Genomic DNA, 72089 nt, shown 5'->3' with positions numbered 1-72089 from the left:
GTTTCAAGAAACAGGGCAAGTCTACGGGACAATTCAAGAAGGGTGGCACGCCCGCTGCCACGCCTCCTCTGCAACCTCAGAACGGCCCTAAGCACGATCTTGAGTGCTATTACTGCAAGGAGAAGGGACACCTGGAAGCGTAATTGCCCCAAGTATCCGGCTGATCTGAAGAGCGGCCTTGTCAAGAAGAAGAAAGAAGGTATATTTGATATACATGTTATAGATGTTCATTTCACTTTGGTTCTCGTTCTAGTACTGGGTATTTGATACCGGTTCGGTTGCTCATATTTGTAACTCGAAAGCAGGAACTAAAGAATAAACGACAACCGAAAGATGAAGTGACGATGCGCGTTGGAAACGGATCCAAGGTCAATGTGATCGCAGTCGGCACACTTCCTCTACATCTACCTTCGGGATTAGTTTTAAGCCTAAATAATTGCTATTATGTACCTGCGTTGAGCATGAACATTATATCTGGATCTTGTTTAATGCAAGACGGTTATTCATTCAAGTCTCGAGAATAATGGTTGTTCTATTTTTATGAATAATATCTTTTATGGTCGAGCACCACAAAAGAATGGCTTATTTCTATTAGATCTCGATAGTAGTGATACGCATATACATAACATTGATGCTAAGCGAATTAAACTTAATGATAATTCTACTTATATGTGGCACTGTCGTCTTGGTCATATTGGAGTGAAACGCATGAAGAAACTCCATACTGATGGATTACTTGAATCACTTGACTTTGAGTCACTTGATAGATGCGAAGCATGTCTAATGGGTAAAATGACAAAGACTCCATTTTCTGGTTTGATGGAGCGAGCTACTGACTTATTGGAAATCATACATACAGATGTATGTGGACCAATGAGCGTAGCATCGCGCGGTGGTTATCGTTATGTTCTAACCTTCACAGATGATCTGAGTAGATATGGGTATATCTATTTCATGAAACATAAATCCGAAACTTTCGAGAAGTTTAAAGAATTTCAAAGTGAAGTAGAAAATCAACGTAACAAGAAGATCAAATTTCTACGATCTGATCGTGGAGGTGAATATCTGAGTTATGAGTTTGGCATGCATTTAAAGAAATGCGGAATACTTTCACAATTGACACCGGGAACACCTCAACGAAACGGTGTGTCCGAACGTCGTAATCGAACTCTCTTAGATATGGTTCGTAGTATGATGTCTCTTGCGATTTGCCGTTATCATTTTGGAGTTATGCATTAGAGACGGCCGCATTCACTTTAAATAGAGCACCATCAAAATCCGTAGAAACGACACCGTATGAATTATGGTTTAATAAGAAACCTAAGCATCGTTCTGAAAGTTTGGGGTTGCGAAGCCTATGTAAAGAAGTTACAACCGGACAAGCTAGAACCCAAAGCGGAGAAATGCGTCTTCATAGGATACCCTAAGGAAACTATAGGGTACACTTTCTATCACAGATCCGAAGGCAAAATCTTTGTTGCTAAGAACGGAACCTTTCTTGAGAAAGAATTTCTCACTAAAGAAGTGACTGGAAGAAAAGTAGAACTCGATGAGATTGATGAATCTATACTCGTTGATCGAGTAGCGCGAAGAAGAAGTTGTACCTGTACCGCCTACACCGGCAACGAGAGGAAGCTAATGATAATGATCATGAAACTTGAACGAGGAAACTACGAACCTCGCAGATCGACAAGGGAACGTGCCACTCTGATTGGTATGATCCTTGTCTAAATGTCATGATTGTGGATAACAATGATGAGGACCTGCGACGTATGAAGAAGCGATGATGAGCCCAGATTCCAACAAATGGCAAGAAGCCATGAAATCCGAAATGGGATCCATGTATGATAACAAAGTATGGACTTTGGTAGACTTACCCGATAGCCGTAAGGCTGTCGAAAATAAATGGATCTTCAAGAGAAAAACAGATGCTTGATGGTAATATTCATGTCTATAAAGCTCGACTTGTCGCAAAGGGTTTCCGACAAATTCAAGGAGTTGACTACGATGAGACTTTCTCACCTGTAGCGAAGCTAAAATCTGTGAGGATTTTGTTAGCAATAGCTGCATTTTTCGATTATGAGATTTGGCGTATGGATGTCAAAACGGCGTTCCTTTATGGTGACATTGAGGAAGAGTTGTATATGGTACAACCCAAAGGTTTTGTCGATCCTAAAAATGCTGACAAAGTATGCAAACTTCAGCGTTCAATCTATGGACTGAAGCAAGCATCAAGAAGTTGGAACCGACGCTTTGATAAGGTGATCAAAGACTTCGGGTTTATACAAAGTGTCATGGAGAGGCCTGTATTTACAAGAAAGTGAGTGGGAGCTCAGTAGCATTCCCGATATTATATGTAGATGACATATTATTGATCGGGAATGATATAGAACTATTAAGCGATATTAAGGGTTATTTGAATAATAGTTTTTCAATGAAAGACCTTGGTGAAGCATCGTATATATTAGGCATCAAGATTTATAGAGATAGATCAAGACGCCTAATAGGGCTATCACAGAGTACATATCTGGACAAGATTCTAAAGAAGTTTAGAATGGACGAAAGTAAGAAAGGGTTCTTACCTATGTTACCGAGGCAAGGTATTGAGTAAAACTCAAGGACCGGCTACAAGAAGAAAGAGAAAGGATGTGTAACATCCCCTATGCCTCGGCGATGGGATCTATCATGTATGCCATGCTATGTACTAGACCGGATATAGCACATGCCGTTAGTTTGACTAGCAGATATCAAAGTGATCCAGAATGGAACATCGGACGCGGTCAAGAATATCCTGAAGTACTTGAAAAGAACTAAGGATATGTTTCTTTGTTATGGAGGTGACCAAGAGCTCGTTGTAAACGGTTACACCGATGCAAGTTGGAACACCGATCCCGATGACTCTAAGTCACAATGCAGGTACGTGTTTATATTGAATGGTGCTGCAGAAGCTGGGCAAGCTCGAAGCGGTGCACGGTGGCGAAGTCTTCAACAGAATCGAGTACATAAGCGGCTTCAGAGGCTTCATCGTAAGCGGTATGGATGAAAAGGTTCATTGTAGAGCTCGGTGTGGTTCCTAGTGCATTGGACCCATTAATCATTTATCGTGATAACATGGGTGCCATCGCCAATGCACAAGAGCCAAGGTCACACAAGAGGCTGAAGCATATCAAGCTGCGTTACCACTCGATTCGCGAGTACATCGAAGATGGAGAAGTAAAGATTTGCAAAGTACACACCGATCCGAATGTAGCAGATCCGTTGACTAAAGCTCTCCCTAGGGCAAAGCATGACCAACACCGAGAATGCCATGGGTGTTAGGTATATTACAATGTAATCTAGATTATTGACTCTAGTGCAAGTGGGAGATCAAGGAGATATGCCCTAGAGGCAATAATAAAGTGGTTATTATTTATATCTTTATGTTTATGATAAATGTTTATATATCATGCTAGAATTATATTAACCGAAACATTAGTACATGTGTGATATGTAGACAAACAAGAAGTCCCTAGTATGCCTCTTAAACTAGCTTGTTGATTAATAGATGATTAGTTTCATAATCATGAACATTGGATGTTATTAATAACAAGGTTATGTCATTGTGTGAATGATATAATGGACACACCCAATTAAGCGTAGCATAAGATCTCGTCATTAAGTTATTTGCTATAAGCTTTCGATACATAGTTACCTAGTCCTTATGACCATGAGATCATGTAAATCACTTATACCGGAAAGGTACTTTGATTACACCAAACACCACCTTTGCGTAAATGGGTGGCTATAAAGGTGGGATTAAGTATCCGGAAAGTATGAGTTGAGGCATATGGATCAACGGTGGGATTTGTCCATCCCGATGACGGATAGATATACTCCGGGCCCTCTCGGTGGACTGGCGTCTAATGTCTTGCCAGCATATGAATGAGTTCATGAGTGTGCACATACCACGGTACGAGTAAAGAGTACTTGTCAGGAGACGAGGTTGAACAAGGTATAGAGTGATACCGAAGATCAAACCTCGGACAAGTAAAATATCGCGAGACAAAGGGAATTGGTAATATATGTGTATGGTTCATTCGATCACTAAAGTCATCGTTGAATATGTGGGAGCCATTATGGATCTCCGTATCCCGCTATTGGTTATTGGTCGGAGTGAGTACTCAACCATGTCCGCATAGTTCTCGAACCGTAGGGTGACACACTTAAAGTTGGATGTTGAAATGGTAGCACTTGAATTATGGAATGGAGTTCGAATATTTGTTCGGAGTCCCGGATGAGATCCCGGACATCACGAGGAGTTCCGGAATGGTCCGAAGAATAAGATTCATATATAGGATGTCATTTTATGTGAAATAAAATGTCGCGGAAGGTTCTATGGAAGGTTCTAGAAGGTTCTAGAAAAGTCCGGAAGAAACCACCAAGGAAGGTGGAGTCCACAAGGGACTCCACCTCCATGGCCGGCCAGCCCTAGTGGGGGTGGAGTCCCAAGTGGACTCCACCATAGGGGGCCGGCCACCCCCCACATGGGAGGTGGGAATCCCACCTTTGGGTGGGAGTCCTAGTTGGGCTAGGTTTCCCCCTCCTATGGAAGGTTTTGGTTTCGGGTCTTATTCGAAGACTTGGACACCAACACTTGGGATCCACCTATATAATGAGGGGCCAAGGGAGGGGGCCGGCCACCCCAAGACCATAGCTTGGCCGCCCCCCTTGAGTGGCCGGCCACCCCCTCCCAAACTCTAGCTTTGCTCCTCCACTCCATATTGCCCGCATAGCTTAGCGAAGCTCCGCCGGACTTCTACACCGCCACCGACACCACGCCGTCGTGCTGTCGGATTCAAGAGGAGCTACTACTTCCGCTGCCCGCTGGAACGGGGAGGTGGACGTCGTCTTCATCAACAACCGAACGTGTGACCGAGTACGGAGGTGCTGCCCGTTCGTGGCGCCGGAACCGATCGTGATCAAGATCTTCTACGCGCTTTTGCAAGCGGCAAGTGATCGTCTACCGCAGCAACAAGAGCCTCCTCTTGTAGGCTTTGGAATCTCTTCAAGGGTGAGACTCGATACCCCCTCGTTGCTACCGTCTTCTAGATTGCATCTTGGCTTGGATTGCGTGTTCGCGGTAGGAAAATTTTTGTTTTCTATGCAACGTTATCCTACATCAATGAACAGAGCTAACACCCTGACATCACACCAACGCGCATCATCAAAAAACCGAAGGCCTCGACAAGTCGCCCAATGACGAGCAGGTGGCACAACCGGTCCGGCAGACCCTCGGCGCGTACCATCATACACGCTCCAGAAGTCCTCGCCGCCACCGTCTTCCGCATACCCATCTTCAGGAGAGATTAATGCAATGACCTTGCAAGGCCTGCAACCAACGCCACCACTACTATGTTGCCTACCAAAACCCACCGGCGAGCAGCGATGGGCAACACGGTAGAGCCGGGAGGCTCCCAGGACTGCGGTGGGCCCTGGTCCCTCGGGCGACGGCCCGCAATGCTCCGGCACACGTCCAAGCTGGTGCGAGGGCGTGCCACCTGACCTATACCTGGTCAGGAAGGTGTTGGATTGCTTCGATTAGTTTCCTGCATGGCAAACACGCAAACATGAAATACGAGCCCCGATCGGCTCTTAGGTTACTCTGTGAATCGGCTCAAAGAGCCGATTGACCCATGGTACACGTTGGTTTTACGTTAACATGGGGGTCCTGCTTAATCGATACCAAGATAAATCAATCTATGACAGTTTAGGGTTTTCACCACATAACCGGAACATCCTACACGTAGATGAGCCTGGCAGATACGTAAGGTAATAGAAAACTAGTCCTAAAGAGGCCTAAAAACCAACATAACGTCGATTCCCGGAACAATCCCTCTAGGGTCAGCAAACTATGCCTTACGCACTACTGGATCATTCAACCCGTTTGCAAGGCCTAATCATGCGGATATCAAACTAATCCTTGGGGAACAAGGAGCAACTATAACAGATCGGTTCTACTAAACAAAGATTAAGCAAGATGCTGCCCTTACACCCAAGATAGGCGCAAAGGCAGCTAGATGTTGAGGGGCAGCATAGCTAAGCAAGTATACCAGAAAAGTATCCACGTAAGCCCCAAAACATCTACGATAACAGTGTTGCTCGCCATCAACAAGGCTTCAGCACGAACAACACTAAGCAACGAATAAACAGATACTGCCTAGATCGCAAGATGCGATCTAGGCAGCATGACGCTTACCCGGAAGAAACCCTCGAAACAAGGGGTGGCGATGCGCCTAGATTGGTTTGTCGTGAACGTGATTGTCCTCCTTTTTCAATAACCCTAGATACATATTTATAGTCCGTAGACTATCTAACTTGGGAATAAACCCAACCGTGAACGAGCTAAACTCTATCTCTTAATTCTAACCGACACATAATCTACCATAATTTACAGATACACGGGCAATCTAGCCCAAATTCTCATATGAGGCCGATTCAGAAATATTCCACGTGCATATTCTCTAAGCCCATTTAATTACGGCCCATCTCCGGCCTTGGTTAAAATCTGGCGATAACACATGCCCCCCTGGTTTTGGCAATGATAATTACAAAACCACTCTGTTTTTTCTTCGTCGGGTCACGTCGTGGCAGAGCCGAACTGCCACAGTATCCTTTCATCATGATGCCTTGCCTTCTCAACTTCTCTGCACGATTTGACAGTTTTGGCACCACCTCCTCGGAAACCGCCGCAGCATTAAATTTCCACTATATCCCCTTTATTTAATCGTACCGAGCAGTTCGCCTCTTCATCCTCTTGCTCCGCACTAGCCATCGGAAAAAACCCCCTCCTCTGCAACCATGTCTTCCTCCTCCTCCTCTGCCTCATCAGGTCTCTCCTTCCAGTCCTCTTCCTCGAGCGAGCCGATGCTGGAGTACGACCAGATGGCGTTGTACGAGCAGCGCGCTCCCGAGCATTGGGACGAGAGGGAGTGGGTCGTCAGTTCTGATGACGACTTACCCCTGACCGACGGGGAGGACAACCTCCGGTTCCTCGTCGACGGGGAATTGGAGGCGGCGAGTGAGGATGACCTCTTCTCCTGGGCCAGCTTCACCTCCTCCGACGAGGAGGAGGAAGAGGAGGATGACGCCTCCTCCGACGAGTACCCGCCGGCGAAACGCTTCCGCGCCGGGTCGGAGGATGACGACAACGACGATGAGGAGGAGGACGAAGCTCCTGCCGAGGGCTACGGCAGCAGTGACGAGGAGCCTGCCGGCAGCAGCACCGACGGCAGCCACGACGGCGACGACGAGGGCAGCGATGGCCCTTAGATTAGGGACTACTAGCATAGGACTAGTAGTAGTAATCGGCTCTTCTTTTGTTCTTCCTCTCTTGAGCAATCGGCTCTTCTCTGTAAAAAACCCTTTTTATCAATGAAGAAATGTTTTCAATTGATTTTGCCGATAGTCAAAGTAAGTCAACGCTCAAAGAGCCGATGGCAGCGCATCGGCCTTCACCATAAAATGCTAGTAAGGCCAAACTTAGTTGCCTGTTCAAACGGTAACCTGCGACCCTTGTCTGAAGGCGCAAACCCAGATCCCCAAATCGCCCGTCGACCAGATTCAACTCACAACCGCGCAAATCCCAGATCCCAATCGCAGATTCAACTCCGCAACGAATCTGATGGCAGAATCATCCAGTGCCAACGCTACGGTCTCTAGCCTGAAGGTAATCCTCAACCGCTCCTCGTCATCCGAGCATAATGTTAGAATTAACAGCAAACACCTGAATTAATGTATCATCCCATCATTAATTTTAGGTATCAGACATTCTGCTGCCGCATCCTTCTCTCCCAAATTCTCTTTGTCTTGGCCCCCGTTCAACCGAGAGTCCTGCCCACTTGATTTCTTGCGAGGCCAATAGGATTCCCTTCGTAAACCAGAACTTAGATCTAGCTTCTTGGGCCGACTGCTTACAAGCCTGGCCTAATCCTCATGAAGATTGGATTTCTTGGTACAGTAGAGTATCAAAAACTCACCAAGCCAACTGGGAAACCACAGGCATACCCGATGCTTTATCTTTGTCCTTATCTCCCCTTGAGAAACATGAAAACCTCGTGAAAACCATCGGCTATTTTTGGTCTGATGCCCTGAATTGTTTCATGTTTGGCCACGGCCCCATGACACCAACTCTGCTGGATGTGGTCATGATTACTGGTCTAAACATTTCATCCCCTAGCCCCTCTACTTTTAGGCTGCCAAAGGTTCCTTTCAAACTTTCTTCCAAAACAGAGTGTACTAATTGGGGTGCCTACCTTAGACGGTACATGAAAACCAAAGGCCCGGTAACAGAGAAAGAACACACGGCCTTCCTGAACTTCTGGCTGGAACACTTCATATTCTGTGGCCCTTCACTTGCTCCAACCAAGAATTACCTTCCTTTGGCCTATGAACTTGCTAGAGGCACTCAGCTTGGGATCGGCAAGCTGTTCCTTGGAGAAGTCTATCAATACCTCCAACTGATGTCTGTCAACCTGTTCTCCCAAAAGACAGTCAAAACATGAGGCCCCTGGTGGTTTATTCAGCTATGGGCTCAACTGTATTTCCAGAACCATATCCCAAACTTCCCTTCCTTGGCCTCCTGCAGCTTTCCAAATGCTAATGGGAAGCCAATCCGATGTACTAGCTACGGCCAAGCTCTATATAGCCTTCCGGGTAGTAAACTGATCCCCAAGGAAACATCACAATGGTTCAGAACTTTCTACCAAGGCCTGGACAACCCTATCTTCTTTCCTTACAAGGAATCTGAAAATTTTGAAAACCCAGTCTCCTTTAGGCTAGACAGCTTTGCCGATGACACCAGCACCCGGCAGTTGTACTCCATCATGATCCGTCCCCGCTTCCTTCCAGTTGGCATGAGCACCTCAAACAGGATCATCAAACCTGGTTATGAGTCCTACCAGCCGGTCGTAGTAGCCCGGCAGTTTGGTCTTGGGCAGGTGTCTCCTCATTTTTCCTCCACCACCTAACAGAGAGCAGAGCCGAATTGCCTGATGTCCTCACCGGTCAGAGGTGTTACTCTTTCTTTGATGCTCTAACCATCCCAATCCCTCACAACCTATCTTTCACCTCATCAACTGATGGTTTTGAGACCTGGTGGTCAATGTGGAAGACCCATGCCTTCAGGAGAGCTCTGGGACCGTTGCTGAAATAACTTGATGCTGACTATGATATCACTGCAGAACAGGTACCACTACTCACAAATTTTCTTGCAATGGCTTACAATGATTTTAATAACCCTCGCGCTGACTCTTTGCAGCAACAAGACGGTCCAGAACCAGTTCGTGACGACGGCTCCCCCTTCAAATTCCTCCCACCAGCACCGATGGTCCTCTTCTGCAAAAACTCGCCATCCTTGAAAAAGGTTGTGATGCAGAACCAGCCGATTTTACCGGAATCGGCTTCCAAGAGCAAAATATCTTCAGGGCCAGCTGCCCCCCGAGCCTCAACCAAGGCGAGAACAGTAGTGAGGAAAGTAGCTGCCAGGAAGACTTTAAAGCGCCAACACCCTATTCCAGCTCAAGAAAGTCTGCACGTAAGCTGGCTCATGCCCTGACTGATTTCACTTACCCTTGTAGGCTTCTGCAACATGCTTGTGCTTACTAACTCTACTTTCATAGGCCTCCACCGAAGACAACTCTAGCGAGGAAACGCAGTCCAGCCGAAGAGATTCGAGCTCAGGTAACTCTGGAAAAACCGCCACGCAGAGCCAGCCAGATTTGCCACCATCGGCTTCCAAGAAAAGATCAAGTCCTGAACCTGCTGCCCCCCAAGTTCCAATCAAAGCAGGGCAGGGAGGTCTACGCACCAAGAGCCGATGCATTAAGAGAGCTCGAAAGGAACCGCAAACCCCTTAATCAAACCAAGAGGCTTCAAAAGTAATTGCCCTCCAACTCTCCCTCACTCATCTCTCCTGCTAATTCATTGCTGCTCACATCGGCTCAACACCTCCTTTGCAGACTGATGACACTTCAAGTGGGGAGGTCGAGGAAGTACTGATGCCCTCCACAGAACTGGATGTAGCAACCTCTAAAGGTGACGTCAACCAGGTTGCCAACTTGGCCGAGCTCCAAGCACAAACACGAGAGCCGATTGCTTCATCATCGGCTGTCCCTCTGATCTTAGGAGAGGTAAACCCCCTTTGTTTGGCTTGCCCTTCCCCTGGTCTTCATACTGACGCTGCTCTTTGTCGTTTGTCAGGGTTGTGACCTCTCAGGTTTGCTATCGTTCGATCCTGAGTCCATTGAACCAGCTCCTTCTACGGCATGCGACGAACCAGGACCCAGCGCTATCCTTGGTCAATTCCAGCGTCTCAAAGCCCTGCTCTCCTCCTCGATTGAGTCATTGGTCGAAGACCCCGAGGAAGTGAAGAACGTCCTTGAAGAAATCCAGCCCCACCTCCCGGTAACGCTTCAGGTGAAACTCTGGCCAGTTGTGACTCTGTCTGCCTACAAGTCAAGGGTGAAGTTGGCTCGTCAGAGAATCGACCTACGCCACGACCAACTTCCTCTGAAAGCTGATATCGCAGACAAATGTCAGCGGCTTAACGAGAAAAAGGCAGCTTTGGACGCCAAAACTGACACCATTGTCAGCACCGCCGAACTTGAGACCTTGCGAAAGGAGTTGGAGGACCTTGAAGAGAGGGTCCGGGCAACCAAACAGCTTATCCATGACAAGGAAGCTCTTATTGCCCACTCCCAAAAGGAAGCAGAAAGCCTCAAAGCTCAACTGAAGACCGATCTGGCAGAGATACGTGCCCTGAACAAACAACTGGTGACGGGCAAAGATGAAGATGATGAGGCCGAGATCGCCGCAGTAGATCGCGTCCGTGCTGACGCCCTTAGTGCCTTCGAGGCATTCCTTCGGTAGAGCTTGTCCATGTAATTCATAACCTCTAAAGTCGATGGCTGTGCATCGGCTTTTGTCCTTCTAAAATCGATGGCTGTGCATCGGCTGTGCTTGTATTTTTTTTTACTGGCCGACTCCGTGCATCGGCCCCCATATTTCACTGTTCGTTATCTCATATTAGGTGCCCCCCGAGCTGAATCTTTCAAGTAATTGAAGATACCGGCTTTCCAGTTATCCGATTCTAAAATGTGTACCTGAACATCGGTTCTTCCTGCTACATCCTTGTATCCTGACACTATCTGTGCAAGATCGTTCGCCTCGGTATTCTCTCAACAAAGCTATCATCAGGCATCTCAGATGCGGATCCAACTTCTTGCTGATAAATGTTGGTCGTGGCTTATCCCCAGGACTAATGTCAATCTCTTCTAGCTCATCAGCCGATGTAAACCCATATCCTAGTTTTCCATCGCCTGCTAGATCAATGCTGAACACAGTCAAAACGTATGTTAAGGACAATTTGGGCTGATTGCTGGAATCGGCCCCCATTTTGATTGCATTGCTCAATGAAGGTTTACAACTTATTTGTTCTCCACTATGGGAGGGAGTCTCACGTGACATGCTTGAGGTGAAATTATTGCTCTTTATTTTTTGGGGCCGATCGCAGGGATCGGCCTTGCCACGTACGTCCATCGACTTTGCTCTTGCTACTCCGTCAGGCCGGTGGATAAGACCAGCCTCACCCCGTTTTTTGTAACCTCGATACGCTCACAGCCGTCTAAACTGATTCCAGAGAGCGGCTCTTGGCCGTCTGCATCCCAAATGTTCATGCCAGCTATTGAGATCTCGATTGAATCATCTGCATGGACGACCTCCACTTCATCTCCATCCCACTGTATCAGGCATTGGTGCATTGTGGATGGAATGCAGCAGTTGGCGTGAATCCAATCCCTCCCTAGCAGGACAGCGTAAGTGCTTTTGCTGTCGACGATGAAGAATGATGTAGGGATGGTTTTTCGGCCTACGGTTAGATCCACGTTCAAAACGCCTTGCGTCTCTGATGCTTGGCCGTTGAAGTCGCTTAACGTGACGTTGGTTTTGATCAGATCTGAGTTGGAGCGTCCCAAACGCCGTAGCATGGAGTATGGCATTATATTGACTGCCGCTCCCGTGTCAACCAGCATCTTGCCGACAGGCTGCCCATTGATATAACCTTTTAGGTACAGGGCCTTCAGATGTTTTTAGCTTTTCTCTCGTGGTTTTTCAAAGATAACTGGTCGTGGGCCGCAGTCAAACTGCGCTATCGGCACTTCTTCAGCCCTTGGAGCACAAAACTCCGAAGGGAGTATGAACACCATGTTTGTGCCAGCCGATGCCTCTGCATCGGCTTTTACTTGCTTGGAGCGCCATTCTTTCTTCTGTGGATGACTCTCCGCGTCCAACGTTTGCTGAATTTTCATGGCCAGATCGGGCCGTGCTTTCCTCAAAGTGTGCAGGTATTGCGCCTCGGCTTGCTCCAAGCTATGTAGTCGCTGAACCCTACGCTTTTGGGAGTGACTGAGTCCATCAGGGCACCACCTTGGCCGGTGGTATCTATCCTCTTCTTCATCTTCTGACTCCTCAAAATCTTCCTCCTGAGAGGACTCAGTTCGCCTGCTCTGAGGTGGGAGAGGCCCTAGACGCTCGAAAACTGACACCTCTCATGCGTCCTTCTTCCGCTATCTACACTCCGGGCAATTGTCGATTGTTGGCAATCGGCTCATTCCTGAATCCCAGTAGTGCTTGAAGAAAGGACAGTCCCAGTATCTATCCACGTCTTCCTGCTCCCGTGAATTCCCTTCCGCGCGGTGCTCATGTCCTTCGTCGTTTCTGTCATACCGACGATATCTTCCATTGTCTACGTCAGACCGACGATATCTTTCGTCGTCTCTGTCATACCGCCGACGTCGGTCGTACTGACGTTCATACTTGTTAAGGAGATGCGCGGAGAGAGGACGTTGGTACCGCACGCTTTTCACCTGTTCCTCGGTGAGGTAACGTCTGTCGTCATATCGGGACCGGTCGCGTGGGCCGGCCTCCTCCTTTTCCTTGCTACGGGCGTGACTGCTTTCTTCTTTATCCTTGCCATGGTGGTATACTGGCCCTACCATGTTAACGTCGAATGAGAAATCTAGCCGACGCCCTGCGGAGTGACTGAGTTCCACCTTGTTGACGCCAGGGAACGGGTTTGTGTCCACTTTCATGGCAAACTGCCCAAAGATCAAACGGCCTTGTTCTATTGCCGATTGGATCTGCTGACGCAATACTTTGCAGTCATTGGTGATATGGGTGAACGAGTGATGCCACTTGCAGTACGGTCTCCCGTTCAGTTCTTGCATCGTAGGGATCTTATGGCCTTCGAGCAACTTCAGCTGTTTTTCCTTAAGCAATAAATCGAATATCTGCTCAGCTTTGCTCACATCGAAGTCAAACCCTTTTGCAGGCCCTTGTTGTTTCACCCATTTGCAAGACACGGGAGCTGCCCCCCGAGCCCATTCAGGCACGGCTACTTCCTGGTCTTCTGTAGAATCCTCGACGTCTTCTGTCTCGACCAGGCTGACCGGACGCTTGAACTTGTCTTGGTACAATTCTGGGTGGCACTGTTCATACAAAGTTAACTTCTGGACCATGTGCGCCAGTGAACTGTAGTCTACTTGGAAAGCCAGATCCTTGATCGGCGTTGCGAGGTTCAATGCTGCCAGATCGACTGCTTCTTTCTCAGTTAACCGAGCCGAATAACATCGGTTCCTGACAGTCCTGAAACGCTGAATGTATTCTGACACCGTTTCTCCCCGCTTCTGCCGCACCTGTGCCAGATCGGCAATGCCGGCCTCGGTAGCGTCTGAGTGATATTGAGTATGAAACTGTTCCTCTAGCTGCTTCCACGTCCGGACTAAATTTAGTGGCAACGAGGTATACCACCCAAAAGCCGATCCCGTGAGAGATTGTGCGAAAAACCTCACACGTAGCGGGTCTGATGCTGAAATCATGCCCGATTGTGCCAAGTATCGGCTCACGTGCTCAATTGAGCTAGACCCCTCTGATCCATTGAATTTTGAGAATTCAGGGAGCCGATACTTGGGCGGCAGTGGGATCACATCATACTCGTTAGGGTACGGTTTGGAATAGCCGATTGTTTTTCTCTTTGGCAGGATGCCGAACTGGTCTCTCAAGATTGTAATGATTTGTTCCATGGTATGAGCTGCAGGGACCGAGCTCTCATGACTCGTTCCGGTGGCATATTTAGCTAGCCATGCCTGTTTATCGGCGTCTGCTCCAGAAATCCCTCCTGCCGTGATCTGGTTCGTGCGCGCCAAGTTATTGCAGTCCGGCACGTATGTGCACACGTATCCATGTGGGACTTCTTTAGGCGGCTCACACAGGAACTGGAAATCGCCAGGATCGCCTCCAACCTTGTAGACGACGTACGCCGGTGAACCCTGTGGTTCTGGAGCTGCAAGCGCGAATGGCGGCGGTGCAGTGCAGAATGGTAGTTCTCCCTGGTAAGTCCCTAGGACAGGCCCTGACGGGGAGTACTGATGCTTCATGATTTCCTGAACCACGCGGACCGCAATGCGCTCGAAAGCGTTCACCAGGCTCTCAGAATGACGGTGTAGAGAATGAGCCACCATGTAATTAACTTCCTGGCGCAGAGCTCTGGTGCGTTCCTCTGAAGGGGTAGACAGATCTACTTCATCGAGAGCACCCTCGGGTGAGAACCCTTTCCACCTGATGCCATGTGAATGGGTCTTCGTGAACAAGCCGATGAGATCGGATTCGAAGACGGCTTTAATCTCATCATATTTCCTCTTATGCTCCTCAGGCAGATCTTCGTACTTGACTGGTTCGTCTGCCATCTTAGCTGCAGATGTCGATGCCGTTGTTGTAGAGCGTCCCACCGGGCGTGCCAGAATGTGTTGCCTACCAAAATCCACCGGCGAGCAGCGACGGGCAACACGGTTACACGGTAGAGCCGGGAGGCTCCCAGGACTGCGGTGGGCCCTGGTCCCTCGGGCGACGGCCCGCAATGCTCCGGCACACGTCCAAGCTGGTGCGAGGGCGTGCCACCTGACCTATACTTGGTCAGGAAGGTGTTGGATTGCTTCGATTAGTTTCCTGCATGGCAAACACGCAAACATGAAATACGAGCCCCGATCGGCTCTTAGGTTACTCTGTGAATCGGCTCAAAGAGCCGATTGACCCATGGTACACGTTGGTTTTACGTTAACATGGGGGTCCTGCTTAATCGATACCAAGATAAATCAATCTATGACAGTTTAGGGTTTTCACCACATAATCGGAACATCCTACACGTAGATGAGCCTGGCAGATACGTAAGGTAATAGAAAACTAGTCCTAAAGAGGCCTAAAAACCAACATAACGTCGATTCCCGGAACAATCCCTCTAGGGTCAGCAAACTATGCCTTACGCACTACTGGATCGTTCAACCCGTTTGCAAGGCCTAATCATGCGGATATCAAACTAATCCTTGGGGAACAAGGAGCAACTATAACAGATCGGTTCTAGTAAACAAAGATTAAGCAAGATGCTGCCCTTACACCCAAGATAGGCGCAAAGGCAGCTAGATGTTGAGGGGCAGCATAGCTAAGCAAGTATACCAGAAAAGTATCCACGTCAGCCCCAAAACATCTACGATAACAGTGTTGCTCGCCATCAACAAGGCTTCATCACGAACAACACTAAGCAACGAATAAACAGATACTGCCTAGATCGCAAGATGCGATCTAGGCAGCATGACGCTTACCCGGAAGAAACCCTCGAAACAAGGGGTGGCGATGCGCCTAGATTGGTTTGTCGTGAACGTGATTGTCCTCCTTTTTCAATAACCCTAGATACATATTTATAGTCCGTAGACTTTCTAACTTGGGAATAAACCCAACCGTGAACGAGCTAAACTCTATCTCTTAATTCTAACCGACACATAATCTACCATAATTTACAGATACACGGGCAGTCTAGCCCAAATTCTCATATGAGGCCGATTCAGAAATATTCCACGTGCATATTCTCTAAGCCCATTTAATTACGGCCCATCTCCGGCCTTGGTTAAAATCTGGCGATAACAGACGCTAGATAGCTCCACCACCTTGCGCACGTCGAACATGACGTATCCGATGATGCTACCCCGCTGCACCATGCCGCCGAGATTCGCCATCTTCAACACAAAAGAAAAACGCCACTCCACCTCAGGACCCTTCAGCTTGCATCTTCTCCATAGATGATGTCCCCAGGAGGGAGAACGACGTTGTACGCCGCCATCGCCCGATCCGGGATTGAATCTAGGATTTCTCCCGGAGCAGCACGAGTAAGAAGCCGTAGACTGCGACGATGATGCCTTCAAGAAGGTCACGGCGCGTGATGTCTCCATCGTCCGCCATGACCAAGGTGAGAGCACGGTTTTCGCCGGCAGCTACGCTACCCAACTCGTTATTGGGACTGGACATGAGATCAAAAGATCCCCACGAACAACCCCAATCTGGCCTCCCGCCTCCAACGAATAAGACGAGCACCACCGCCATACCCGGAGTTGCTGCCCCAGGCCACCTCAAGATGCGGGAGAAGCCCAGGAAAATGCCGCGGGGAGGATCGAGGGCGGACATACGAGCCCGCCTAGGCCCATCTGGGCCCAGATCGGAGACCCGCCGTCGAACCCAGCCAAACCGCCACCACGGCTCGCCGCCCTGGCCGTCGCTGCCCCGCCTTCGCCGTTGAAGAAGTGGAAGGAACCGGTGGAGGCCGCAGCCGATTCCTCCCGTCGCGGTTGAGGTAAAGGCCGCCACCGCCGCCACACCACCGGGGCTTTGCCCAGCAGCGCACATGGCGGCGGCAGCGGGAGCGGGGACTTGAGGAGGGGACGGGGAGAGGGCGCCGGCGGCCTCCCAGGCGCGGCGCGGCGCCGCCGCGCGGGGAGGGTTAGGTCGTGTTCATATGTGATACAAAATCCAAGAATTCTTGTTCCAGATTATGGAGCTCCTCATGTGCAATAGGACTAAATGGGTTCTTCGATTCATAAAAAGGATAGAGGAGAAATATAGGGATAGGAAATTTTCCTATGACAACAATATGCTAATTTTTTTTATTCAAAGGAATGAAGATAGGCAAGCGAGCGAATTAAGGAAATTATATGACCCACTCAAATCTCTTTTTTTTTCACATCCGTATACAGAACGAACAAGGCAGGGGCCATAATGTGCATGGTAATGATCAATATGTTTAACCTTGACTTGGGTATGCATATTTGGTATGATGTGTTATTTCCTATTCCTATGAATCAAACACCAAATTTCGCAAGACTTTCATATTTTGAAAATCCTTTGTTTTGCACATTGTAGCATGTCATTTTTTATGTTTATCATATTCCTACTATTTGAAATTATGTGAATCACCTACGTCAGTCATGTTTGTATAATTCATATAGTTCACCCCTAAAGGAAAATTTGGATCTATGTTCAATGAAAAAAATATCAAGAGCAAGAAAAAGTATTTTGTTTCCATTCGTCCTGCAGTCGTGTATGAAATGAACGAAGGGAGAAATTTAGCAACACTTTTCCCGCAAGGTCTCTTGCAAGAAGAAGATAATCTCCAGCATGTTTCCATTGAAAACATAGAATTCCCAGAGTGATCCCCGCTGCTGGGTAGCACAAACATTGTAAACCCATAATGTATTAATTTATTTGTTTGAGCTAGTATATTTTTCTCCACTAATTAAATCCTGAAAGCATCAGATCAAATCTGCTTCGACATATTTTTTTATGTAAAGTGCGAAGACTGTTCGTTCCTTGTACGTCAACCAATAAACTGAATACAGATACCGATACACAGATCAGGCGAGATAAGGTAGTAGTAGTACCATGATTCCCGTGCAAGACCCACTCACCCGTCACGATACTCACCCAGCTTTCCGCTTAAATTTTCTTCGCTTCGTCAATTTCTACTGCACTTTATTTACCGCGTGATTCTTCTATGCAGTCTGGAACCGTGGTACGTGCACGAGTGGCATGAGGAGGACAGAAGAATTCACGGCGGGCTCGGTACGGCACCTTGAGCGCACGCAGCATCGGAAAACGGCTTCCCGCTGCGAATATCGGCTCGCAAGTGGCTCAGACCATCGTCAGTTTGCGTCCCCAAAGCGTTCGGATTAAACATTTGGGGATGTGTTTCGTCCGGTCGCGTTTGGGGGACATCGTTTCCAGCCGTGTCTAACAAACGCTGCCCCTAAATATTAAAAAACTCTTTCTTTTTTTTGCATTTTTATTCAATATAAAGAGAAGTAATATTCCACAAACTAATACATAATTGGAAACGTGGTTTACACGAAAACACAATTTGGAACATGGTTTTCCACAAACTATACATAGTTTGAACCATGGTGGACACAAATATAAAATTTTGCAAAAAAAACTAAACCTAACTATGCCGTGCATCGAAGTTTTCCTGTGTTCGTTGTTAAGAAATAACACTCGAGGGCACACCCAGTCACCCAAACTGGAAAATCCAGCGGGAGATGGTGCCCTTGTTGGTTATACCGATGACGAACATCCAGAAACCTCCGTGCACATATTCGCTGCGAAGAAACAACACTTTTCATCTGTCGTCCTCCTCGTCGGTGCTATCGCCGTGGTAGTCCCAGCGGTAGCGCGTCTCGTCGAATACCTTGACGCTCATGTCCCTGTCGCCAAAGTAGGAGAACAGGAGGATGAAGCCGGCTTCGAGGCTGTGGTGGCGCACGAACTTCTCCCAGCCGATGTGGAGGTACATCTTGCCGCGCGCGTCGTAGATCACGTCGACGATCCACCGGTAGTAGCCGCACGAAGTCTCCCGCAGATGCATCGTGCCCGGGCGATCGTCGTCGGCGACGTACTCGGCGAAGGAGTCCGGCAGCCTCTGGATACCGCGTGGGTCGCCCTTGAGGACGAGGACGAACTCGAACAGCACGCCCGGCTCCACGTCCATCTCCGACGATGAAGTCGACGGCGTGGCAGGTGACGGCGAGCGTGCAGCTCTGTCGCGGCCATGACCACGACCGCGAGCTCGGCCTCCGCCTCTCCCAGCCATGGCGTCGACTCTTGTTGAGATGGCCGCGGCTAGGGTTGGGAGAGAGTCGCTAGGGTTGTGTGTGTGAGAGGGACGGTGAGAGGCGGCCCTTTTTATAGGCCGGATGGAGGCGGGGGAGCGGTGGCGCTCATTAACGCCGGCATGCAGAGCTAGGCGCGACGAGACGTGTCGCTGCGCCTCTGCGGGAACTGCACCGTCGCTGCGCCTCTGCGGGAACTGCACCGTCGCTGCGCGCCAATAACTTCCGTCGCGAGGTAGGCGACGGTTAGGTTAAAATTTATTGTGCCGCTGATGCGTCGGTCCCGCGTCACTTCGCCTCGCTTTTCGTTGTGTTCGGCGTCCCCGGTGTATCCCCTATGAGGCGCGGACGGGCTCGGGGCACCAGACACCGTATCGGGGCACGTCGGACAAAAAACGAGTTTAGAGATGCGGCTGGACGCGGTTTTTTTATCCAGCGTGCCCGGAATAGCTTTAAGGGACGCTTTGGAGAACGCCTCTCAAGGGTAGTAGAGCTGGTGGTGGAAAGAGGTAAAGCCGCTTTTTTTCGCGCGCGAAGCCGTGAACCGTGAACCTCCGGGGCCAGGTGCGCCAGACCAGTCGCGGTTCGCTAGCCGGAAGTTGAAGGAGGCAATCCTGGCTGGCGATCCTGTTTCGGCCGGTGGACGATTCTTGATTCGGTGGAGCCTAGAGGAGACGATCGACGGATCGAGGCCACGAGTTTGCCCTCTGCATTGTTTCATGCTCTACACATGCTTGGTGGTGCCCGCGTGCACGTCGCAGCATCTCCAGCAGTAGACCTTACAACACGGCTTCTAAGAGCTTCCCTCAAACGGCCCTTCCAAAAGGTTCGGGGTATGCTGGACTAAAAGTTCTCTACTTCTTTTTTTTTTTTGAAAAAAACTTTAGTAATTTATCGATCAAGATTTTTTAAATATCATTCACTCGATGTAGCATATCATCAAGTCATCAAAAACCCACTGCAGACATGTTATTACACGACTCGGTTTTGATGATCTTTGTTGTTGAGAAAGCTCTTCCAGCTATTGTTGTCGCCGCCGGTAAAAATAATGCATGCTCGATAAGATGATAAACTGCAGAAAACATGACGTGCTTGTCAAATATCAAGACAACCTCCACTGTCTTCAATTCTCATATATGAATAATGAATAACTCAACCTGGAAAGTGAGTCTCTTGAATCAAGACAACAAAGCTCTTAAGAAACTCTAAAGATAGCTCATTAAAGTGATAGTCCAAGGCGGTGCTAATAGAGTCTATAGCAACATAGAAGATGCCCTCGCTGTAAAAAAAACAAGTAAAAAACAATCATCAGTGACTTGCTGTCTTCCACCTTTTATTGAGTTTCCCTCCATTTTGTTACCATTTTATCCATAATCAGGATTAGGATGTCATTTTGTTACCATGTCCAATAGGGGCTATTATAACTTTAGATCAATAAAACACCCTTAACAAAGACATTGAGTGAACTAATAAAATTTTCACTCTAGGTACTTCTGATTGTGGATTGGCCTGGCCTGAATTAACAATGGAAAGTGATAATAGCACCACACGTACACGATTTTATCCCACATATGCATACTGGCCATCAACTTGACAGGCGGGTTCAAATTAAGCCATAATGTATTAGGTGGCGCCACTTTTGGCAAACCACATTGTCAAAGGGCACTTTTGGTACATGCGTTTGAGTCGCGTGGCGGTGGCGCCCGCCCCCGATGGGGAGCTTAGGGGTTAGCACGATAGAGCCGGTTGGAGCCGAAACGATGGCGCGTCGCGTGTGACCTTGACCAGCGAGGTTCGTTGGGATGAACAGGTTGCGTAGACCCAAAACTTCCAAATTGTAGCACTCAATATGGAATCTGTACATAGAGGAGCAATTTTAAATGAATTTTTGTCCTTCCGTTAAGTTTCAGTTCATAAAAACAAACCAATTTAATCTAACCCATAATCCATCTGCAGTTCCAAATTCGCTAACTTTTTCCCCTACATTGATTGCACACCATCTTCTTCATCCAAATTGGCCTTCCGAACTTGCATGGGCACCATGGCGACACAAATCAGGCACCATGCGTAATTTTTATTTATTCAGGTACCGAGTTCCAACACCGTGGCGACACAAACCCAAGGGAAAATCAAAAGAAATTGCATTCTCGTACTGTTCTAATGTGAAATCGAAAGAAATTGCACGTGCAAGACAAGTTCGTGTGTGCGCGCTGCTATTATCTCCAAAGAAAATAGGATCAAGGTCAAAATCAGGTGAAGCTGGAGCCCGGCCGGACACCGTATCCTCGGATATTTCGTGTCCATCCAAACTGGGGTAAACCATCTGGAGAGCTATCAAGCAAATCGGTCCAACATGTAGCGCACCACGCTCGATCCATAGCACACGGACAAAGGCACCAGTGAACGTTGACGGTAACGGATCGATGACAAGAACGAGCGCCTTCTGAACTTGTCCCGGTCGGAGCCCACGTGAAGCCCAACGGGCGCGCGTCGCCGTCGATGAACACGACGACCTGATGGATAGCTCGCTCGCTCATTGGCTGTAAGAAGTCGCTAGCTAGCTCCACTGGACGATGCATATCGATCGTCCCTGGCTGTGATCGAGCTTCTCTCGCCGGTTGTGGCACGGCGACGACGACGTGACCTACCTTGCTGCCTCTGCTGACGCCCTCCCTCCAATCTGAGCTACCTTCCAAAGCCCAGCGACCAGACGCTCTCCATCATCCACACAACGGCACCACCAACATGGCCAGCTATCGCCTCTCGTCACCATGAGAACCTGATGGACAGCGGAAATTTCATGTTGCTAATTTTGCAAATAATCACCAATCTCAATCCTTACTTAGGCTTTGTTTGGCACTAGAGTTTTTATGGGGATTAGTAGGGATAATTTTTATAGTATGTGAAATTCCTTCCCTCACTCAATCCCCATAAACCTCTAGGTAGAGGTAGAATACTAGGGCTTGATAAAATTACACTAAGATTTGTACCAAATATGCTTTTAGAAATAACTGAGAATTTGAAGTTTGGTGGGAATTATCCTCACTAATTTCCATAAAAACTCTATTGCCAAACAAAATCTTACTGGTATTTTAAATTTGCATCACGACCATCTTTTTCGGTTTACAAGCTCTTCTCATGTGAACAGGTGGGACTGATGTTTATTTGTGAATTCTGAGCACCTACAAAATGTAAAATACGGAGTGCGGATATTAGATTGTTGCTAGTGAACAACAAAGTATGAAATTCCCCATACAAAAATCAATGTTCATATCTTGTACTATATCACAATTCTGTTTCTTTCGGAGCTTGAGCATGCCCAGGTGGAATTTCTATTTATGAAACTCTTGTACTCCAAACGCGCCGCATCCATATACATGTACATCACATGCAAATACAAATACACAGGTCATTGTCACTGTCGGGATCTTACCCGTTTGTGGGCGATTGGACGGAGAACATAGAGATCTTACCGCAAGCTTTTGGCAGATTTACACACCAGCCTGCGAGTCCAACCACAGGGCGTGCAAGTGCAAACCGAATAAGTCGACGGGAAAGAAAGAAAGTAAGATCCCGTCGAGATATAGAGATCCCTCCCGGCTTCAACATGCGCAATGCACGCTCGCTCCTCCACATAAACCATAATATACTCAGGGCCCACAACCTTTTTATCTACATTTCTACTGAAAGCTACACATAGAATGATCCTTCGGAATATAGCAAATGGAAGAACAATATCGTTTTCCGCAGAAAGAAGAATAAAAGAAAGAAAAAGAAAACAAATCAGGGGATAACAATGCATATATGCATGATCGAGGACATATGCATAGCTACAGATCGGAAAGAAGAAAAGAAAGTTATATATGCTTAGATACAAAGGAAGTAGGCATATTACGTATACACGTAATGCCGTGAGAGTAATTCCTTGTAATTTATTTTGGTCCGAGCTATCTTGTCAAAATATTCTCTCTAATGAGAAGATTGCGGCAAATGTTTTGCCTCGTTTAAAAAAAAATACACAAGTATTTTAGATTATTCCAACATAACGGCATAATCAAAGGCAATCAAAATCTATTCAATTATACGAACTGAGGTTTGCAAAAAAAAAAAAACTGTTTGGTTCTGGGGCATTGCTCCATGTACATTTAGAGATGCCTTCGCCAGCTGATTTGGATGAAGAGGACAAAGCCCTTTTAAGTGAACTCTTTTTCTTGGAAGAAATTAGAATAGCAGTGTTCTATCGGACAGGGTGTTTCTACACCCGGATGTATATGCACCATTTATTTGAAATGCATTTTAAACATATTTAAAAATGTTAAATAAATATAAAAAATGTCTCGTGCATATCTTGACATGTTACATGTTTGCAAAGTTGTTTCCGCAAAAACCGATATATTTTGTGCCCTGTGTAAAAAAAGATAATTTTTGGTGCTAAAATAATCTATTTCTCGAGACATTCTCTTATCGTTTTTTACGTAGGGCACAAAAAATGTCGGTTTTATGTGAAACTTTACGCGCGAACAACATGTCCCTCTACTTGCGAAATTGTTTTCCTAATTTTTTTTTCACTTTTTGAAATATGTTTTCTACATACCGGGTGCATATGCACCGGAATCAGTTTTGTTTTTGTGTTCTATGAAACATAACAAATATGGTTTCCCTATAGAGTTTTTGAATAGTTTTGGGATTTAATTTAAATTGATCGTTGACTTTTTTTAATGATTTTTATGAGGGTAATATAGATATATAATGTTTCAATTATGGTACTCCGTCTGATTCATATTAATTAACTCAACTTTGTCTATATACAAATGTATCTAGTCAATAAACACATCTAGATATATTCGTATCTAGACGAAGTTGAGTCAATTAATTTGGATCGGACGGAATATTGTCATCTTGATACTTATGGGTCAGGGAGCTGACAAGCTACAAATGTATAGACCTATTTGTTTACTTCATGTAATTTTTAATTTTATACTAAAGTGTTAAATAATATAGCCATGTATGGCTGATAAAATCATTTCTAGTATACAGTCAACTTTTATTGAAGGCATGTTTATGCTAGATAGTGTGACGATCTTACACGAACCCGTTACATCATATGCACATGAAAAAGGAATCTGGTGTTTTTTCAAAGTCGATTTTGAAAAAGCTTATGACAAGATCAACTGGAATTTCACGTTTTCAGTCTTAGATATGAAGTATTTTTGGAATAGTTTGTTAACAAGACCAAAGTTGTAGTTAACAACATTAAAGTTTGCATCATGGTTAATGATGTTCTTGTCCTTATTTTCAAACTAGGAAGGGCCTACGACATGGAGACCCTTTTTCAGCGCTTCTCTTCAATATCGCTGCTAAGTCCTATCCGTGTTGATTAGGAGGGCACAAGATAGTGGTTTGATTGCGGGTTTAGTAACTGATTTGATGGATGATGGGATATAAATTATACATTATGTGGATCATCCTTTGGTGTTGCAAATAGGCTTACAAATTAATTTTCATAAAAGTGAGGCTTCTTCCTTTGGTGTTGCATTAGAAAAGCCAAATAATTATGCTCACATTTTTACTTTTAAAAAGGAGACTTCCCTTATATTCGCGGGGGGGGGGGGGGGGGGGGGGCTATGCATTATAAACTGTTAAGGAATAGTTATTGAAGGATATATATATATAGAGGATAAAATTGAGAAAAAGAACTCTTGTTGGAAAGGGAGCCTTACTTCGATAAGAAGTAGACTTATTTTGATTGAAGCTTCCCTTATGATTTCCTTTTTTTTTTTTTTACCAAAAGGGGTCTTGAAGACATGTGTTTTCTTTTGGGCTCGTAAGCTTTGGCAAGAAAAATAAAAAGTTAAAAAGTATCACGTAGTTAATTAAATGGGTTGGCGTGTGCTAAACAAAAGGGGGGAGGGACTTGGGGTGACAAAAATCATCTCAAGAATGTTAGTATCCTTTGTAAATGGATTTGGATGCTAGAAAATGAAAATTGTTTGTCGCAAGATTTGGTTAAAGCAAAGTACTACTTAACAAATGCACTTTACTCAACGTAAGCCAAGTCATGTGCATCCCCATTTCTGTTTGGTTTGGTATATATTAAAGATACCTTTTGGAGTTGTTGTAACGAGTTGTTGATGATGGTACGAAAAATTGTTTTTGGGAGGATAGCTAAATGTTACCCTCGCTTGTATAATCTTTGTTGTAGTCATAATATCACAGTCAATTTTTTTTTTACTAGAGGTTTCTCCTGTTTAAAATTTAGAAGGTTTCTACGTGAGGAAAATCAAGAGATGTGGGTGAAGCTGGAGGAGGTTTGTAGCTAGGTTAAACTAACCGACGATCTAGATAGGGTAACCTTGGGATCTTTTCTTTGAAGTCCATTTATTTTTTTTATCCGAAAATGCTAACTTTCCTTACAAAGTTCTGTGGACCCTCAAAATACCTTTGAGGATCAAAGTATTTTGCGGGTTGGTTCTAAGGAATAGAATCCTGATCAAAAAAACTTTTTAAAAAGGGATGAAAAGAAGTAGAACTATGTGAGTTTTGCGATGATTGCGAGAAACACTTGTCCTTTATATGTCCCCAGAAAAATCATATTTGGAGTGTAATTGGCGTTTCCCTGAACATCAACTCCATCCCTTCGGGGTCTGGGGAATTTTATCGCAATTGGTTCAATACTAGTTCCGATAGAGAAAGAAAAGCAATTATGATACCGTCTACTGTAGTTATCTAGGCCGTTTAGAAAACGAGAAACAAATCTTGTTTTCAAAGGGTTCGTCTTGGGGATCCTACTAATGTCATTCCATTTGATTGTTATTTCATTTACACATGGGAAAAAGTGCAGAAACGGTCTATGGAAGTTTCTACTACATGGAGCTAGGAGAATAGCACAAGTGGCACCGAAGATTTTTTCACAAAAGCATGGTTAGAGTCCCTAAGATGGAGGATAACTGCGTGATGTTCATCATCGTCCTTTTGGTCTATGTTTGTCTTTTAAGTCCTTTTGGTCACAATTTTTTAGGAGATAGTGATGTTTGGCTAAGGATCTGTCGTCGGGTCAAGTATAACTGATACTCTAGTTTCCGTAATGAATCTGAGAGCCATGTTGGGGTTCCTCTTCTATAAAAAATATATATATATATATGAATGTTCGACTACAACTGTTATAGTAACTGATTGCATTGATACAACATACATCCGACATGCAAAAAGGAAATTTGAGCATACACGAAAAAAAGAAGAACAATTCAAGTCGTGAATACTAGCTGAATTAAATATGTTGTGAAGAGTAAAGCTTATATACTCTTCACAGGAAGACTTCTTTTCAGTGGGGGGGGGGGGGGGGAGCACGTAGGCATTTTATAAAGAAAATCCATATAATTGGGTCATTTTTTCCATACAGACTCCCTCCCTCTTCCCCCTCCCACCCCACACACACAAACAAACAACAGGATGACGCTCCAGCAGTGACCACACCGATAGATAACACAGATAAACCACAAGGAAGGATGCAGACGAGGGTGTGGGCATCGTGAACTCAGGAAGACGTGGGTGTGGGTACTGTCAAGAATGATTCAAAGGCCATCCTCCGCTAGAAGATGAGGTTGTTGCGACTGCGCTCAAATAGAGCTTGTGGAGATCCAAACAAAGAGTATCTTGACGTCGACGCCATCGATGTTGGTGAGCGTGTTGTTGTGAATACTTACCAACATGTCGCTGATGTTCATGAGGGTGCCATTTCCAACGATGTCGTTGATGGTCTGTTCGGCCTTCACGTTGAAGTCTGGAGGAATTGCCACCGTGACGTATCCATCGGCGCTCAGCATGTAGGCTGCCATGAAATTGTTGTCTAATACCCTTCATATTTGGTATTTTCATGCCCGATATTTAGCCCTCCCCCCACCCAATATTGACCAAAAAATAACTCCCTAACCCATTTGCCCACTGAACCAGTTGGCCCTAGCTCCGCCACTGGTTCTTTTGTTCCATGTGTGGATAGAATTTGAATTACATTTTTTGTTCCAACGGTAATATATGTGCGGCCAATGATGTCCGAAGTGGAATGTTTATTACCATTAATGTGTAATTCATATCTTTGGACTAATCATCGTGGTGGGAAAATCTATAGTGAGTAGTATCATATGTGTGACTATAGAAAAAAATATTTATAATTTTGTAGACTCATTTTATCTTGGGAGCCACTATGTGATGGTAAACAAATCCCTGTCTCCTTATTTAATGACATGCCATCTCATTAGAATGTCTAGTTGTCACTGCATGTGGTTGTTACAACTATTTCTTCTATAATATAATGCAAGTTATAAATGAAACTTGTAAAAAAAAACCTTCATATTAGTAACTCTTGTTTAGCGTTTCATTTGCAAAAGGAACATTGCACACGTGCAACTGATAGATTTAGTAACATAAATGCAGAAACACATTTCTAAGATAAGAACAATTATTGTGCATAAAACTATACTAACTAAAGGGTGATTAGTACGAAACAATCAGTATAATCAACATGCTAGCATAATTGTATAAGTGCATATAAAATCATTTTTATACTGAAGGATCGAGGCGAGCCCGGCTTTAAATTAATAAAGCCTTGATATTAACATTAGGAGAGTGTATAACATCTTTCTATGTCCAGCGATTTGGCTGGACCGTTTGGTTAATGGAACGAAATGTTTCCAGTTTCAAAAAAAGAACCCCACTGGATGAATAGATATTAATTAGATTGTTGATTTCAGACGGCTCAAGTCAAAAACATACATGACCAACTCGTGTTTTTTGCATTCATCTACACTATATACCTTAAATGCCTTGGTTTACCCAATATTTACTCTGTAATATGCATAAATTTTCGGCCATATGCAAGGCAGCAATAATGCTGTAATTTGCAGGCTAACGAATGCTTCGGTTTTGACCTGGTTGGAGTGTCCAGACAGTTCTCTCGGCATTAATTTCCACTTATGTCAACATTTCTAAAATAAGATTTATTCACCCTCCAGAAAAATAATTAAAAATGTGATTGTTCATTTGCCACAAAAATAATAAGACTAGAAGGAGTTAAATGACAGGTGAAGGTGACGACTGTACCATACCAAGAAATTCGTGTGAAAGCAACTCATCACCAGTAAAGATAGAACCCTAGCATGTCGACCAACGAGTAAGCTTGACTTAAGCAAAATAGTATTTCTCTTGTAAAGGAAACAGTTAAGAGTTCTTACGTGGGCTTGTAGAACAGTGAGTTCTATTGTACAAGTACTTCGATATGAGAAGGCACTTGCTTTAAAAGTCTATGTTAGATGTTAATTAAAAGAGTTGTGTTCAGAAAATTGGCACATCCTGTCTGTCTCATTGGAGAAAACGACACATAGATTTTTTTTTTTTAACTTGAAAACGACACATAGATGATACCACAAACAACGGAAAATAAACTAGAGGAGGATGGCCCAGGATAAGATAGTTATTTCCATCCTAGCCACCTTTGATGTGATTCTTTCTTCTAGTAATTACTGTTGCTAGGACCCAGTTTCCTCAAGCGGAAAGATCGTAGAGCACTACAACCAAGTATTAGCTACTTCCTTAAAAAAAAGTATTAGCTACTTCAAGTCTATCTTATCAGAATGCGCCAAAAGAATTTAGAATATAAGCATTATCTGGACCCTAGGGACCCTAGGGACTAGTATCGGCGATTTACACAAAAATAACCTAAAACTGAAAGAAAAGCACAGACTGACCCTCCGGCGAAACTATTTCACCAATCTAACCCTTTTGTGTGGCGCCCCTCCCACGGGCGCCACACATGCCCATGTGGCTCCCCTCCTGCCGGCGCCACTGACCCAGCCGACGTGGCCCCCTCGCCGCTGAGCTGGTGCGCCCATCCGACGTGGCAGCATGTGTGGCGCCCCTCCCAACGGCGCCACACATGCACTTGTAATCCCCCAAAACATACTGTGAGACAATTCCTCTGGAACTTAGCCGTTTTGCGAGGCTCGATGTGTGGCGCCGATGCCACGGGCGCCACACTAGCATGTGTGGCGCCGATGCCACGGGCGCCACACATCCACTTAAGTGTGGCACCCGCGCCCGCGCCCAGCCCGACCCTTCTTTCTTCTTTCTCTTCCTCTCTCCTTCTCCTCCCCAACCGCCGCCGCCGCACGCCTCCCCTTCGGCCCCCCCACCAAATCAACCAAGGAATCATCAGATCTATCCGGCCAACTCCTTCCTCCTCCATTCCTCAAGGTATTCCCCTTCGATTCCCTCCGATTCATCCAATAGTGTTGGTGGATTTGGTAGATTTGGGTATGAACCCTAGATTTGGTAGATTTCTTGGATTTGGATATGTAGAAATTTATGTTGGTGGAATCTACATTGTAGTATATGTGTTTGAACCAAAGATTTCTTGGATTTGGATATGTAGAAATTTATGTTAGTGGATTTGGATATGAACCCTAGATTTGTTCAAATTCTATGTATGTATGTGTTGAAATGTCTAATATTTGCCTAGCAAATGCATTCAAATGTGTTACATATGCCTAGTATTTTGATGGAATAACTCATATTTGCTAGGAATGTATGTGTGATGGCTTATTTGGATATATTCTCATGTATGTGTTGCTCATATTTGGTATGAATGGCTCATAATATGTTGTATGTGTTGCTCATACATGTAGGATGGTGTGGCTTCTGGATGAAGAGTACGACAAGGTGCACCGGGTTGTTCATATGACGGAGAAGGGAACGGATCTTCAACCTTTGAAGATTCGTTACCATGGCACAGCAGATATACCGTATGACGAGAGGTACACGGAGTTCATCCGGCCTACCGGTCTTCTCCCGTTCATATCCCTTGTAAGCCGTGGGGGGCCACTCATGAACCCCTCGGCACTCACCGCCCTTGTCGACCGGTGGAGGCCGGAGACTCACACCTTCCACTTGAGGGCCGGCGAGATGGCCCCTACTCTCCAGGATGTTTCCATGATCCTTGGACTACCTATTCAGGGCGAGCCACTTTGTATGAACACCGCTTCTGATGGGTGGCGCGAGCAGATGCAGGTGCTTATTGGCATGGCTCCTCCGCTGCCAACAGAACGAAAGAAGAGAGCTCCCGCCGGCGCGTCTTTCGAATGGATCAGGACTAACTTTGGAGAATGCCCGGAAGAGGCCGACGAGGACACTCGGAGGACGTACGCCCGCGTGTACTTATGGTACATGATTTCGAGGACTCTCTTTGCTGACAGTGGGGGGAAGCTGGCCCATTGGTGTTGGCTGAAGGCGCTTACGGTGTTGGATAACCGTTGGAGTTGGGGAACAACGGCACTTGCCTACCTCTACTGGCAGGTGATGATTTGCTCTATGTACTATTTTCCTATAGTAGTGTGCTAGACAAAGTACTAACCAAATGTCTTATGTGCGTAGTTGGACGAAGCTTGTCGCAGTGCAGGAGCGGCGGTATTGGTGGATGCATGCTCCTACTTTCCGTATGGAGCTGGGACCGCCTATCAGTTGGGCGGCCTAGGGTACTCAACGAGAGGCCATGGCCTCATTACCCTCACTTTCCTGATCGGGAGCCCACTTGGGCATACCTTTGGGACAATGTCTCGGAGATGTCGGGCGATCCAAAGATCATGTACATGCGCAACTGCGGAGTTGGACACTCTTACCGCTGAGCAGGTAACCGATCACTCTTTTGCAATCCTAGTTTTCATTGATTCTACTGGCATGTTCTAAATTCTGAGATATTTGTATGCTGCAGGTGGAATGGGAGCCATATGGTATCTACTACCGTATTGGCGCGTCGATGATTGACCTCAACCACAAGTGCACGGAGGAGGCGCGGTTCTGGCGTATGCGCTGCCCACTCATATGCAAGTGGCTTGTTGAACACCACCAGCCGCAAAGAGTGATCAGACAGTTTGGGCTGTATCAGGAGTGCCCACCAGTGTGGCAAGACACGGACAAGGTGCTTCATAGGTAAACTTCTGGAATCATGCGATGGAAGATTCTTGATAGAAGAGGTACAAACTAACTTGTTGATTCTTGCAGGCTTGATAGGCAGCGGCAGAGGAAGATCACAAATTGGCCAGTCCATCATAGCGGCCACATCGTAGCGTTCCAACACTGTTTGCAAGCGGCATGGAATGCTGGCCCTGAGCAGATTGTGCCTCACAACTTGGCCGCTTTCAACAACTACCTCGAGTGGTTCCATGAGAACACGCGTATCGAGTTAGTTAAGCACGCGTATCCTGAGGAGATCTTGGACGACCCCATCCAGTTCGATGAGGTTGGGCAAAGCCAGCACGACACCTTTGCTCGCAGAGGGAGATCGACTTCTATTGCTTCCGAGCTGAACTTCGTGGTATTCTATTCTCTCACTAACTAGTACATCATCTACATTGCCATGTGGTCGCTTCAATTGTGTATGCTATGTTTGTCACAGCGGAAGGAGATCGAAAAAACAGCTGAGGAGTGCGAGGTTATGCAGGAGCGGGCGGGACAGATGACAAGCCTGTCGGACCGTTGCGGTATTTCATTAAGGTATGATCACCAACTTTGAATGTACGCTACTATGATGTGGTGGATTTGTAACCATGAACGGGATGACGCAGAACACTGCACGAAAGATGCGACGGTTAGCCAGCTTGCTAGGTTGCCGGGAAGCCGAAATCGCTACATCTTCCTCTTCAGAAGAGCGGGAGGTATGGACTATTTTGTTGCTGTCAAAAATGTTCTTACTAATTTCAACTTTGTAATCTCATGTGTTCGTGTTTGTGAAGATTCCTGAGGACGAGCTAATTCTGAGTCAAGGCATACTTCCAAAGCGTACCTCGAAGCAAGCCCCACGGTCAGCTTACCATTTGAAGCCAAGGGGCAAGGGTCCAAACCGGTACACTCCGGAAGATTATGTCAACCGAGGAAAGAAGGTTGTCACTGAGGAGGATGAGGGGCCGCGGCGGAGATCAGCTTTGTCGAGGATGAGGAACGACGAGCCGTTCTCTTCAGAGGAGGAGGAGGAGGAGGAGGAGGAGGAGGAGCAGCAGGAGCAGCAGCAGGAGCAGCCACGGCAGCGAACGAAGAGGATGGCCATCCGGAAGCAGCCCGCGAGGACGGCACGTCGAGGACGCTACTAGGATGTGCTACGTGTTGTTGTGAACTCTATATTCATAAGTATCGATTTGTGAACCCTATGTCATTTCGAACCATGGTGTGTAATGCTACTTGTTGTTTGAATCTACGTGCTACAATGTGACCTATGAAGTGTTATATGTGTATGTCATGAATTTGCTACTTGTTGTGTCCAATGTTGCCCTTCCAACTGGCGCCACAAGTGCTTGTGTGGCGCCCGTGGCATCGGCGCCACACATGCCAACTTATATCAAGTATTGGGTCGAAAACATCCAGGGGCTCCGGACGATAAGTCCTTAGCCGTTTTCGCGAGCCTCTATGTGTGGCGCCCGTGGCATCGGCGCCACACATGCTAGTGTGGCGCCCGTGGCATCGGCGCCACACATCGAGCCTCGCACAACGGCTAAGTCCCCGAGGCAGTGTCTCACAGTATGTTTTGGGGGATTACAAGTGCATGTGTGGCGCCGTTGGGAGGGGCGCCACACATGCTGCCACGTCGGATGGGCGCACCAGCTCAGCGGCGAGGGGGCCACGTCGGCTGGATCAGTGGCGCCGGCAGGAGGGGAGCCACATGGGCATGTGTGGCGCCCGTGGGAGGGGCGCCACACAAAAGGGTTAGATTGGTGAAATAGTTTCGCCGGAGGGTCAGTCTGTGCTTTTCTTTCAGTTTTGGGTTATTTTTGTGTAAATCGCCACTAGTATCGTCTCTGGACTCTGGAGTAGTATCTTCTTACTAGCACTATCGATTTCTTGTACAAAGCACAACTTAATCCTCTTTATTAAAACGTACAGTAAGATATAAAATGCTGGGTGGGTAGAACAATTGCCTTTTCTCTTTGCCCTTCAAGCACACCATAGCTGGTCACCAGATGAACCCCCAGGCTACGTGGCTGTTGATTGGGTAGTCCTAATTAATTAAGAGTGCAAACCCATGCTTTGCTGCTGCTGTGGTGGGTGATGTGTCGGCACGAGGGGCAACCCTATCAGCACGCTATCATCACAAGCATATATGTAATTGTTTTCCAAGCACATTGCGGCGATATTCTTTGTCCACATTGGGAGATGAGAGCGAGCATGTAGTCCTCTCAATGGTGGGGACATGGCGCCAATGCGTTTGGTCTCGGCACCAAAGCAGCTTCGACATGGCTGACTCGGAGACTGTGATCCGTCTGAAATATAGTCCACAAGTCGCAGATAATATCGCCTCTCGGGCCCATAGATGATTGTGACGCAATGGAGGTGTAGGCCCGGATGAATCCTTGGAAAAACGATTATGTGTCTATTGCAACTTTAACAATAACAATATACAATAGACTAAGATACTCACTCGTTTCATAATTCTTGTCGTATATATAGTTTAAATTTGAATTAAAACCATGTCAAGAATCATGGAGCGGAGTGAGTACTAAATATTGTCAAAATTTGAAGATCTCTGTAACTGGAAAATATACTAAAAAGAATCACCATCTGGCTTGTAGTTTTAGCCCCTCCAGGTTTGTGTGTCTAGCTAGCACTGCCTCGGCCATGGAGATTGGAGTGTCGTACTAATGAAGGTTTCGGAGTTTTCATCATCATGATCTACTGCATGCAGCTCTTGGTTCTCATGGTTCATACTTCCGTAATTTGGTTTTCTTCATCGTAGTATTTGGTTACAAAGCAGCAATTCGTCTACCCACAGTGCAAGCCATTATGCGCTCAACGACAGTAGGTCATCACCTGTCGAGGTGAGCGACAAGTGCAACTCGATCTTCAACATCTCAGAAGTAAATCCACCTTATGCAGGTTTGGTCTTCTGCAATTTCGTCACCGAAAGCATGGAGACATATATGGTTTTGTGCATCTATTAACCGGGCACTTCCCCTTTCCCAAAAAAAATAATGGAAAAATATCAAGATGTAAACGAAGCTACAGATGTTGGCTTAGAGCCCTCGTGTAATTTTCGAGTTTACTTGGGGGCCCTTTGTTGTTGGTGTTAGTTTCTTTGTTCTGATCTACTGTACTTTCGCCGCTAAATCGACATAGGTGGATCATAGTTATGAAAAACACAGAAATAGTCATCTGATATGCACAAACCGAGAATTGTGCATAGGTGGAAAAGAGGCAAAGCATAAGGGCACCTCTAGCGGCATGACCCATAACGACTCGACCAAATTGTTCGATTATGTATTGGGTCGCGCCACGGATAGAAAGGACCGTAGTCTGGCGCCCAACAACGCGATTTATTTGGTCCGCGGTCTGATCCAACTTTCTTAAATATTTGAAAATCTTGGCTACATCCATGGGTTGCATACATACTTTGGGGACAATTTGCTTGAAGCAAATTGATGTAATAAACTAGAAATTAAAAAAAAACGTAGTACGAGATACCAACGTCTTCATCTTGCTCTAGCCTAGTCATCCTCGTCAAAGTGGTAGCGGCGTTGCTCTGGCCTAGTCATCCTTGTCAAAGTGGTAGCGGCGGCGGCACATGGTCTCGTGGACGTCAAAATTAAAGATGAGGAAGCGTCTGACTTCAATGGCGTGCGCGCGGACGAACTGCCTCCAGCCGTTGTGGAGATACATTTGGCCGACAGGATCGAACAACACTTGCACGGATCACAGACCGATCAAGCCATCGGGCACCCGCAACACAAGCTGGTGGGGCTCTTGCCCATCGATCACCGACGTGAACTTCTGGGGGAGGCGCGTGCGCAACCTATCCCAGTTCATGCCCAAGTGGATGGTGACATCGAACTCGAACTCGGAAAGGTCGATGGCGACGGACTCGTGCGACCATGGTGGCGACGGGGATGGTGGTGGTGAATCGTTCTGGCCTCCCCCCCCCCCCCCAAACCCCGCGTCTTCCTTGTTGACCTCGGCCTCGGCCAGTTCTCGAGCCCCAGGGCCATCCTAGACACCATCCCCTCGATCCTATGCCCTTGGCCATGGCTATCACGATGTCTGTTGTGGTGGTAGGGGATGGAAGAAAAATGACCGATGATGGCATGATAAAAAAGGCCAAGACATCGGTATTTGATGAAAGCATGCGGTTAATCGTAGGTGTCGAACGACGTACCTAGCGTAGGCGTTAGGCCAGCTTTGGAGGCAACATGCCTCCATTGATAGCTAAAGAAAGAAAAGCGTCAGGCCAGCTTTGGAGCTAGGCTCGCTGCCATGCAGACCCCGGCCCACGGAAGGACGTGCGCACTGTCTGGACGGTTGGATCACGTTAGACGGCTGGTTTGTTTGGGTCACGGTGCTGGAACGTGCACGTCCGGTTCTCCTATCCACGTGGATCGGTTCAGACACAACAGAACCGGTTGGGTTGTGCCGCTGAAGCTCAGGTCATTGTCACCTGTATCATTGGTAGTATAGTTCAGCCAAGCCTGTCCATTCACAATATCCACTGATGTGGAGCTCGCTCTGCGTACCAATTAGCATAGCTCCGTGTCAAATTTTGCCCTGTCCTCCACCGTGCCCGTGCTGCCATGGTGCCAAGTGCCAAGGCAAGGTTGGTCCCGGCGACGAAGCTACATAGGGGGAGGGACCTGGATCGTACTCGTACGTGCGTGACAAGCATAATTGATGGGATGCAGAGATGGCTACAACGCCCAATTATTAGTGGATCGGGAGATAGTAGTTGGCAGATCAGATCCTAGTGAGCAGCGTCATGTCGCGTCGCCATTTGTGCGACTACCGGTGTACCACGTACATGGTCTCCTCCTCACCGGTGGTACATTGCCGTTTTGGTCGACAACGTAACAGATTTGAGATGCTACATGGCTCGTCCTCCCACTGTACCTCGCCAAATCGACTTGTCTTTTGCCACCAATAATATGCTACAGTACGAAAAATGAATTTGAGCTCAATGACGAAATCCCTGATGACGAATTCGATGACGAAATCCATACAATGTCACGCAAGTACAGTATAATAATCCGGGCGCACTAGACGGGCCGTGCCTGGAACACGCTATATATATGGGCAGCGAGCTTTATCCTTTCGTGCTGGACATCTCTGGTTGGGTGGGACGAAGGATGCTGAGTAAGGAGTGACAATGCTTGGGCACACGTGGTCCAATGCTAACTGGAGGCAAATGCTTTGCGACTCGTAGTGCTGCTTTGCTTTGCTTTGCTTGGAGGACCAGAAAGTCAGAGAGATAAGCTCCTTCAAGAGGCCCTAGCATCCCCTTTATTTTTTGTGTGCATCGCATGTAAATGATGTTGATTGGAGCTAAACCTCATGATGGCTGCAAGACAAACCTGGAACTAACAAATCAAACACCATATCTCGATGCAAAAGTGGGTGAAAATCAGCTTGATGGGGAAGGAGATCCTCAAGATTTGGGTTGGGAGGAGCATACATATATTTGAGTCAACTTGGTGGTTCAGGGTTGACAAATAACAAATCTGCTACTGTATCAATTTTTAGTGGGAAACCATGGAGAAACCTGCAGCAGCACCTCGGCCACCGCTAAAAGAATCAACGGAGAAATTTCATAAAAAGAAATGTTGCATTTTGTGCTACAGCCACAATATTGCTTTTTATCTGTAACTCAAAATACAACCGCTCTTTTACCGAAACTTTGCAACAATATACAGAGCATGTATACACATTTGTCCACATAATTTTTTAAAAAAAACTTCAAAGTACCAATTTCAATTTTTTTTCAAAAATCAGACACACTGATGCGTGTGTGCTGCAAATCCGCGTTGGGAAACCATGCACTATACACCCTGCCCAGGTTGACTCGACTTCACCCAACAAGAGGTTCAACCATGCACTGGATGAGAAATCTACAAATAAACAAGGAAATATTTGAAATTGTGCCTTCAGAACTCTAGTTCTAGATGAAACTGACAATACAGTATGCTGCACACGTGTATAGCATTGTATACGCCTGACAAAGAAAAGAAAAAGAAACGAGAATCCTTTCCAGTGCAATTCAAATTGTTATGCACGTTTCCAGCATTGGCTACACATCAGAAAATGGACGATGAGGGCCATGCTCGGACAAGAAACAACTGTGAGAAGTTGGCCAAAAAACCTGAGGTGCAGTGGGCGTGGCGCATACTGCATACACGGATGTGGATGAGATTGCAAGTGTCCAGTCATGGGCAGATCGATGAATGGATAACACACGATCGTGGGAATCTGATTCAGCCCTGTGGCCTAGCGAAAGACTTTTTATCCAATGATAGTGGTGTGCCTGCGTGCGTGCGCGCTTGTTAGCTTTGGGGCTCGGCTATCTTGTTGCCGCATCCACCTAATTCCATGACCCACCATGTGTAGCACATCACACCTTCCATGGTGGTTCCCTTATCTCTTCTCTCCCCTCCTATCACCTCAGATATTCTCTATCTCCCGGGCCCGTCAACTGACGGTGACCACGACTCCTATCTCAGCATGTGGTTGGCTATCCATCTCAAGCCCCCAAAATAAAAATGTAGAGACGGTAATACCCTTGGCAAATGCAAGTCAACTGAGTGGCATGATCATTGAGTGACCTGGTGGGATTCTGGGGTTCTGGTACCTCTCTACGCTGATCAACTGCATCATACACTTGCACCCACCTAGCCCTGATACGGAAATAGTGGTCCTAAAGCGGCATGGATGAGAAACTATAAAACTAATATTAACGAAATCCACTTTATTTTATCCCCATTCCCCCCTTTTACCTGTTAGCCACCGAAAATGACCGACAGCAATTAAGTGGGCATGGATGCAGTGTGGCCACAATGCCCATGGTCGCGGCTGTAGCGTAGAGATGGCAGGCCACAGCAGCACAAACACAGCAAACAGCTTGTGTTGGAGACTTGGTGTTCTAGAGATAAATAGCAACAGAAAATTTTATCACTGTGACAAATATTGCCAAGTGTTTTAGAGACATTGGTCAATGTTTCTGCCACTCAAATCTTATCCCTGAGTCAAATAAAGTATGGAGCAAACTATAGATGGACACGGATTTTCAGCGAGTGTAGGTTTCCAAATTTCGAGAAGGAAAATAAAAACTTCATGCACGTATATGTGGTACAGTCTATATGCTTGCAATGGTTCTGATATCCTATATGCTTACATTTTGTTTTTCGCAGCATATATAGATACGCCCACATATTTTGCACACAACTACATCCGAGATTTCTTTTATAATTTTCGATAAGTTAATTACAAAAGAGAAAAAGTTGGGTCAGGCACCCTGGCACCCAACTTACTGGATCATAGACACCACAAAATCGCCTTTACACTGTTAACAACTTTAGTGAAAATGAAGTTTCAACTGATACAGAGTATGGCCTGAATATTATAATAGTTTATTCTAGGACAAGTGTGTTAGACATACCCCAAAATATGAATGCCAACATTTGCTTGACATTACTGAGTTCGATTATTGGGATTCACTGCAAACAATTTGATTTCTCTACATCACATATACCAGCAGGCTGATGTGAGCATCAGATCTGCAAAATGATTAAACAGACATCAGAACCAGTCTCGTGTTTGAATCTAATTTTATAAAATGTAGACTGAAAAACTAACCATAGTCTCATTGGTTGTTCCAATGTTTCGGTGCATAAGCATTCAGGTATACACTAGTCCACTTTGAGCCCAGGATCATGCAGAAGATGACCACACAACATATTCTATATCTGGCCTAAGCAGAAGTGTTCAAAAAATATTTTGCAAGTTGGACTAGATTTTTCCCTGATACTGGAAGTGCAGTTTATAGTCATTCACCAAATTAGCAAGAGTGGTTCGGCATGGGCCCTCTGTAAGGCAAAAAATGAAAGAATTATTTTGAGCGTCAGAAAGTATTTATGGAAGTAACAATTGTTCATGAATAGAACTGGTAGAGATCACGCACCACCCAGATATGTGTGAAGCTGTTGAAAATCACTTTCCTCGCAGATATCAATTAGAGAATAAACCCCAGGTCGCAGTGCCTCGTCAATTTCTCTGTCATTTACAAAGGGTGAGATTGCCGACACAAAAGATAAGCAGAAGATCTCCAATAGGTTATAACATACCTAGTTATGCCTGTCTGAAATGGACCCTGTCCAGAAAACATGGAGATATAACCAGCAAGAAAGTGGATTGAGTGCTTTCCTAGAATTTCCCTTTGCTGACGCATCTATATTGTCCACACAAAAGGATAATTAGTACTTCTGATTTGTTCGCATACTTTGCGTGTCATTTTTAAAATTTCATGTGAAAGCCAAAATGCAAAATCCTGTGTTGCAGAGTTCATAATTATAAAGCTTGCATTTAGAAGGATATTGCAGTTAAGGATACCAAAAATCTCGGGCGGTGGATAATCCCAGTACAAATGTGAACTAGATCCAGCAGAGAACACATCCCAGTCTGGACATGGCATACTATCATAGCAAGATATATCATTTCAAATAGTACTGTAGAATATATAAGCACCACTGACCTCTTCATAGATCCTTCTAAAAAAGGAAGCACATTTCAGTGCCTCCTCCTTGTTCCAAGAAAAGTGTCCTGCCATCCTAACCATCTTGGGATCCGCAGACTCTAAGCAACTCAGAAGTATGTTTACTGAGTCTTCCAGGACAGCCACACATCGTCCAACCTCACTAGATTGAAGTTAAAAATAACAATATAAGTGCTTAACTTAAGAAACATGAAGTCACAAGAAATAAATCAATAAGGAGCCAAAATATTTACCGTTGTTGGTGCCGAAGAACAGTGCATAACAATTTGCAACATGCAGCATACATGTCAATGGAAAACTGTCTGTCAAATATATATTCTTCAGTATCTAGAGGTTGTCCTACAGTTTGGCCACCAGACTTTTCTGATGAATGGGATACAGTCTGACCAGCAAGATGTTTGAAGCCCTTAAATAGTGTCACGGGAAGATGCAGGCACTGGGACACATGGCATGCATCAATTTGAAAAGTATGCCTCCCCACAAATGCTGTGATAACCTCAACACACATTAGGACAATAGCTCCAGCATCTGGATGAAAGTCAGGGTAAAGAGACGGCAGCTTCTCTGTATAGAAAACGAGTGGACTCTGAAGGTGTAAAACAATGTTGAATAAAGCACCAACTAGGCCCGGGACGGTTCTCTTAAAAACACGCTTGTTCCCTGCATAATGAGAAGAAAATCAGTCCAAACGACTTGTTTCCTGCCATGAAACAAGATGTAAAGCATGAAATACTGATATACATCCATAAAAGCATTGCAGTTGAGATGACGCTGGCAAATATACAAACTCCACACCTTTATACAGTATACTTTATATTTTGAGAATACATGGTTCTGAACATTTTCTGGCATATATGGGGGTTTCGAAACCATTATCTTTCACACACCAGTACCACCAAGGTACACGAACCACCCCGTACACTACTTGGTAAATATTCAGATCAAAAGGTCCAAAATAGCAACAATATGTTCCGGTAATGATATGTTATAAACATTCCATGGCAAAACCTGGTCATTTAAGGCAAATCATGGATTCTAAGCATTAAGAAACTACGGTGTTACTAAAAGAGGATAAAATATGGAAAGGGAGGATTGAGCACTCCTCCAAAATAGCATAATACATATTTATTTAAGAGATTTCCGTTATGTACAGAGCTACCTATGACTGATCCAAATTTGTAATCATCGAAGAACTACTTGACGTTTATAACTTGATGTATTCAGGAGTAAACACTGGACTGTATATTAACCATTAGTGAGCAATAAAATCCTAAAATTAATGCTATTGTGAGGTATGTTGAACCACTAGTTCACATGCATATAATGATGTTAAAGATTTAGTACATTACTGGTTTCTTTGGAGAATGAAGACACCTTTCATCGGAGGAAAGATAGTCATATATAATACAGTATCCAACAGAATTTTTGGCTGCTAACCTGGTACAGTTTCAAGAAGAAGATAGAGGCAGTCAATTCCAGCAGAAACATCAGAAGAAACTATCCCACCATTAGACTCTCCAGTCTTCACTTCATATATTGAGTGGCTATATTGATTCACTCCGACCAATGCTCTTTCAATGACTTGTATAGTTGCACTTAAATGCATATTTGATGCAACATTAACAAATTTTCTCATTGATAGTCTAAGTCTTGATTTCAGTGAATTTAACCTATTCTGCCTATCCATGATATATTTAGTAACTACAGAATCAGATTTATTCTGTAAGTTAAGTTCTTTCATGCTTGTTCCAATTTCATGGGTAGGTAGAGATGCACTCTTTCCTTGAAGTACAATGCATTTTCCAATAGCCCTTACATGTGCATTTACTATCTGAGCATACAGTTCTTTTGACAGCTTGTGTTCAGGCAATGTTCCTAAAACTTCAAGATATCTTAATATCCCATCAATCCATACAAGAGAAAACATATCTGGCCAATTAGACATGTCTGCAATTTTTTGTAGAGCGATGTAAGCTGTCCCAACCATTGGATCCAATGACATCTGTTGAGAGGGATTGCATTCCTGCCTGCAAACATCACGGGGAAAGGATAGGAGGCCCTTCAACTTAACAATAGCAGCAGATACAGTGTAGAGCTCCTTCAATGTAAATGCTATGAATGGACCTTTACCATTCAACAGATTTTCCAAAAGAGATCTTTTCATACATTGTATAGTGAACAGACCAAAATTATGACTTTCACTTGGAATACTGGGTGGGCCATCTGGCTGTAATTTTAACTGATGCATAGTCCATCCATCCATGACTGCATCAATATTCAGAAAACCATTCTCACAATCCAGCTCTTGTGGAAGACGAGTAGAGATCAAATCAACAGACCCACAATCCTTGTTCTCCATAAACAATACATGCAGACAAATATCTATAAATGTCTCAAATTTAGCAATAAATCTGCTGAAATTGGAAGCATACTGACGCATCACTTTTCTTTCCTCTGAGCTTGCTACTGGATAGTCTTTGATTGTGCTTTCAACTGCTGAAACAACACCCCACAAGAACCCACTTATGCAAGACATAGTGCATAATAATGTATCCCAGCACACATTGTCATAACAGTTTTCTAATTTGATAACACAATTGCGATCCTTTACAGTTACAGGTATGCCAGTTGCAGTCTTCTCCAACTGTTCAGCCATAATTTTGACGTATTCCAAAGCTGAACTTTCCAGTGTATCACATGTCTGGGCATCATGTTCAGAAGTGTCGCTTTCACTAGCACTATGCTCCAGGGAACATTCAATTCGTTTCTTGGGACCCAACAAGCAAAATTTAGAATTCATGTTCGCTAGTGTAGAAAATATTTCTGAAGTCTTATCTACCAAGGAGAATAAGGTATTTTTCTTCTCATCGGTGTGCTCTTCAAATATTTTATGTGATAAATGAATAATCTCCTGAACAGACCTCAAAAGCCAAATCAGAGAGTCCGAGTTGCCAATAAGTTTGGAAAATGCTGAGTATTGCTTTGACTCTGGGTATTCTTTGCCAAATTTTGAAACGAGATTTTGCGTTGCTCTTCGGCAACATATAAACAGACGAATTAGCTCAATGGGATTACATAATTCATAACGCCTTAGCAATGCCAATAGCAGAAGTCTGCAAGTAAAGAAATTGAGGAATTCGTCAGCAGGATAAACAGAGTGTTACAATTGCATATAAGAAATGTGCAGGCTAGCATGTGCTTTCCTCAAAATTAAGGATTTCAAGGTTGATAACGCAGATTACCCAAGAAGGTTGTGGCATTAACTAGGTGGCACATAGTTCACCGTTCACATGTCGGAGAAGTTTATCTTAATTCATTAAATATATCTCCACTACATATAAAAGCACGAAGTTGGCAGGAAAATTACATCCTAACCGTCCATACGCATTCATCAAACGGTCGAGACTCATTTGTTCTCCCCTCCTGAAAATCAGGCTATGCACACATCCCTCGGCAAGCCGATGCCCACACGCTCTGGATCCTCTAATCCCCTGCCAATCCATAATTGCCTGCAAGACTGCCTCCGCTTATTACTCCATGATTGCCCCATTTCTCCTGCATCCTTGCTCCTTCCTTTTTTTAACAGAAGAATCGCTTCAGTGAGCTCCACGGATCACCTCACCCCGCCACGGAGCTGAAACGCCCTCCATCCCTCCCTCCCAGGTTCTCCCCCGACCACGTGCCATCGACATGCTCAAGCGGGGCCTCCTACCCTCCCCCGTAGCTCGCCCACGCGCCAGCCTCTAGCTCACGTGCCCAAGTGCCTCCGTCGACCACCCTCCCACAGTATCTCACTATCGTTTGTGTGGCTGTCTGGCGGAACCGCCACCACAATGTTTTTCTTGCTTGTTCTGAATCTGGACCTTATGTGCCTGGTTCAGGCGGTGAATGAGATTAGCCTCAACCATGCAGGTTGTTATTTACCTTCTTATGATGTTGGCAGTTCAAGTGTGCAGCCAAGCTTGGCATGTATTGGTTTTCTGTTCTCACACTCCCACAATCTATTTCCTTTTGACAGACTTATGAACTAGATTGCTTGTGATGGCTCTTGCGGGATGTTATCATAGACTACATCTTATGATGTTTGATTTGAACGCATTTACAGGATTCTCACAGTTTAATGTTGATTTGCGATGGATATTTGGTTCTTCAGATTAAAGGCTACCATAAATACAGTCACCAAGAAGATAAGTAATTGGAAAAAACAAAGATATATGCATAGTTCATTTTAATCGTAGAAGAAATTGAAAAAAGAAAACTTGAATCCCGAACTATATTTTCATTGTTTTGCATTGTAGCCCGAAATTCAATTCTGAACTAATATAAGTTCACTGTTAGAACTGCAGTAGATTGAGCTCAGATAGTTCAAAAGTTCTTAAAGATTTAATGTTCGCTCACTACTATTTGTATTATATTTGGTATGCTAGGTTCATGCAATCATTTTGTCTCAAAATTCTTAAGTCTGAATGTGTAATATTTACTCCCTTATATCTTGAATTAACTAACTTGGGGTAAAAAAACTCGCAATTTGGCATGCGTGCTATGGTTATAGATGAGAAGATGGGGTCCTTCAATTTTCTGCAAATGGTTGCTATTTCACTTGCGGCGGGCCATGCCACCGCCAACGATGTCGTCCTCCCGGGCGCTTATGCTACCGACAGGCCATGAGCTCACAAACAGTGGAGGCGGTGTGTCAGAGCATCGAACCTCCTCACAACAGCTACTGCAATTCGTTCATGTGTAGGAGTTAGGAAAATAAGACTGGAGGGTATATCTTATTTGTCAAAGTGCACTTCAAATGACTATGTCTACAACGATGATCCTGTATTCTGAGGAACTGGATTATGTGGACTATAATTTCGTCACAGAATTTTAGATTGCTGACATAGCTGGAACATCCTCTGAAATTCTGCTTGTATTGTGAAGATACTAATACTTTCGTTGTGAACTCTTGATAGTAGTTAGAAAAGAGGGTCTCAATGGAGACAGAAGAAAGTTTGGTGGGAAGGAGAATAGAGGAGTGAGGAGATGTAATGGGAGCACCAAGATAAAGCAGTGAGCATCTCATTACCTTATAGTCCATTATTCTCTTGAATTAAAGATTTGTTTCCAGGCACGAACATGAGCAGATGAACCGGTACATACATCATTACATCGTGCACATGACATATTGAAGTTAGCAAGGTCCGTTGCTATTTGACCCCAGCAAAGGAATGACCAACTGGTTCTTGTTTGGTTTACTAAAGAACTGCATGTATTTTTCCAGATATATGAGGAAGATTTTTTATTATTTCTGGATTGTGAAATGTCCATGTCTGAGTAAGATAGCTACGATCTGCAAGGTGTTAAGAGATTCTCATGATAGCAACCATACCTAACAAAATAGTCAGTTACATTTCTATTGGCTCCTATAGATGAGCAGACAATTTAAGAGCGATATTTCAAAAAGAAATATTGCATTGCGCTGTGCTGGTTTGCTATAGATAACAAAGCAATGCTGACAGGTCAAATTTTTGCATATTAATTTCCTTGTTGCTTCAGTTAGTATTCCTATATATAACTTGGCAATGTGGCAATAATGGATGCAGCGTTATAATTTTCTTCTCTTGACCGGAACTTTGGGATTTGTTCCAGTGGTTCGGCATATTTACCTTAATATGTTTTGGTCATGACAGGAGGTTTAGATTGTATTTGCTGCCTCGAAATACATTAAGCGTAAAGAGTCCCTATTTTTAGGAAAACATTAAAGCGTAAAGAGTCCTTACTGTTGGAATTTTAGGTTTAATTGGCATGGCATAATAAAAAAAATATGAAAAAACATAACTTTTTTCTAACGAAAAGGTTGTGACTTAGGCATGTGCGACAGCGACAAGTGATGCTAAACCTAAAGTTTCTTAAACATCTATTACCTTTGAACCAGGGAGTAAAACACATAATATAGCTCCTCTACTGTGCACATATGAACTTTATAATTTAAGAGCTAAAATATTTGTCTTTAATCTTGACCTGTAAAAAGCTGCAATTTTATGGAAATGTCATTCACATGTCAATTTTTTTCAGCAGTTAGCTATCAATTTATAAAGCATTTCCACTATATACAAAAAAAAAAAGCCTGTAAGTAAGTAGTTCAACCATCAGTTTTAATTTGCGCAATCAGTTTGGCCTTTGTGAAATCTGCAGCAATACTTCCAGATTTATGTGTCAGCATTTAAATTATCCCAGATAAAAGTTCTGTGTACTGATAGTCTTCTGACATTAATCTACTGGTCATGTTCTGTTAGTTTTCCCTCAATATTCGTTAGAAGCTCTAGATGTTGTTCAGAGGTATTACAAGTTCGCTACAAGAAGTGGACATTGGTCAGAAGAGTTATGTTAGGGTAATTTCGAGGTAGAAGCTCCACATTTTTTACTATTTCCCGTGGGTCAGACATCATCTTGATAGTCTGCACACGATAATGGTTTAGAACAAAGCACATCATATATGCTACTAATCCTCCTTATAAATCAACAGGTTGGTCAAAAATTTGAAAACTGGTTTCTATTAGTCTATTGTTATTCTTCTATTTCAGATGTTTCGTCGATTTATGGCTCATATGTATTGATTGCAGATATGCCAAAATTTCAGTCTGTAAAACATGTTATCAAATCCATGTTGTCTTTATACTAGTGGCCTTCTTCTGACAGATGCATGCTAGAAATTAGTGTGATAGCTACTGCGGATGCTTTGCTTCTTCTCTAGACGTTGCATAGAGCCCGATACCCTGCTACTACGGTCCTGCTCTTGGTGGAGCAATAAGGAACATAACGAAGCTACAATATTGATTTGTTGGATCAAAGTGTCAAAAACCACTATAACCAATGACAATAATGTGAAAAATTCTTAAGTTGTACAGATCAGCAACTATATTGATTTGTTTTTTGTGGTCACGTGAAAGTTAAACTATCAACGGCTTCAAGATCCATAAAAATAATGGACCTTCTGTTCTCAGAGATTTGGCACTCCTACTCCTACCCTTCCAATTAATCAATTATCTAAGCCAAGGATAAGTAGAATTAATGAGCACAGAGTAGAAAAATATGTCTTGGGGCAAGTACAACTGTGACCAATTTCCTGGGTCAAAAGTGCCTTGCTGTTCAAGAGCCCATGGAGAGAGGGTGGGGAGTATATAAAGATTCAGATGCTAACATTAGTGCAATGACAGAAAGCGTAGACATCATCATTAGTACAAACAAATGGAGAAATGTATAAAATGTTCACTTGCCTTTCGAGATGGAGAATATGAGTTATAAGCCGCAAGAATGACTTGGAGTTCGAATGAAATCCAGGAACCGTGCTCAAGAAGTTAAGTAAATTCTCACAGATCCGGTGTTTATCTACCCCATCTTCATCGGGATATGTACCACCAACCAACTTCTTGTTATTCAGTTTATCTAATATCTCCATCAAATCAGGTGAGATATCCAGAAATGCATCTTCATCAGCTCGAGTGACAAAAGAAGATACTGATTTCTTCAGAGCATGGCAAAAACTTGATGCCAAATTCTTCAATAGCACCTACAAAGTAGTACATACGTCCCAAATGAGGCCAAGTGAGTATGAAAGAGCAAACGGAAGAATTTACCAAAACTTTGAACTGCGGAACAAACACATCATCATGAAAGCAGAACATGCACTGTAAATTGTTGAATAACAATATTTCTTTGGATGGAAAGCTAGGATGATGCAAACCTTTCGGTCATAAATGATAGTATCACAAAGGAGCTCCACTGAAATAGTATGCAAAGTTATTTCTCTATGTGAACACTGATTGCCACTATTCTCCTCATCTTTACATGACCTCTTTTGAACAAAAGAGAACTTCATCAGATTAGAAAAGAAGCTCTTTAAGTCTTTCTTAGATGCATGCGGACTCCAAATATCAATGTTTTCACACAGAAGCCGCCAAGTTGCTATATGGAAAGAACCTTCATCTAAAGAGCATATACTCAGATCCCAGGAAGAACTAATCTCATAACACTGAAAATGACCATTTTCTCCTGAAGATAATATTCCCACATAGTTCATCATAAAGTTGGTTAGTCGAGCAGCCTCTAGACAGCAGGACTCCTTGAATACTGCAGTGTTTCCTCTATCCTCCGTATCAAACTGCTGTGTGTTATCTTCAAGCAAATAATCAAACGCATTAATCTGCCTGTTAAGATCATTGAGTCTTTGCAAAGCCATCATATGAAGGACGTAAACAAGCATAGCAAAACCAGAATGGTTTTTTGGAATGGATTGAGATAAAGTTTCGATAACATCCAATAAGGAGCCTGAACTTTCAACAATCCAAGCAAAGTACCCTTCCGCGATAACATTGGAAGCATTAGTCCATTCCTTTCCACAGCATACAGTGAATGAATTCCCCACTAATTCTGTTGCTTCTATTGCTAAATCTGGAGGCATGAGACCAACAGATTGCCGATACAGACTTCTACATGATGTATATATGCGGAAGAAGAAGACAAACATCCAGGACAAACTTGGAATCTTCTGCCATTTGGCACATTGTTTCTTAGATAGATTGTTTCCTACAACTGAGCAAATGAACTCGCTTGAACTAACTGAATCATTTCTCACCAACTGACTTAATTTGGGCTGGATTGCGTTGACCAGCCTTTCAACAGATCTTGCAACCAGTGCAGTATTTGAAGAGGTCACGGTAATTGAGTCAAGCACGCTGGTGTATAGTTCACATAAGTGCCTTCCAAGAAGTTCAGCTTTCTGATAAAAAACTGACTTCCTGGAAATCGAGAGGGACTCTCCCTGTGATTCCAAATCAACATCCTCGCTGCAAGTATTCATCCATTTCAAGGTATCTGTAAGATCTACTGTCAGCTCCTCTATGCACCGACTAGACTGTCCTTCTGGCATTGAGTTTATTGAAGTACATATAGCATCCCTCAATGTTTGAGAGCTCAACAACGTTGCCAGTGATTCCAAACATTTATGAGAAGATAAAGAAGACACAGAAAACGGTCTCGGTACTACGTCTGGACCAGCAACAGATCTGAATGTCCTCACAGTATTGCACAGCATACAAATGGAGTGTGCAACCTACATGATTAACCAAAGGATAGAAATCATCAGACTGAACCAAAAAAAAAAAAAATCCAAGGAACAATATAGAGGCAAAATAACCATCCGTGTAAACATTGGGATAGGCAATGGAAGACCATAATAGCAGAATGTAAGAAGCATATGCAAAAACAATAAGAAAAAATATAAACACCACTTTTTAGAGGCAGTTGCTGAAAATAATCACAGAAGTACATAACTAACCTGACGAAGCTCACTAAATGTGTGAATCACTTGGGATGAAAGGCTTGAAATCTTTGAGGTTAGCAGGAAACAGGGTTTGATGCCCTTGGAAGATGCATTGATAGCAGCCAAAGCAAAAAGCATTGACCATAATTTTGCAAGGTCACCACCCAGAACCTTGTATTCTATTTCTACAAAATGACCAACCGCAACAACAATCTCCACAAACATTAAAGGCAACATCTTCTTGATATTTGTATCTTCTAAATGCACGGCTGACACCCAGAAGTCATACAGTTTTTCAGCCATTAAGATTAAGACCCTGTAAATGTCTTGCAAGAACTGCAAATAAGATCCTTCTGGTGTGTCCTCTGTAGGAACATAAATTTTCTCTTGAGTAACTGTTCTCAGTATCTCATTGATAGACTTGAGCATGCAATGAACTTCTACCAGCTTCGTAACTCCCAAATCAGAGAAGTCCTTTTGTGAATATGATTTACATTCTGACACCAAAGGTTCCATAAACTGCATGAACACTTCAAAAATGGACTCTCCATGATGCTGGGGTTCTTCGGAGGCATCGCTACTTTTTTGCTGGTTTCTGAAGGATGTTCCCCTCGGTGCTAAAGATGTACTTTGGTTTCTAGCCCTGCTAACAAACAATTGAAGCAAGTAACCAAACCCAGCAAGCAGTACAGCCTTGCTTTCTGCTTTTATTCCTTTGAAACGCTCAAATAGATGTCTATGGTAGCTTCCCCTGACATCCTTAGCGATTGGTGCTTTATTTAGATTCTTGAGGCCAAAATATCCACTAAGATGTTGTGGATGAAACAGTCCGTTTGACAGAATTTCTTCAGCAATCTTCAATGTGGTGCCTGCCTGCTTGTGCTCGATAGAATTTGCTTGTGAATTAAGTAAAACCAACAATTCCAACAGCGGGTCAAGAATCTTGTCAACAAAAGGACGGAAAAGGTTCTTAGGATTTGCATGGAACCTTAGAAAACTTGAAAATTGCTCGAGCAAGCAATTTCCAAGATCCTGAAGAACAGCACAGCCACTCTTGTCATTAGGCGAAACCTTCTGGACAAGATGAATAGCCTCAATGACACAAGAGGTCCACAAATCCACGCCTGCATTGAAGAAAGCCCTCGTATTGGAGGAGAAAAGAAAGGATACGCAGTCCAAAACTCGTTCGAAGAGCAAAGAGGATTCGCAGCCATCAAATGAAGCGCCGAGTTGAACTCTGCTCAAACCATCCTTTGCAACACGACCAAGCGGTTTAAGCAGGTTCAGAGAGATGGAAACTGACGGCTTCTTCTCAATGCAGAATCTCAAAATGACCCAGCATCTATAATCCAGCACGGGGTCAAAAGGCTCGGAAACCCTCTTGCTACTCTCAGGCAGAATTAGGATAGACTGCACCCAGTTTCCAATAAACGACACCATCCGCAGTAGCTTAACGTTGTCCGCCCTATGGCCATGGCTTGATCGACTCGACTCGGTTGTTACGAAATTGAAGGCTAGTTCAATCTTTCTGCGTGATTAAACATACAACTGTTAAGAGTAGAAACAGGCAGAGCATGACAAGATTCATTCAGACGCGATCAAACAAACATGCTCTGTCGCCAAGTAAGACGTACTGAAATATTGTGCAATAGAATATCGAAACAACAACCACACAGATCCTACTGGGAAGTTGGGGTCAGACATATAGTGCGTACTAAAAAAGTGTATTTTCTTCTGCCTTGGTGCTCGTCAAAACCCGGATAACAATTACAGAAACCATAATCTGCCATAATAGAGCATGTATTATCCTAAGTCAACAACAATGATCAAATCAGTGAACATACAAAGTGCTAGCACAAATTTCCCCATGTAGTTACTTAAAGCAGTAAACAAGCACTTGAAAAAAAATCCAGACTAGAAGCATGCGAATTACAGAACAATTGGTTCAATCCTACTCGGAGAGGCACATTAGAAGAGCGAAGCTGCGTCAAATTGCAAGTAGGGGCAGCAAGCGGGTGTGACCTTTGGAGGGAGAGCTCCTTGCCCTGGAGGGAGAGGATGAGGTCGAGGTTCTCCCCGAAGCGGGGCCTGGCGAGCGCGGGCTCGCTCGGGCCCTCTCCCGCGGGCGGCGGCGACTGGCTCCGCCGCCGCTTCCTGGAGGCGCCGGGGGCAGCGAGAGCGGCGCGGGGGCTGGAGGCAGCCGACTCCATGGCCATGGGAGCGCGAGGGCGGAGGGCGGAGGCTAGCTAGGGTTCTGGGTTTTGCCGGAGCGTGTCCTTCTGATGCATCGGAGGCCCTAAACCAAACCCAGCACGAATCTCAAAGCACGCACGCACGTTTAGTTCAGAACTGATTCAGGTCATTCTTTCAACACAATAATAACCAGTTCAGCTTGATGATGATGATTGCAAGGAATTCAGCAGGGATGATTTATTAGGACAAACAGAGCAACGAGAATTAAGGGAGAAAAGCTCAACATACAACAACGTTGTCTCAATAGAAAATCGAAACCTAAATGAAAATTTAGCAGAAAATATCAAATTTATAAAAAAATAATATATCAGAGCCAGGTTTCGATCCTGGGACCTGTGGGTTATGGGCCCACCACGCTTCCGCTGCGCCACTCTGATTCTTCTTGTTGTAATCCTCCTGAAACAAACTTCCTTATAACAGTCCAGAAAGGTTTAGTGCTTCCTTCCCAGATGGTAATATCGTCCGTGCATTGATCAATCTTAGGCTTCAACTGCTTACTCAATGCTGGTTCTTCAGGAACTACTTACTGTGCTCTATTTTCTGCTCTCCAGGGGCAAACCACGGGTAAAATGGAGCCTCTGCTTCGAACTTCAGGTTTAGAAACTGGAACGATGCATATCCGATGATCTGCACTATAGTTTCAGTACGAGCGTGTCTGCAAAACGCCATCCGATTGCGCCGGTGAAGGTTATCAACATGTGCCTTGTCGGCGGCGGCGACGACTGACGACAGAACCTTGGCCATTTGCATGATCCTTTTTTTTTAATGGCGCTGGAGCTGCAGGCTAACATTAACAGTTCGATCTATACTGCAACTCTGCAAGTAGTCTGCAAACTGTGACGGCCCTATATGAACGAGATAGAATAGAACCACCATGTCAATCTGCGATATTTACAAGCACTCCTCCTACAGGCTACTCATGGTCTGGGTCTCTGTTGCTACAACTGAAACTACCACTGTTTTCAAGCTCTCTTCAAAAATTCCATTGCAGAAAGTAGTAAACGACAATGATGCAGGAGTGTCATGGAGGGGACATACAAGCATGTAACACAAGAGTATATTTATGAACGGTACAGCGCAGGGTATATACGTACATCTAGATCTATTAATTTCTCCCAGTTAAACGGTACAATCACACATATTCTGGAAAGAAACAATTCAGCATAAAACAGTCTATCGTTTCTTTACAACTCGGTCGAGGAATTACATGGATCGATCATACAAGCACAAGCCCTTGACATGATGGAGCTGCAGGCCATAATGCAAGTGGTCAGCAGACCGGAACGGCCCAATGAACGGGATAGAACCACCATGGGAACCCTAGGATCTCAACAAACCCTTCTCCTACAGGGCTACAGGCTACTCATGGTCTGGGTCTCTCTTGCTAAAACTGAAACTACCTTATGGGGTATACTCTGTTTTCCAACGCCTCTTTCAGTGTTCTCTTTTCGATTGCATAAACTAGTGAACAGCCATAATGCAGACATGATTTGTTCTCTAGGCTTGATGTAGGGGACATGCGAGCATATAAGCACAAGAGTAAAGTTAAATTTCCTAATTGAACAATACAACGTTCAGGCCATGAACAGAGCAGATCTATTACTTTCTCCCAAATAAACAGTACAATATAACACAATGCTATTCTGCATAAAACAGTCATATCGTTTCTTTACAACTCGATCAAGGAATTACATGGATCGATCATCCAAGCACAACTTCAAGTTTTACACCTGCTGTGCTTTCAATGCCGCCGCTAGTGCAACCAAGAAGCCCGGCGTCTTCCTTCTCCGCAACGGCAAAGCTTCAGCCTTTGCAGCGGCGACAGAGGGACGAGGAGCAGTGAACCATGGGTGCTTGAGCGCCTTGGCCGCCGTGAGTCGCTTGTCGGGATTGCAGGTGAGAAGCCCTTGCAACACCTGGAATCCTTGCTCTGACAGCTTCTCTTGAGGGAACATATCCCGCAGCCTGTTGTGATTGAGGCCCCCGGGTAGCAGCTGCTGAAACTTGGCGGTGAGCGGCAGGGACTTGAACTCCGGCCACGTCCGGTCGTCGGGCATGCCGAGCACTCGGAAGATACTCCAGAGCTGGACTATGTGGGTTGTGTCGTCGAACTGGTCCTGGTGGCCGTCGTCGTCGTCGTCGTCGTGGAACAGAATCTTGCCGGTGAGCATCTCGGCCATGACGCACCCGAGCGACCAGGTGTCCACGAGCGCGTCGTAATCCGGCTTGTGCAGCAGCATCTCCGGCGCCATGTAGGGGACGGTGCCGACCTGGGAGTAGGGCGGCGAGTCGGACATGTGGAGTGCGAGCCCCAGGTCGCACATCTTCACGAGTTCGCCGTCTTGGCCGACGAGGATGTTGGCCGGCTTGATGTCGCGGTGGATTACGTGGCGGTCGTGCATCATCTTCGTCCCGGTCAGGAGCTTCCACATGAAGGCGCGCACCTTTGGTTCCGGAAGCGGCCCGTCGCGGCGCCTCTCCCACAAGAAGGCGTGGAGGCTCGGCCCGGCCACGTACTCCATGGCGAGGCAGTGACCGCCGGTGGCGTGGTCGCGCATCAGGCCCTCGAAGCCGACCACGTACGGGTTACCGCTGCAGGCCTGCAGGAAGCTGGCCTCCTGCTCCAGCTCGGCGGCGTACTTGATGGCGACGGTCTTGCCGGTGACGCGGTGGCGCGCCTGGACGACGACGCCGAAGCCGCCCTTGCCGAGGCGGGCCACCTCCTCGTACTCATCCGAGCTTCTGACGCTGTGACGGCTCCTCTTGCAGGCGGCCGATGATCCTTGGGTGGTCGTCGCGTGGCCGGCGTCGAGGACGGCGGCGGGACGCTTGCAGGCGGCCATGGCGCTGGATCGACGGACGGCTTGGCTGGCTATGGGCAGGGTGGAGATGGTGGAAGCAGGGAGGAGGGGATGGTATGGGCAAAGGTGGAGATGGCATGGATCGGCGACCATATATATAGCTTAGGGAGAGCGCGACTTCAGCTCGAAGTCGGATTCACTCTGAAACGCGCAAACCGTCGATGGGTGTTCTTCCCCAGGTTGAAGTTGAACTGCTATCGGATTCAGTTAAGTTATTAAAGTGTGGCTGCCAAGTGGGCCCGAGAGCTAATTCTTTCTTGGCGGTTGCGTTTTTCCTTTGCACAGTACAGTCTCGGATTCCAAATCGATCATCATACCCTGCGCGCGTACGTACGCTACGCGTCTTTCTTGCTCGGGGAGACGGATTGCGTCATGTGGCAATGGCGGTGGAAAACTGCAGTCAGAAGGAGTACTAGCTTCAGTAGCTTGGCCGGTGCCTACTGGTAATGGTCAGGCAGTCATGGATGAGCTTATCATGTAATTGGAGCCATGATTAGAGCAAGCCTCATGCCCAAAATCTATGAACATACTAATATTTTTTCCGAGGTGGACAGGGGGAAAACCCACCGTTTGTTATTTCATTCTCGAAAGCGGCCAAGAAACCAGTCCATGTACACAAAAGAAAAATTAGGGGGGGGGGGGGGGGGGGTTTATTTATGCTACAACTCTACCTAGAATCTATGAACATAATATTATTCCCAAAAATACCTCATCTAAATCTCAGAAAGATAATATTAGCAAAAGGGAGTTGCAAGGTGATTTAAAAGTGGAGATTTTATGAGGAGTTGGAAACCATTCACCATTTATTTTTCTCGCGCCCAACGGATAAATATGCATTGAGTATTGTCAATGTTTCATGTGGGCCCCATACAGGCCTCGCAATTTCTCTTAAATTTCCTCATGGTTTTCAAAATTTGCAAAAAAAAAAAAAATAGTATGCCTAATGTGCCTGTTGTGGGGTTAGCAGCTATGTGTTGGCCTATTTGAAAATTGCGAAACAGCTCTTCTTTAAGGTTACAAAAAGATGGTCATTGTTAGGACAATATGCTTGTTGTATTACCAGGGGGCCAAAGGCCACAATATATAGTACATGTACAGGTGATTCGCAAAAAAAAAAATATAGTACATGTACAGGTGGAAATATGCAGGAAGCCCCCTAACATATGGGGAAACTATAATATACAGATATATACATCTAACACCCCCCCTCAAACTCATGGTGGATCCACAACACTGAGTTTGGAGAGTAAGAAATCATGTTGCGCTCGAGTCTGTGCCTTCGTAAAGAAATCCGCCAACTGCAAATCTGAAGGCACATAATGAACCGCAACAACATCATCCTGCACCTGAGCACGTGTGTAAAAAGCATCAACACCAATATGCTTGGTCAGCTCATGCTCGACCGGATCACGTGCAATACTGATAGCCCCTGTACTGTCAGACAAAAGTGGAGTGGGTGTCGTAGCAGAGACCCCAAAATCTGCAAGCAACCACCGTAACCAAGTCACCTCAGCAATCAACAAAGCCATAGCCCGCAACTCAGCCTCAACACTCGAACGGGAAACTGCGACCTGTTTCTTCGTCTTCCAAGCAACAAGCGAACCACCAAGAAACACACAGTAAGCAGAAAGTGAACGACGATCCGTAGGATCACTCGCCCACGTAGCATCTGAATAGCACTGGAGCTGGAGAGAGCTGGAACGGGGAAAGAAAAGGCGACGAGTGATCGTGCCACGAAGGTAACGTAGAACACGGAGGGGATGACTATAGTGAACAGTGGTAGGAGCTGAGACAAACTGACTCAGAATATGAACAGGATAAGAAATATCAGGACGAGTGACAGCAAGATAAACAAGACTCCCAACAAGATGGCGATAACGGGTGGGATCAGGAAGAGGATCACCATCAGTAGGACGAAGCTTAACATTAAGCTCCATAGGAGTATCGACTGTGCGCTCATCCCCAAGAGCAGCACGAGTAAGAAGATCCTGAATGTACTTTTCCTGAGAGATAGAAAAGCCATCAGAAGTGGAGGAAACCTCAATGCCAAGAAAATAGCGAAGAGGACCAAGATCAGTCATAAGAAACTGATCACGAAGACGAGCCTTGACGAAGGCAATATACTCAGGATCATCACCAGTAATGATCATATCATCAACATAAAGAAGAAGAAGAGTACGTCCACGAGGAGAAGTGTGAACGAAAAGAGCTGGATCATGAAGACTAGGAGAGAAACCAGCAGCAGTCACCACAGAGGCGAAGCGCTCAAACCAGGCACGAGGGGCCTGTTTGAGACCATAGAGAGAACATCGAAGACGACAAACCATCCCATCGGGAACAGAATACCCAGGAGGAGGCTGCATGTAAACCTCCTCACTCAACTCGCCATTAAGAAAAGCATTCTGAACATCAAGCTGGGAGACAGACCAGCGACGAACAGAAGCAACAACAAGAAGGGTACGCACAGTAGTCATATGAGCCACAGGGGCAAAAGTCTCATCATAGTCACGCCCGTGCTCCTGCTGAAAGCCACGAGCCACAAGACGCGCTTTATAGCGCTCAAGAGATCCATCAGAGCGAGTCTTAATTTTATAGACCCACTTACACGTGATAGGACGAACACCAGAAGGGGGAGAAACAAGATCCCAAGTGCTAGTGCGCTCAAGCGCAGCGATCTCCTCAGCCATGGTAAGCTGCCATTCAGGATGACGCTCGGCATCCCGATAAGAAGTCGGCTCGGAAACGACAGAGAGACCATATTGACTAGGAGAGTAACGAGCTGGAGCACGACACTGACGCACATGCCGTGAAGGGGGAAGCTCATCTGCAGAAGACAAGCCATCAGAAGAAGAGGAAGAAGGGACAGCATCGGAAGGAGCCGAAGCCGGAGAACGAGGAGTACTAGGTGGACTAGACGAACGAGAGGATGGCGCCGAAGGGGGCGCATCAGAAGTAGGAGGGAGGGGAGGAGGAACAGCAGGGGGTGCATCCGGAAAAAGAAGAAAAGAGATATCATCCACCGGGTAAGTACCCGAGGTGGGGCGAGGATAGAAGGGACGCGTCTCATCAAACGTGACGTCACGAGAGATGCGCATCCGACGACCAACGGGGTCCCAACAGCGATAGCCCTTATGCTCATCACTGTATCCGAGAAAAACACACTCAACAGACTGAGCGGTTAGTTTGGTGCGTTCACGAGGAGGCAGAAGGACATAGCAGACGCAACCAAATGAACGGAGAGTCGAGTAGGCTGGAGAAACACCAGAGAGACGCTCGAGAGGAATGCCACCCTGTAGAGCAGCGGAAGGCTGAATGTTAATGAGGTGGGCCGACGTAGCAACAGCCTCAGCCCAGAAATGTGGCGGAAGAGAAGAAGCAATCATCATAGCACGGGTGGTCTCAAGAAGATGACGATGCTTACGCTCGGCGACGCTATTTTGAGCATGCGCGTCGGGACAAGAAAACTGAGCGAGGGTGCCCTCCTCAGCAAGGACACCACAAAGGTGCTGGGAGATATACTCACCAACAGAATCAGCACGGAACACGCGAATGGGTGAGGAATACTGAGTGCGGACCATGGCCGCAAAACGCTGATAAATAGAGAGCACCTCACTGCGAGAGTGCATGAAAAACACCCAGGTGTACCGTGAAAAATCATCAATGAATAAGATATAGTATCGATGGCCCCCTTTCGAAGCGAAGGGAGCCGGACCCCAAACATCTGAATGGACTAAATCGAACGGTCGCTGAGAGACAGACACACTAGTAGGATAAGGAAGCTGAATCTGTTTGACTAACCTACAGCCCTGACAGTGTAACGACCCATCTCCAGAGACAGACCCCAGAAGGCCACGATGAACCAAAGACGACAGGCGAGAGTCACAAAGGTGACCAAGACGATGATGCCACTGCTGAAAAGAGCCGGTGACAGAGGCAACAATCGGAGGAGAACTGGCAGATGGAGTGGCAGCGGAAGGAACACGAAGCCAGTCTAACTCCCAAAGCCCCGGAGACTTATGACTACGAGGGCCAGCTCCAACCAGGGCATGTGTGCGACGATCCTGAACCGCACAAGACTCAGCGTCAAGAATGACGCGACAACCAGAATCGGTGAGCTGGCTAGCAGAGAAAAGGTTCATCTGAAGGCGAGGAACATGAGAAACATCAGGGACAGAGAAAGAGGGAGTAGAAAGGGTGCCTCTGCTAGAAACAGGAATAGAGGTACCATCAGCCGTGACAACACGGACAGGAGAAATAAGAGACCGAAGAGCAGACAGAATAGAAGACTCAGAGGTCATATGAAAGGAAGCTCCAGAATCCAGATACCACGGGGACGTACCTGACTGTGTAGAAACTGGTGGTCGCGCAGGTGCCGAAGAGCCGATCCACGTAACCAGCAGCGCCCGGCGAGGAAGAGTCTGTAGTAGCGATCAGACCACGAAGACCCCTGAGAATGTCCTAATCAGAGAGTGCAACTGCAGAAGATCCTGAAGAGCCAGCCCGCTGACGATCCTGAAACTGCTGACGTAAACTGGGATCCCGCGTCCAACAGGTGGAGGAAGTGTGGCCAACCTTGCCACAGTAGGTGCAATGAGGACGAGGGCGGAGACTCGGACCGCGAGGTTGCTGATATAAACTGGAATCCCAAGCATCAAGCAGGCGGTGAAGCTGCGCTATCTCATGCGCAGAGAGGGGCGCGACTGGAGAGGTCGACGTACAATCAGGTGCCGACGAGGAGCTATCAGCCACACGCACAGAGGCCACCAAAGGGGGCGACGGAGAGCAACACGCCGATGAAGACAGAGTCGGCAAAGCACGGTCATAACCACGTGAAGAGGCCGCGAAAGTCGATGTAGAGCGGCAGGCCGACGTAGACGGAGTCGACGAAGCGCGGCCATAACCGCGAGAAGAGGCCGCAAAAGTTGATGTAGAGCGGGGGGCCGACGTAGACGAAGTCGGCGAAGCGCGGGCAAAGCCGCATGAAGAGGCCACAAAAGTCGGTGAAGCGCGGGCAGAGTCGCGTGAAGAGGCCGCAAACGGCGACGAAGAATGGCTAGCCATCATACACGGAGGCAGCGGACAAATACCAAGTACCGAAGGGAGGCCCAAAGATAAGGCGGGATCAGCGGAAGAAGACATCGGGTAACAACAGCCGACGACAGTATTTTTTTTTTGCTTTTTTTTCTTTTTTTTTCTCAGCTGGAAGTCAACTCATGGCCACGCGCAAAGAGATCGAACCAAGCTCGAGATCGGGCGGGGTCGATGCACGCACGACCGACCAGGGGGCGGCGTCGGGCGGGCGGACGCGGGCGGGACGTAAGCTGAGCGGGACGTAAGCTGGACGTCACGAGAGATCGAGCCGCGTCCGGCCTCCCGCTGATCGAGGTGAGGGAGCGTCCGACAGAGGGTGGGCGAGGCGATGGCCTGGCGAGGCGGACGAGCGGGACGGCCTTGGGGAATCGAGGCAGAGCAGAGGCGTCGGGGAGTGGATCTCCGGCGAGGACGAGACGAGCTCCGATGGCGAGCGGAGGCAGACGGCCGGGAATCTTTTTGGAATCGAGCGTTGGGCGGAGGAAGAGGAGATCGACCAACTCAGATCGAAGACGGGGAACGAACCGGCGACGGACAGAGAGGAACAAGCAACGTCGGCCGGGGAACTAGAGGATCAATTATTTTTGCTCTGATACCATGTTAGGACAATATGCTTGTTGTATTACCAGGGGGCCAAAAGCTACAATATATAGTACATGTACAGGTGGAAATATGCAGGAAGCCCCCTAATATATGGGGAAACTATAATATACAGATATATACATCTAACAGTCATAAGGTAATTCTTTTGGTCCACGATGAAGTTCTGCATTTGACATCTTTGAATCTGCACAGTCATTAAATCACACAATGAGGATCGTGGATGCTAGGGAGATCTCTTAGAGATGAAGATGATGCTTCACCTGGCTTCGCCTGATGTTGTAGTACCTAATCCTGGAAGTTTCAAAAGAAGTATTGAGTAGCTAGTTGTTGTTGCTTGGGCTTACTTGAGTGCCATACTGCCATGTAATACCACTTGTGTGGCTTTAGTTTTAGGTTTCTAACACCGGCTAGATATGGCTAATTCTTTCGCTCTTGACCTAGTGATTAGAGCGCAGTGGCACCTCTCAAGCAGCTCGAGTTCGACCCATGGGGTGGACGTGTGTGTCACACACCTTCTTAACAAAATGCCACAGGGGTTCCTCCCCCTGTTGGTCTCACAGTCATAGGGTTATCGGATCCCATAGTCATGGTTATGGTCGCTGCAAACTAGGGACTATGGATCAATCTGATATTATCGTTGTGACTATGAAGCTGCTCTGTCAGAAGGCTAACATGCATCTAGTGTTTTTTTTTGAAAGCATAATATATATTAAGGCAAGCAAGCCGCCTCATTAAAAACCTTCCAGCCCCCTTCGGTACCCTGGAAGGAAAAGAGTGCGTCTGGAACTTGCTGCCACCACACAAAGAAACGATTACAACGCAATGAGCAAAGTCAAGTCTTTAAGTACAAAAGGTAAAATAAAATCTGCGGGATGATCCCTCCAGTGGATACTGCTCTTTGTCTCATAAGCCCTTTTTGCCAAATGATGTGCCACCATATTTGCTTCTCTTCTATAGTATTTGAATTTCACCATCTCCATCGAACTCGCCTTTTGGAAACAATCAGCTAGAATAGCCGAATACGGCCCCATAATATCTATAGTTCCATTGCAGGCTTCAATAGCTTCTGTAGAATCAGATTCAATATAAGCAGCATAACAGCCAAGATTCTCTAAAAATTCGAGACCCTTAAATAGCGCCATTGCTTCCGCAAATGTAGCAGATTGCATATTTCCCAAAGGACAAGCTATACCGGCGATCGCTTCTCCCTTATCATTGCGTAACACAGCAGCCGCCGCACCCGAGCCATCTGGATAATACGAAGCATCCACATTCAACTTTAAATTCCCTTTAGGCAGTCTGTCCCAACCATACTCTTTTTCTATTGATGGCCCGCAAGCAACCCCATAATTTGCAGTCAAGGCTCTAATTGAGGAAGCTGTATTCATAACCGGGCTTATCTTTTCACCCTTCACCACTTCTCTTCTTTGCCACCAAATATACCAAGAGCCAACAGCCACTATTTCTTGCAAACCCACTTGATTCAACACAGCGAGCATCCTCTTTTCTGAACATAAAATCTGCTCCATAATAACCGATCCTGACAGTTCGTTTCTTAGATACTGTTTTATTTTAGAGAAAAGCCCCAGCTCATGCCACACCTCGCTTGCCCTCTCACAGCTAAACAAAAGACGGCTGAAGCCTAACATACTCTACAGAGGCATCTAGTGTTAATTCCATACATAGAGACGGCTGAAGCCTAACATACTCTACAGAGGCTAACAGAGAACAACTTTCGATTACCCACTGGATCAGCTTTCCAGTAAGGCCTCATTCGGTGCCAGTGGTTTTTTGAGTTTTTAGGGGTGTTTTGAGGAGTGTTTTGGGTGAAAACACCAACCACCCAAAACACTACCTAAAACACTACAAAACCCTTTTCATCCAAAACACTTGTTTGGAACGCAGGTTTTACAAACTAATGTATTCAAGTGTGTTCAACACAAATGGATCAAAAAACAATCTTTTTTGACAGTTTAAACTAAACTTGTATCACAAATAAAAATATGATCTTTTTTAACACACTAGAATAGATAGAAATTCAATAATTACATTGAATAGATAAAAATTCAATAATTGGTACAGTGTTTCAAATACAAATTCAATAAGATTTAACATCAAATATCTTCAATCATTGGTTCAGCTCAGATCTTAACAGCAAATAAATAAGGTTTCAGCTCAGTTCCAACAACAAATAAATAAGGTTTCAGCTCAGATCTTAACAGCAAATAAATAAGATTTCAGCTCAGTTCCAACAACAAATATCTTCAGGCACCGAAGCTAAAGACTTGCTACACAATTAATTATCCACTATTATTTCAGCTAAGTGCCAGCAGTAAATATCTTCAGGCATGGTCTCTGACAACTTCAAGCAGAGCAAAAGGGCAGCATGAACATAAGTTTTCTCTAAGCCGTGCTCATCAATATGTACCCTGCAACAATAAACAAGTTGAGAGTGAAAAAAAGAGAAAACTATGGTGGTTCTTTCATAACACTGCATGATAGGAAGGTATATTAAAAGCACATCAAGCAAACAGTGGATGAAATATCTCTTTGCAGGCATTAACTGATGATCCAATGCATGAGTAGATGCATGTAGATAAAAGCAACTAATTGTGTCCTAATGCTAAAAAGTAAAACCAAAATTATACGGAATGAAAGCAACTTTATCTAACCACGTCTATACAAATAAATAGATGACTTTTGACCATTGAGATAACACGAACAGGAAGAAGAACATCTTGTTACAATGTCCCAGGCATATCTTGGCAATTCCAGAATTTTCATCTAGCTGGCAATACATTTCACAGACGGAATAATCTGCTACTAGTAACTTTGGAGAAAGTTCAGCAGAGAGCTCACATTATATCGTCTGATGCCTCTGCCTACAATATAGCGTTTACATGATACTGCAAGAAATACGTGGCCAGACGAATCCAGATTCTAATATCACAACAAAGCCGACCTAAAAACTACATTCCACTGTTTCTCGAGAAGAGAATCAGTACCTCATGTGATGTTGTATCCAGTGGCTAGTTTCTCGATTCCATGTACGAACATACAATTGGGATTTCAATCAGTACTACCATGCACAAACGATGTTCATATGATCAAGTTTGCTGAAGAAAAAATAACTCTGCACACTCCAATGCTACTATGATAAAATTTGAAGAAACAAAATAAGCCATGCCAATGTTTGTGGTTAATTTTAGCTATTGTCCTAGGGCAAAACAACCCATGTCACTGCTACATGTTTATCCAAAATGTTTACAGAAACTCACTCATAGTGGACTTGAGCCTTGGGATCAAGTTCAGGAAACTTGCTCCTACCAGGAGTGTCCAGAAAAGATCATTTTTTATATTTAGCATATATCTGGTCTATTCAGTAAAGATAAATGTATGATCATACTGCAAAATGACTTCATCATGAAAGTTGTATCCAATACAAAAAGAAGGCGCATCAAGAAGTACAGGGAGAGGAGGCGGCGGGGTGGATGGTACTCAGGAATGACTCCAGCTTTGACGGAGAGGAGGGGCGCGGCAGGAGCTCTAGGTCGGCGGCGGCAGGACCTTTCTGAAAAAACATTTGCACTTGATATCAATACAGTATAGTCTGGGGACATGAGATATCTTGAACAGACTATTTTTTGAGAATCTGGGGACCGAAAATGTAAATCGGCAGAGTCTTTTAAAATGTGCAAACAGATTTGGACTCATAACTTGCATAACCATGCACACACGACAAGAGCCATTGTTTCTATTTTAAGCCTGAAAACTGCAACCATTAACCAAAAATCTACAGGAAAGAGGAATATCGAGTCTACTGGTTGTGCTGTCCAAATCTCAAAGCTTCAAAGTTAAACGACAGTGAAGCACCCAGCACCATAAATCACCAGGCTTTTTGACAGTTATCAGATAGGTCCTGCTCAACTTAACTTAGTTAAGCTACAAGTAGTTCTACCATATCATACGAGCATACATATGCAGTACAAGGAACATATTCTGCCAAGTCTGTAGCTACATACGAGTTATATATGCAGTACAAGGAATTTTTGCCGAAGGCTTGATTCATCTCTTTGGGTCGACTGCATTCAAGAGTGACCCTTCCTGTTCTGCTCTTGTGATCAGAATAGCAAAGGACACAGACGCAATTGGAGCATCCGTGTATCCGATTGGGCAAAATAGGAATTGAACTCCCATTGGATTCTTTGATCCAAATTTCTCTGAATCTAAGTCAAGAATAGTACCTATAACAGGATCACATAGAGGAACCGGATCTCACAGAGGAATCAACCGAATCTACTAGATAAGCCAAGAACTAAACAAACCAAGAACAGATCTCACATCAAGAACCCTAGCCGCAGACAAGCCAAGAACGACTAGTACATGAGAGAGGAGGTGATGAGGTGCGTTCTTACAAAGGAATCAAGCTTGACGATGAGGGGCGGCGGCAGGAGCTCCCGGCCGGCGGCGCCAGGAGCGTCGCGGCGTCGTCTTCCTGCCTCGTCGCCGCGTCGCCCTCGTCGCCAGCCGCGAGAAAACGCGAGGGGGGTGAAGCGTTTTAGTTCCACTCCAGCCCGACGGGTTTCGCCGAGTTTCGTCGGGCCTAAACGGGCCAAAACCGGCCTACCGAACAGCCCAAACGTGTTTTGAGGTGTTTTCGGGTGTTTTGATTGGGCCCCAAAAAAACACCCCAAAACCGGCCCAAACACTTCTAAAAACTCTGTCACCGAACGAGGCCTTGAGTATTGGCCAATGCTATCTCTCTGGAACTTCGGAAGTCACATGCTCCAAGTGAAGGTAAATGCAAATATAGCAACGATAAAAGTGTGCCCTGGTCTGTTAAACATTTGACAGCATGTCCTGGTCTGTTAAACATTTGACATGATGTCAACTTTCAAACAAACCAGATCATACTAATATTGAGTCATCCAAGAAATTCATTAGTTAGTCACGCCCCAAGTTTTCCAAAGCATTTACGAATAAACTACTAGCTCGACAGGATTCCCATCTCAGAACACAAAACGTTGAGATGAATCAAAAGCATGTAAGATATAACATGTTAGAGTCAGCTGCCGGATCCTCACGAAACAATAGTCAGATTCAACAGTGCATTTGGACGATAACAGAGCACACCAACTGTGGGAATCGAGACACATTTTCTCTACTGTATGTCTATTAGAGCGGATATCCAAAAGCAGTGTTTGCAAGCCTTGGGCCATGGCTGCTCAGCCGAACTTGCACCGCATGAAATATCATATCACAGATTCACCGTTAACATTCTATGGTTCCTGTTCTTCGTTTTCCTGTGTTGATTCCCCTGCTTTCTCTGGCTGCCTTTCCGTCTTGCGCTGCATTAAGAATGAGGAGAGAGGTTAAATGAGGCAGAGCAGCATGAAATGAAGTTGGTTGCCTAATGTATGAGGTGCCAAAGACGGTAAAGTGGACTAAATAAGCAGTATGAGCACAATAAGCAAAAATAAGAAGAACGAGATATTGAACAACATTCGTGAGAACAAGTTTTTCATGGTCTTAAGTTCATGAATGCATGAAATAAGTGGAGAAAGCGAATTTTCTTAACAAATCATCAATTCTCTTTGCAGAGTGAACACACATACAGGTACAGAGTTCTGAGATTAGCTCTCACATTTAGAATGGCTTATAACAAATACTACTTCTGCTTTAACCCGTGGAAAAGTCATATGAGAATATGCTAGTTCTGCCAGCATATTTTTTTAGTCGTAGATATGGATGCCAAATTGTTTGAACAATAGAAGATGCATAACTCAAAAAAATGGCTGATAGCAATTCTAGTTCAGTTACTGTATATTCTCAGTTATATCACTTAATGTTCAGTAATAATAGATTCTAATTTTTTTCAGACGACCCGTACTTACAAAAGAATGTTATTCTGCTAGTTATTTTTCCAACTCACGATAAAAAGGCTCAACCAATATAGGGAAATAAGTAACTGTACCATTTAGCTATGAGTATAACAGGTTATTTCCTCCAAACATCACATTCCCCATTCTCTTCTCAATTTATCATCAATATTCTGCACTGTATATTACAGTAATTAGTGAAACTTCAACTGTTGGCTGAGCACTCTATTGTACTGTATATACATAAAATTCACAGGTTTAATTTAATGGTAAATGATACTATGCTCAACAGCTCCAACAAAACAGTCCAAATTCAGAACAATAGCACCAGTAATGTACCTTTGGAAGAAGCCCTTCCACAGACATCAGCTCATATAACTTCTGCATGATTGTTTCCTCTTCAACCTATATATAAATATAAAATAATAGCAATTGATCAGTACAAAATTTTACTTAAATAAAAGCATAGCAGTATTTGAGGCTCACTTGTAGTTTATGCAACTCATGGGACATTGCTCGGTATGTTTCCATTAGGGCATGATTTTGCTTGTCCAAATGCCTGCAGATCGTTTCTGTTATACAATGAATCGAAATCCTTACGATGCAATTTTTGCTAAAGGACGGTCAAGATGTTGTACCTGGACATTTCAGCAGAATGCTTTGGTTCCATTATCACCAAACAGCTTTACACTGCTTCCTGCAGATAGCTTGCCCTATTAGATGAACATTCTAAATCAAGCTAGAAGCTATCCTCCATACAACATAAATTTATCAACAAAGCACATCCAGAAATAAACGAGAATCGGTACCCGGTTTTCACCAGGTGTGCTACAATCAAGCTGTGAAATAAACATATCAAAAGTACATAGCATCTAGTATGGTGCTCGAGTCTCATGCTCACGATATAGCAAAATAAGGAAAAACACATGAAAAAATTGTAAGCTATTAGAAATAACATTCATACTCAATAAACTAGATAAGTCACAACTACACAACTCTGTAGCAATTAGCATCACTAGTACCTGGGTACTCCAGGAAGTAAAGATGAATGAATTACCTATTATCTAATACAATCAACAAATCCATATCGACCAGACAGTTAGGTAGACATGTCCACCAGACAGTCCCTACCCGTGCGACATGTAATGCAAGCTGTGTTATCTAAAGAATGCAGTCGATATACAGAGAATTCGAGGTGCCACCATGTGCAAAGTCCCTCCATAACCGCTGCTTCCTTCCAAGGACTGTGACTCGAGTTTGTTTTAGAAATCTGAATGAAATTTACGGTTGCAGCCCATTTGAGTATTTGCCATACTCCAAATATGGGTTGGGTTTAGATGGATAAACATGTTAGAAGCAAAACGTGCTGCAACTATTAACTGACTAGTATGAAGTTTCTGACAGGCTATCAGATCAAAATCAAATCTCACCAAATTGGAAAATAAATACAGTAAAAGCCGAAGGGGGAGGGGGGGGCAACTTGCTGACCTCGTGCGGTTTGCAGAGCCCCACGCTCCGGCAGCCGCTGCTCGCGGTCACCGGCCTGGTGGCTGCTGCTCCCCTTGCCGGGTCGCGCGCCGCGCTGCGGGACCTGCTGATCCTTCGTCGCCCTCTTACCGGCTTGCGCGCGGCGTGGCGGTGCGGGGGGCGGGTTGCCCGCGGCGTGGCGGCTCTCAGGCGCGGCAGCGTCGTCAGGGAACAGATGTGTGTTTGTTTCAGGAATTCAGGAGGACGACCGATCTATGATCTGGGCCTGTTGGCAGGCTCGCAGCTGGCCCACGTCGCCGCGCGTCAACCGGCAATGAGTCGAGTTCGGTTCGGACGTGTTTTGCTTCTTTCGTGTGATGATCAGAGAGTGCCACTAGCATCTGAAAAAAAGAGTGCCACTAGGCTTAAAACATCCAATGTGTGAAAATGTGGTGTAGTAAAAGGTGTTACCAAGGAGTACCAAGGAGTACAATCCAAATGGCGTTGGCCTTTTGTTAGAGCATCTCCACTCGTTTGCCCTCCCCACGCCGAAATCTGGGGAAATTTACGTTCGGATTGGACGTAAATTTAGCGTGGGGTAGTAGTTTCCCAGCCACGATCTCAGGCGAAGACGGCGATCTAAATTTGAAAAAACGGAAACTTGACAAACTACGGTATAAAACGGTCGAATTTAGACTAAATTTAATGATATTTAGTATATAGAGGGCGAAGTTCATACATAGAGGCCGAATTCGACTATATTTCGAATTCGGCTAGGGGAATACAACTGTAAATATAAAAACACGGCGCTCTACATGCCGAAATGGCGGTAGAACACCGTGTAGTCGCCGCCATCGTCGTCGGAGCCGTCGTCGTCGAACTGCGGCGGCGCCGAAGCCGCCTGGCTGCTGCCTTGGCCGGTGATGGCGTGTACAGCACACGTCCGTTGGGAACCCCAAGAGGAAGGTGTGATGCGTACAGCTGCAAGTTTTCCCTCAGTATGAAACCAAGGTTTATCGAACTAGTAGGAGCCAAGAAGCACGTTGAAGGTTGATGGCGGCGAGATGTAGTGCGGCGCAACACCAGGGATTCCGGCGCCAACGTGGAACCTGCACAACACAAACCAAGTACTTTGCCCCAACGTAACAAATGAGGTTGTCAATCTCACCGGCTTGCTGTAACAAAGGATTAGATGTATAGTGTGGAAGATGATTGTTTGCAGAAAACAGTAGAACAAGTATTGCAGTAGATTGTATTTCAGTAAAGAGAATTGGACCGGGGTCCACAGTTCACTAGAGGTGTCTCTCCCATAAGATAAACAGCACGTTGGGTGAACAAATTACAGTTGGGCAATTGATAAATAGAGAGGGCATGACCATGCACATACATATTATGATGAGTATTGTGAGATTTAATTGGGCATTACGACAAAGTACATAGACCGCTATCCAGCATGCATCTATGCCTAAAAAGTCCACCTTCATGTTATCATCCGAACCCCCTCCAGTATTAAGTTGCTAACAACAGACAATTGCATTAAGTATTGCGCGTAATGTAATCAGTAACTACATCCTCGAACATAGCACCAATGTTTTATCCCTAGTGGCACAAAGACATCCATAATCTTAGAGATTTCTCACTTCCCGCATTCACGGAGACATGAACCCACTATCGACCATAAATACTCCCTCTTGGAGTTACAAGCATCTACTTGGCCAGAGCATCTACTAGTAACGGAGAGCATGCAAGATCATAAACAACACATAGATATAAATTGATAATCAACATAACAAGTATTCTCTATTCATCGGATCCCAACAAACACAACATATAGAATTACAGATAGATGATCTTGATCATGTTCGGCAGCTCACAAGACCCGACAATTAAGCACAATGAGGAGAAGACAACCATCTAGCTACTGCTATGGACCCATAGTCCAGGGGTAGACTACTCACTCATCACTCCGGAGGCGACCATGGCGGCGTAGAGTCCTCCGGGAGATGATTCCCCTCTCCGGCAGGGTGCCGGAGGCGATCTCCTGAATCCCCCGAGATGGGATTGGCGGCGGCGGCGTCTCTGGAAGGTTTTCCATATCGTGGCTCTCGGTACTGGGGGTTTCGCGACGAAGGCTATTTGTAGGCGGAAGGGCATGTCAAGGGGCGTCACGAGGGGCCCACACCATAGGTCGGCGCGGCCAGGGCTTGGGCCGCGCCACCCTATGGTTTGGCCACCTCGTGGCCCCACTTCGTCTCCTCTTCGGTCTTCTGGAAGCTTCGTGGCAAAATAGGACCCTGGGCGTTGATTTCATCCAATTCCGAGAATATTTCCTTACTAGGATTTCTAAAACCAAAAACAGCAGAAAACAACAACTGGCACTTTGGCATCTTGTTAATAGGTTAGTTCCAGAAAATGCACGAATATGACATAAAGTGTGCATAAAACATGTAGATATCATCAATAATGTGGCATGGAACATAAGAAATTATCGATACGTCGGAGACGTATCAGCATCCCCAAGCTTAGTTCCTGCTCGTCCCGAGCAGGTAAACGATAAACAAAGATAATTTCTGGAGTGACATGCCATCATAACCTTGATCATACTATTTGTAAAGCATATGTAGTGAATGCAGCGATCAAAACAATGTAAATGACATGAGTAAACAAGTGAATCATATAGCAAAGACTTTTCATGAATAGTACTTCAAGACAAGCATCAATAAGTCTTGCATAAGAGTTAACTCATAAAGCAATAATTCATAGTTCAGCGGTTGCTTTCAACTTGTAACATGTATATCTCATGGATATTGTCAACATAGAGTAATATAATAAGTGCAATATGCAAATATGTAGGAATCAATGCACAGTTCACACAAGTGTTTGCTTCTTGAGGTGGAGAGAGATAGGTGAACTGACTCAACATAAAAGTAAAAGAATGGTCCTTCAAAGAGGAAAGCATCGATTGCTATATTTGTGCTAGAGCTTTGATTTTGAAAACAAGAAACAATTTTGTCAACGGTAGTAATAAAGCATATGTATCATGTAAATTATATCTTACAAGTTGCAAGCCTCATGCATAGTATACTAATAGTGCCCGCACCTTGTCCTAATTAGCTTGGACTACCGGGATCATCGCAATGCACATGTTTTAACCAAGTGTCACAAAGGGGTACCTCTATGCCGCCTGTACAAAGGTCTAAGGAGAAAGCTCGCATTGGATTTCTCGCTATTGATTATTCTCAACTTAGACATCCATACCGGGACAACATAGACAACAGATAGTGGACTCCTCTTTTATGCATAAGCATGTAGCAACAATTATTTTTCTCATATGAGATTGAGGATATATGTCCAAAACTGAAACTTCCACCATGGATCATGGCTTTAGTTAGCGGCCCAATGTTCTTGTAATATCCCAGGTAATGGGGTTACAAAATTAGAGGAAACAGATGTGTGCATTGCATTCATGCATAGAACCTCTGGGGAATTTTCGCGCTTTAAAGTAAAACAGTCACAGTAACTGAAGTTTCACTTGACCTTGGTGGAATTGAAGTAGCTCATCAAGTCAAGCGCTACAAACCTCAATGTGACTTTGCTAAAACCTTGTTTTGGGTAGAGATAATTTGATCTAAGAGGTTAGATCAAATGGAACTAATAATTAACACAACCACACTTTACTCAATGATCAATTAGTTGATCTTATAAAATATTATAATATGGCAATCCTTGCCATAGCATATGAACATCTACTCAATTACAAACCAAGTAACAATAAAATTGGAGAAACTATTCTTCACTTATCTTTTCCATGTCTTTAACAAATCCATGATCCTACCCTGAACCCATGGTATTCATATTATTTCATTCTTGGAAGTAAGACAAGGAGATCAAATCTAGAAATAGATATTTCTCTCTATTCCAAGTTATTATACATCAAACCTAGAGAGGTGAGAGAGTCCTATTTTATTTATTAGAGAAGCAATGGCAAACTCAGAGCTAAATCTTGGATATAAATATCCATATGATCACAACATTATCTTCAAGAGGAACCTAGAGTATTATTCAAGCCTTCCCAAATGAGAGAGACCATTCATATTAAACCTAGCTTTACCTATCTAAGAATCCAGGACAACCATTGAACCAAAGTATTAGGTTGTAAACCATTTCCTCTTGGAATGGTGTGATAACCTAATATCAAATGGAACAAGACTATATCCATGAATAGGTGAAGTAAAGTAGAGATTAATTCAACTAAGCCCTCTAGGTAGAGACTTAATCTTTCATACCTAAAGAGATCTTGTGAGTACACCATAAACCCTAGGCTTATATCCCAACCTTAACTTGTGAACCACTTGGTGATCATAAGTAGAATTCCCCCACATCTACATTCCACTTATTCTTCACCTAATAAACAAAAGAGAACCTTAGAGTAAAACCCCATACTTAATATGGTGAGAAACCATCCATCAACAAGACTAAAGTTAACTATAAAAAGAACTATAACAACTTTAGTTGCTTTAACAATAGATTAAGGATATAATAGAAATCTATGTGTATAAGATAAAACCAACTCTCATATCCTTAGTAACTAAAGGAGCACATGAAATAATAATCAAGTAACCATTTTATCATGAACTGGGGGAGTAAACCTAGCCAATACAACATGGTGTCATCTCATCTCTACAACCTAGCATTATATCTCAACCCTAGTTTGTGCATCCCATGGGGATCACAAGTATAAACTCTAAAACCATTTTCAATATATTAATTGGAGAAACCACTGAATAGCAACAAACCTTGTATGGTTAAACCCTATAACAATCCAAATGATCTTGGATTAAATCATCCTATGAGAAGTGGGAAGAGCAACCTGCCAAAGTAATGTGGTACTAAATTCCATATAGAATCTAACCCCATGTCTCAAACTAACTTGTGAATTATTTGATGATCACAAGTAAAACCCTAACCTATATCCCAATATTAGTTTGTGCATCACTTGGGTGATCACAACTAAAAACCTAGGCCATAATTAAGATTCAACCCATGTGTCAT

At 44.9% G+C, this 72089-nt stretch overlaps 3 protein-coding genes, 1 long non-coding RNA gene and 1 other non-coding gene across 7 annotated transcripts; all 5 read right to left on the bottom strand.

The window, feature by feature from the left end:
• Positions 1-36762: 36762 nt before the first annotated feature.
• On the bottom strand, positions 36763-51140 carry LOC127296616 (uncharacterized). Of its 2 annotated transcripts, XM_051326777.2 has the most exons (12): positions 50906-51140; positions 48899-50411; positions 47306-48673; positions 46839-47131; positions 41014-42689; positions 39810-40236; positions 39556-39718; positions 39149-39252; positions 38986-39077; positions 38661-38890; positions 38464-38581; positions 36763-36919 (listed from the first exon to the last, which is right to left on the bottom strand). In XM_051326777.2, exons 1-10 carry the CDS (start codon positions 51097-51099, stop codon positions 38814-38816), a joined length of 5907 nt encoding a protein of 1968 aa, XP_051182737.1. In that variant the 5' UTR covers positions 51100-51140; the 3' UTR covers positions 36763-36919; positions 38464-38581; positions 38661-38813. The 2 variants fall into 2 exon arrangements, with proteins under 2 accessions (XP_051182737.1, XP_051182736.1); XM_051326776.2 differs by lacking the exon at positions 36763-36919 and having other exon boundaries at positions 38251-38581.
• Positions 51141-51441: 301 nt separating this feature from the next.
• Positions 51442-51513, bottom strand: TRNAM-CAU (transfer RNA methionine (anticodon CAU)). The gene has a single exon. It is a non-coding gene; the product is annotated as a tRNA-Met (tRNA).
• Positions 51514-52817: 1304 nt separating this feature from the next.
• On the bottom strand, positions 52818-54049 carry LOC127349125 (putative cyclin-dependent kinase F-2). Its single transcript, XM_051374906.2, has one exon. It carries the CDS (start codon positions 53977-53979, stop codon positions 52861-52863), a length of 1119 nt encoding a protein of 372 aa, XP_051230866.1. The 5' UTR covers positions 53980-54049; the 3' UTR covers positions 52818-52860.
• Positions 54050-61718: 7669 nt separating this feature from the next.
• On the bottom strand, positions 61719-64422 carry LOC127296615 (uncharacterized). The gene is made up of 3 exons (XR_007848583.2): positions 64107-64422; positions 63160-63262; positions 61719-62120 (listed from the first exon to the last, which is right to left on the bottom strand). It is a non-coding gene; the product is annotated as an uncharacterized lncRNA (long non-coding RNA).
• Positions 64423-64627: 205 nt separating this feature from the next.
• Positions 64628-67308, bottom strand: LOC127296614 (uncharacterized). 2 transcript variants are annotated; one of them, XM_051326775.2, is made up of 5 exons: positions 67059-67308; positions 66209-66283; positions 66057-66129; positions 65910-65975; positions 64628-65039 (listed from the first exon to the last, which is right to left on the bottom strand). In XM_051326775.2, the coding sequence occupies exons 2-5, from the start codon at positions 66238-66240 to the stop codon at positions 64971-64973; spliced, it is 240 nt and encodes a 79-aa protein (XP_051182735.1). In that variant the 5' UTR covers positions 66241-66283; positions 67059-67308; the 3' UTR covers positions 64628-64970. The 2 variants fall into 2 exon arrangements, with proteins under 2 accessions (XP_051182735.1, XP_051182734.1); XM_051326774.2 differs by having other exon boundaries at positions 66209-66267; positions 67059-67307.
• Positions 67309-72089: the final 4781 nt, after the last annotated feature.

Source organism: Lolium perenne, chromosome 4, assembly GCF_019359855.2.
Source record: "Lolium perenne isolate Kyuss_39 chromosome 4, Kyuss_2.0, whole genome shotgun sequence".
In the NCBI taxonomy this organism is placed as follows: Eukaryota; Viridiplantae; Streptophyta; class Magnoliopsida; order Poales; family Poaceae; genus Lolium; species Lolium perenne.
The sequence above is the reverse complement of the archived record's forward strand: the minus strand, read 5'-3'. Positions and strand labels throughout refer to the sequence as shown.

Coding starts and splice junctions, on each gene's coding strand:
- LOC127296616 (XM_051326777.2), bottom strand. CDS start 51,099: ATGGCCATGGAGTCGGCTGCCTCCAGCCCCCGCGCCGCTCTCGCTGCC. Junction 42,690..46,838: donor CATATTCTCCATCTCGAAAG/GCAAGTGAACAT, acceptor CTTTACTTGCAG/ACTTCTGCTATTGGCATTGC. Junction 39,078..39,148: donor TTTCAGACAGGCATAACTAG/GTATGTTATAAC, acceptor TGTAAATGACAG/AGAAATTGACGAGGCACTGC.
- LOC127349125 (XM_051374906.2), bottom strand. CDS start 53,979: ATGGCCGCCTGCAAGCGTCCCGCCGCCGTCCTCGACGCCGGCCACGCG.
- LOC127296614 (XM_051326775.2), bottom strand. CDS start 66,240: ATGGAACCAAAGCATTCTGCTGAAATGTCCAG. Junction 66,130..66,208: donor CATTCTGCTGAAATGTCCAG/GTACAACATCTT, acceptor AACGATCTGCAG/GCATTTGGACAAGCAAAATC. Junction 65,040..65,909: donor TGGAAGGGCTTCTTCCAAAG/GTACATTACTGG, acceptor TTCTTAATGCAG/CGCAAGACGGAAAGGCAGCC.